At 45.1% G+C, this 72,089-nt stretch overlaps 1 pseudogene; it reads right to left on the reverse strand.

The window, feature by feature from the left end:
- Positions 1 to 25,466: 25,466 nt before the first annotated feature.
- Positions 25,467 to 53,070, reverse strand: LOC148220243 (uncharacterized; annotated as a pseudogene).
- Between the last annotated feature and the right edge of the window lie 19,019 nt (positions 53,071 to 72,089).

Consider the following 72,089-nt stretch of genomic DNA (forward strand, 5'->3'; position numbering starts at 1 on the left):
CCAGGAGTGAAAAGAGAGCGAGGTCAGGGGGCACAGGTCTTTTCTAGGGTCTGTAAGGGGGCGGGGGGAAATTGGATCTCGGCCAACTAGGCATGGCCAGAGGGGAGAGGGACCAGGCCACAGGACATTGCAGGGGTCACCGAACCTACCATTTTCAATACATCTAGTGAATTACAACAGAGAAGCATGCCAAGTGTGCATGTTTCTCCACCTGGTCCCTCCAGTGTTACTCGTTCTATAGGTTTCTTTTGACTGATGTCCACTGCAAATTAAATTTCTGCCTGCCCAGTGGAGCTAAATCCTCTTTCCCCTCTCTCGCAACAGTCAGCCTTGGGCACAGCAGATTGGAAAGGCACAAGTTGTCCTATTCATGAACCCTGCAGAATATGAACTGAGGGTGAAGGTGTCCATTAGTACCTGTAAAATCTGAATCAATAACTCTGGGCAACACAAAAATGCCTTTTCAGGAGGTGGACGAGTGTCTTAAAAGCAAGGCACTGAACTCATGTCCAAGGGGGTCCCTCATGTCAGTAGGAATACGCTGCACCTGTGAATCAATCAATGTCATTTCGACACATCCACTCCGGCACTGCTTGCTGTGGCAGCAGTGACGCTATCCAGGCAGCTGGAGGGGGTGGTGTTTGTGTCATCGTGCTCAACCCCGCCAGGTTCATCTCCCAGTTTCCTAGGAGGGGTCCCATCATTCTTAATTTTCGAGTGCCACTCTGCCGCACGGTACCCAAACTTCTGAGACCTATTGCATGTCCCTGTAAAACCTCCTCCTCCATTGCCAGCCCCTGCCTGCTCCTGCCATTGTTGACCCTTTCCTTTCCGTTTCCCACTTTTACACTACGTTTTAATGTGACCAGGCTTACTGCATTTAAAGCTTTTTGGGCCCCAGCCACCTCCACCCTGTTGAACCAGGGGTTTAATGGCAGCAAAAGCAGAGGCAGTAAACCCAGCGTGCTCTTCAGCTGACCCCACTCGTGAACAAGCCTCCAACATATCCACAACAGAAGCATTTTTTGGTAGTGCCTGCAAAATATGCTTACAAACCGGGTTAGTATTTTCCACTGCTAAAGGCATCAATAACGCCTCCCTTGCCACATTGGCTAAGGGGAACCTGTCTAGCATGTCACGCAAATGATCCAAAAACTGCATATATGTTTCATGCAATCCTTGTTTTACCATGGTATAGGATGGAATTATTTTACCATCCTCGGGGAGGGTGCTTCCCTTGCCAATTCCACAGACTGCCACAAGATGGCAGGCTGTAACGGCACTTGGCGCTTCACATCAGCAAACTTGCCTTGACCAGTTAGCATCTCAAACGATGCCAAGTGTAGGGAATGCCCCTCCGTGCAGTCCAAATTCTCCACCGTCGCTGCCCCCGTTGAGTCATACCTGCGGGTCCACCACAGCACTTGCTGCATACCGGTTAGAATCAATGACATTAACTGTCTGCTACCAAAAGGCATAATCAGATTAGTACTAAAAATGTTATAGAGAAAAAACTGTGTATATGGTGAATGTATCACAGATTTGCACGCCTCCCTAATAATGTCACACTGAAACCCGATCCAGTAAATACGTTGCTTTTTCCCTCCTGAAGTTCCACTCAGTATTACTGGATACTCCATGGGAATTATTTTACCCTCCACCAGAGCATTGTGAATAACACTCTTCCAGTGCAGCCGCAGATCCCACTCCCCCCCTCCATTTCAGAGTCTGTATCTCCCGCCCTCCTCTGGTAATCTTGCCGGGACTGCAGTAGCAAGAGACCCTCCTCTTCTTCCTTTTCTTGTTGCTCCCAAGCTATTCGATCTTTTTCTACTTTCTCCAACCTCCTCAATAGGTCCTGCACCCAGTCCAGTGAGTTCTGCTTGGGGGCATGGGAAGCAGAGGCGTAGAAACAGAAGAGGGAGGGGTTGATGGGGGGAGCAGAAGATATGGCATACGAGGGTCCTTTTGGGGCGACGTAGGTGGTGGAACAGATATCGTCGGCTCAGGTTCTTGCTTCTGAGGTGGCTCGTCCATCTCCATTTTCTCCTTGTCTGCTCCAATCTCCTCCACCAGAGGCAAAGACGGAACAGCTGGGAATGGATTTGGAGTTGGCTCACTTTTACTTTCACAGGGAAGGCAGCCGGCTTCAGATCTAACGCCGCAGATGCCCTGGCTGCAGCTGAGCGCTCTGCTTTCATTTCTTGCAGTGTTGTCAAAACCAGTTTCCAGGCCATGGGCAGTCCCTTAGTGTCCTTATCCCCGTTATTCACTGCATCCCACAAAGCCTTCCTGACCGCCTCCCAGGTTTCTGTATGAAACGTGGTCTGAGCTGCCACAGGGAATCCATTATCTCTACACCAAATTAACAGTCTACAGAGAGTACTCCCATAGTATTTAATTCCCCTCTTAGAGAGTATATGTAGGAAAAGCCTCACTATCTCTCCCTGAGAGACATTCTGGCCCATCTCCTTCCCTGTCCACTCACCTCACAAGGGTGTCCTGTTGCAATGTACTTTCTTCTTAATATCGCGAACCATCCTCTGATTCACCCCAGTCTCAGTCCCACTGAACTGTAATCCAGCCAGTGTTTCTTCTTCGGGGCTCTTCCTCTGCTCCCGGGCTGCAGCATTTTACCTGCCAGGCAGATCTGGGCGGCATAGCTCCTTAGCACATCGAGGTGACCATCTGAGAAGATAAAGAACTGGACACTGCATGTTTCAATATGAATCAAGCAAGTGCCACTTTATTGTTCTCTTCTAACCTTAATATACAATTTTTCTACCTCTACACATGATCACTCAACTATTCATTGGTAGAAGCCTTCTTGCACAAGGCAAACATGCAGACTTTTCTACTTTTCATTGGTTTCAGAGTTCCTTGGTATTCACCTATCACCTTCAGCTCTTCTTGTCTCACCCTGTTCTTCTTATGTCTCTTTCAAGGGCAAAGCTACAGGCCTAGCTCAGGCTTATAAAAACGTTCATATCCCTTTCCTGACTGGTTCACTACATGTCCATTTTTCTCTAAAATCATTCCTATACTCTACCGTTCATAACACTACATAGAAATACTTTCTATCTCCCAAGCCTGAGCATGTGCTTCCAAGACCTCCAATATTTGCAGTCTTGTGACTCTGCTTTTGCAATTTCATTAAACAGCAAAAAGAGAAGGGGATTTTTTTGTGATGCAGCAAAGCACATTACAAAAAAAAAAAAATAGAGGTGATGCCTGTGGCTTGAGTCCTTTCTCTGACCCCAGGGGGAGCAGGTTTAAATCCCATTGCTGGTTCACTTGGCACAGGGATGTCCCACTGTGGAAGGGGGTTTCACAGTAACTTGGCACAGACATTTCTAGGGTGGATGTCTGTCAGTACTCTTGAAGATCTTCTGCCTCATACAAAATTGCATAAATATTAACACCTAAGAGGGTGAGGGTGACTGCATAGAATGTCAGTGTCACTGCAAGCATCTGTGCCATCCTTGGGACTATCAGGTGTGGACAAGCACCAACAGCCAGGAACGGGGCTTTATTAAGGTAAGTTTGCCAGCAGACAACAGGAAGTTTGCCATCACTGCATGCTAGCCCAGGGATTCTAAGGTAGATTTATGAATGATCAAGGCAGACCTATTATTTGCCACAAAATACTCAGATTTTATTTAAAGAAGAAGGCTTGTGGCTTCAGACTGTGTCAAAATTCCCCAGTCAATGTGCTTTATATCTGTGTGCCAGAGTTCATCTTTCTCAGTTGTCCCGATGGGGGAATCTGTGCAGAAGGTGTTCCAATCCCTGTCTGGTTTTCTAATGCCCCATCTGGCTCAGCAGGTTTAGGGGAAGGTAGTTGGATTTACTCTGGGCAGTGCCCAGGAGAAACAAAAGAATTCTCAGCAGAATCATTAACAAACAACTTTTACTCGCAAACTTTAGAGCATCCAGACAAAATAAGACACTTGGCAAGGCTTTGACTGGATTTTTTTTTGTCCAGCTTGCAATCTATTTCAAGAAGAAGAAGGCAGGAGAAGAAAGAGAAAGAAAAAGGAGAGGTAGGTATCACGTTGGTCTTGGTAGCTTTTAAATCCAGCGTAGTGGAATGTACCAAGCAGCACACATATCATCATCTGTCTTGGTTTAAAAGAAAAATGTCTACCAAGGAAGGTGTTAAGAACAAGCTCCTGTTTGTCCTGTTAATGTTCTGTTAACTGTGGAAAACACCCTGTTTTTATGTTAATTGTTGCTGTCGTTCTGTTCTGATCCCCACTCCCTGGAGTTGTCTTGCCATCGTGCCCTTTCCCTCCCCGTGGGTAACGCCTTTGCTGCTCCCAAAATTATGCCTAGCAAATGAGAAGAAAGCAAGTACTTATGGGACACAACTCAGTAATAAAAAAACCCTAAAAACAACGAGCCAATATAGCATCGAAAACCAAAAATGGTACTGCCAAGTAAGAAAAGCAATGAAGAAGATGAAATCGCCAACCAGGACCCTCCTGCCTTGTCACCATGACTTAAACAGCACTCGATCGACGTGACACCCCTGGGCTATGAGCTAACCAGTGTCTTCTGCGGGACTCCTGTGAGGACAGAAGGCCCAGCTCTGCTGCACAGCAAAGCTGAATTCCTCCTCCTCTGGATTGTCCATCGGGAGCAGTGGTGGTGCACGTGACCTGTCGGGCTCCCACCCAGAGCTGATTTCTCAATAAAGGCATTAAAACGGGAGCTGGTCTCCTTGCCATTATTCATTTCAATTTGGGGGCTCGTCCGGGATCGCCGCACCTGAAGAGGACCAGAGACGGCCGCCCATCTTCGGACCTCCAGGACAGCCGGCGACTTGGACCAGAGGATCAGCCTGGGACAGAAGAAACAGAGGAGTGGAGATGGGGGCCCTTAGCCCCGACCCCCGAATTGAGTGGGACCCCTCATACCGCGGTTCCGGACTCTTGTGAAAGGGCCAGCCGGAAACAGGGGGAAGCGAGCTTGAGGCGTCTCCTAGGGGATAGAGAAAGTTTCCCCCCTCCAGGCATGCGGAAGAAAACCCATAGTGTGAGTCGAAGTTTCCCCCCTCCAGGCATGCGGAAGAAAACCCATAGTGTGAGTCGCACACACCCAGGCGCACGGAAGCCGAGGTGTTGAGTGAGTGGTGCGCATTCTTACAGGGTACCCCCAGGTACTGCCAGCGCCGAGTGTCCAGGAAGGCCCGGGTCCCCAGGGTAGGACCAGACGCGCTGTAGGTGGTGTGCTGTCGCAGTTCCAGGGAAGGGAGGCTGTAAACCCACTGCCCAGAGCACAGGGGTGCGGAGTCTGGGAATCGCGTGAGGACAGGCAAGGCAGGCATCACACACACACACATCCCTTTAGCCGAGGCCATTCTTCTGGGGAAGGGTGGCCAAGCCGGGCCGGTGGAAGGCAAAGGGGTCGGGCCCTGCTTGGGTGACCTCCTGGTAACAGAGAGATTACTCCCAGGTAACCCCTGAGAGTCTTCTTGTTCCTTCCCCAACTCTATGAAAATCCCAGGAAGGAGACGGCACTAGATGAAGGACTCCTTTTAAGTCCGGGGTGTGGGTATATCTAGTGGGTATATCCAGCCCGGCAGGAGGCTAGGCAGGGGAGGTCCTCAGGTAGATCTAGTGCTAGGGACCCCGGCAGGGTTGAACAGGAGTGCTCAGAGTCCTGCTGGGGAGAGGCGTGGGGGTATGTAGGGGGTTTGGTCACTAGGACAAGCCCCAAGGGACCAACGGTAAGGTTTGGACCTTAAGCCTAGAAAGGCTAGTGAAAGTTGAGGTTTAAAGAGATGGGAGGGTGCTGTAGTAAGAGAACAAGCTCCTTCAAGAAAAAGATAAAGAACATTCCACCTAATATCCCTCTTGCACAACTGCTTGACAAATGGGATACTCTGGAAGTCACATAAGGCCTAGATAGAATTAAACTAGTTCATTATTGTACAGAGATTTGGCCTAAACTACAACTGCAAGGGGATTGGCCTTGGTATGGGACCCAAGACCAATGGATATGCTCACAACTAAGCCAATACCTGAGATTTCAAAGTTGTCCCGACCTTGAACAGCTAGCCTATACCGCCTGTTGGCAAGAAATTGCCACAGGCTGTGATAGTGCAAAGATACATAAATTACAAATAAACGAAAAAGATAAGGGGAATGAGGGAGGAAAAGAAACAAGCAAGGGATGGGACCCCCTCGAATATCTACCATCTCCCCCTCCTATCTACCCAGCGGTACCTGAAGCCCCTCTTCCAGCCCCCCCAGTTATGCCCCAATTTCCTCCCCCAACTTACTCTGCAAAAACTTCAGTCCCCCCTTTGACCTCTATTGCAAAACCTTTGATTCCCTTCCCCTCAGAACCCATAATCTCCATTCCTCAGCCACCAGTGATTCAGTCATCACCTGCTCTTAGTGTTCCTACCCAAAACCTGACTCCTTTACCTATCCAGTCCACCGCCCTAACACCTTCCTGTAATCTGCCCGTGCCTCCAGCCCCCTCTGTCCCTTCACCTATTTCCTTAACTCCATCCTCAGTGTCCCCCGTAGTAGATTCAATCTCCTCTCCGTTGCCCAATACCCTTCCTACTCCTCCTCTAGATTGGGAATTAAACTTGTTATCTTCAAATACCACTACAACCTCCAATATATCCGCTTCCTGAGGTGATGACCGGGCAGAAGGACCTTATTGCCACATCAGGTCTAAAACATCAAGGGCAGAAAGACTCTTTCCCCTCAGAGAGGTCCCTATGGGTGGTATGGCTGGAGGAGTTGGATTTGTGAATGCTCCTTTGACAGCCTCTGAGGTTCGGGGATTTAAAAAAGATCTGGGGAATTTAGTAGAAGATCCAGTAGGAATATCAAATCAAGTAGACCAGTTTTTAGGGCCTAATATCTATACTTGGGGAGAGTTAAATTCTATTCTTAATATACTATTCTGCCCAGAAGAGGTCAGGATGATTCGGGCAGCCGGTATGAGAATTTGGGAAAGGGAAAATAGATTAGGGCCTCCAGGAGACAACAAAATGCCCCCAGTAGATCCTGGGTGGGACCCAAACCATGAGGAAGGGAGGAGAAACATGAAAGACTATCGATCCCTCATAGTCAGAGGAATAAAGGAGTCTGTTCCCCGAGGTAGTAATACAAAACTAGCTTTACCTCAGGGGTTTATGTAGTCTCCAAACCTTTTTGGACAAGCTTTAGAAGGCTTACTCGAACAATTTGCCCCTGGAGAAAAGGTACAGGTTTTACAGTACGTAGATGATCTGTTAATATTAGGAGAAGAACAGAGCAAAGTTAAAGTGGCCAGTATCCGGCTTTTAAATTTCTTAGGGGAGAAGGGCTTAAAGGTGTCCCAGGACAAATTACAGTTTGTAGAAACTGAAGTTAAATATCTTGGCCACATTATCGGAAAAGGATGTAAGAAATTAAGTCCTGAGAGAATTGCAGGCCTTTTATCCATCCTTGCCCCTAAAACTAAAAAGGACATAAGGAAGCTCTTAGGCTTGTTTGGGTATTGTAAATTGTGGTTAGATCAATATATCCAAAGTGTTAAATTTCTCTATGACAAATTAGTCAACCCTGAGCCAGTAAAGTGGACAGCAGAAGATGAAGAACAATTACAAGATTTGAAAAAGAAATTATCCTCAGCACCTGTGCTAAGCCTGCCTGACCTTAAGAAGGGCTTTGAGCTATTTGTAAACACAGAGAAAGGAAGAGCGTATGGGGTGTTGGCCCAAGAATGGGGAGGAAGTATAAAGCCCATTGCATTTTTATCAGAACTGCTAGACCCAGTAGCTAGAGGTTGGCCAGCTTGCCTACAAGCAATTGCTGCTACAGCTATCCTATTAGAAGAAGCTCAAAAGTTAACCTTGCAAGGAAAAATCAGAATACACACACCACATGACCTTAAAACAGTCTTAAGTCACAGAGCCCAACAGTGGCTAATGGATTCCCGAATATTAAAATATGAAATTATCCTAATGAACAATGACAATTTAGAATTGAATACCTCCAGAAGTCTAAGGCATTAAAAAGGGAGCTGGTCTCCTTGCCATTATTTATTTCAGAAAATGCTCAGTGTTGCAGACAGGTAGAGATATTATAAAAGAAAGGCCTTATAAAATATGGTTTGAGCCCTGCTACTCTAGCTAAGCTAGACGTAGCTTGTAAGTTCCCATAAGGAAAAATAATAAGAATTAACACAACAATCTATTCTTAGAGAGAAAAATAAGTGTGCACCTGCATAAACAAAAGTTCTGTCCCATGAGCATCAGTGAAGAAGATGAAAGTCTTAGCAAATACACACAAAACATCTTTTAACCAATTAATTAGGTGGCAAGAAAACTACTAGCCAATGGGAGTTAAACACAAGGTCTGTGAAAACTGTATAAAAATTAGTTATGTGAATAAAGAATTGGCTTTCCTGCGTGAAGAAACTAAGTACCATCTGCTTATTATTGCAACAGGAATAAACATCTCCTCTAAAGAAGGCAGGTTTTGGCACTCCCCCACTGATAGGAAAGGAATTTCTCAGAGGAAAGTGAAAAAAACTGTTTATTTAAAGCACAGAGTGCCCACAGGGCAGGGGAAAAATGAATAATGTTAGATATTAAGCTTCCTCGCAGTGGAGAAAGCTGGTGGATTCACACTTCTTTCTTCCCCAGAGGTCCAGAGCCAGGATGTAGTGTCCTGCAGAGCCCTGCCAGTCCACAGCATCCAGCTCCTGGTGATGTTCTGGTTCTCGGACTAGAGCTAACCTGAACAGTTCCAGAAGAAGTCACAGAAGTCACCAGAGAAATGCTATTGCAGACCCAGAAAAGCTTCTTGCCTCAGCTAACAAAAAGAAGCTAGCTAAAAGCAAAGAATGTAACTCCCTCTCTGCTGCAAAGCCGAGAGTGGAGTGTGTGAACTTGAACACAAACTTCGTTGACGAATTACCCCGGCTTCCCCCCTTCCCCGGGGCCCAGCTTAAAGCTATGGGACCCATTTCTGGGCATAAAGCAGATGATAGAGGAATACAGTATTATCATAAAATCACCCCAAGACATTTTGCCTCACTATCAGGATGTTGATTTGGGGTTAGTTAGCCAGACTGAGTTTTAGCATAATTCAACGCCAAACCAACATATTAGCTTTCTCAATATACCACTGACAGATTTGCAAATAGGACATTGTCTAAGTTGCTTGACCACATTCCAGGGCAGAATATCTAGGGTGAAGCATCCTACTACAGGCATGGAGTGACAGGACAAGGGGGAATGGCTTTAAGCTGAAGGAGAGCAGGTTTAGACTAGATATCAGGAACAAATTCTTTATTGTGAGAGTGGTGAGGCACTGGAACAGGTTACCAGAGAACTTGTTGATGTGCCACCCCTGGAAGTGTTCAAGGCCAGGCTGGATAGGGCCCTGGGCAACCTGCTATAGTGGAAGTTGTCCCTGTTCATGACAGGGGAGTTTAAGGTCCCTCCCAACACAAACCATTCTATGAAGTATGGCAATTTGAAGAATAAATTAATGGCATTTCTCCAGCTGATTTGGTTGCGATTCAAAGGAATCTACTCCACAGCAAGGTACTGTAAAGTAAAGCTCACCTTTATTGGCCAGGCCGGGAGCACACAGGGGTTAACACCTCCATGTGTGTGTCCACCATGGTCATTTTACAGAGGTTTTTTAAATGTTTGCAAGTTTTTCATTATATGTTTACAAGTTTGCCATCATACAAGCTCATCATCCACCCTTGTTTTGATCACTTATCTAAAGTCACAGTCCCAAGGGGTCTTACATGATTTGCAGTTCCCTTATCTTAGAGTTACAAACACAACACACTATCCTTAATATAAATTATCACATCTATTTTGCTAATATACACTTAATTCTACTATTACACACTTTGTTACTATATTAGTTATACTTCATTTATAATTGTTTATTGATTATATTCCTATTCTCCTATTACATTTTTCTACCCTTTTGTGATAGTTCATCTATTTGTCATTAAAATGGCAGTTAGCATGTGTCTTCCTCCTAATCGCTTAGCCCATAGGGGCTATGCGTTTGCTCTGTAGACAAGCCAAACCCATTAGCTTGCATTCCATTTTCTTATCATCCTAGTCCACTTGGGTTTGTTTTTTTAATGAGCATCTCCTATTCACTTATCATCATAGCCCCTTCCAAGGCTAGGCTTCTTGTTTTGCAAAAGCAGTTTGCAGTAGGGTGTTGGGAAGGATAAGGATGATTTGACAGGAAGGTCTCACAGAGATGTTTGTGTAACAGAACGATCTTTGAATGTAGAATGTGAAGAAGGAATAGAAATGATAGCAAGTTGTGATATAGAAGAAAAGAATTGCTGAGCCAGTCTTACTGGGTAACTAGAAAGCAAAGAGCGAGTTGGAAGGCGATTTTATGACTTAGAGCAAAGGATAAACCCACCTCAAACAAAATATGTTTTTACCAAGCAGAGATTTTCAGAGACAAACAAGAAAGTGAATGTTACAAGTAGAGAAAAGTTCTCAGAATTTTCCACTGCAAGAACACTGAAAAACAACTTCTAGCTTAAACTGTAGCATACTAACCTTTTGTGATTGGAAAATAGTGTTATAGATAATAAAGAGATGCAGCCGAATTGAGTATAATAAAAAATAAGCGATAATTTATTTCGTGACCAGGATACAAGTCCACAACAGCCACAATCGCAAAAAACAATGCCGAGCCTGGGATCGGCACCAGATCAACACACTATGATCTGAACTCTACCGCTCCGGATCTCCCAATGTTCACAAACCCGCTTTGGTCAGTCCAGTTTATATACAGTTTTTCCTAGCCCGGAGCAGAGGTTTTTGTCTCCATTCATCGTTTCGCATATTCATGTGGTTTCCTTTTTCTGCATTGGGCTGGACAAAACCATATTCTGGGAGACGATGAATTCTGATGAAGGCAGGCCTTGGTTTATGGGAAGCTGGTATTGAGATGTATTTTTCCTGATGGCTCTGGTTATCTTAATAGTGGGTGCTTGTCTGGATGATTTCCGAGAGAGCCATCTCTATTGCTGCCACGTCTATTTACTTGTTAATCTGGGCTGTCCTGCTTTTGTTGGCTGTTAGAATGCTGTGATGAAGCAATCTGTGTCCTTTTCGTCTGTGGTTCTCTTTTTGGTTTCTGAATTTTCTTTATTATTTTATTCATAAAAACATTGCTTATTCCACATTAATTTAGAACTTTACACGAATTACTTTATATCATATATTACAATCCCTCCCCTTCTACATAAACACATTAATTCGTGTCTAATTTTTTTTCTTTTTTAGTCCTCTTCAGATTCCTCACTGCTGTCCCACTCTTCTAGTGATTTTTCTTGGTACTCTCTGTAAACAAATCTATCCCTCTCTACTCACTCTTCAAACTTAGCCAGTGCTTCTACTGCCTTAGTATTTATTTCGTCTTCTTCTAATTTCATTATTTTGGACTTTTTGTTTCCTAACATTCCTAAAGCTCGTTCTGGGTCTTTAGGCATAGCTGCAGTTTGCATACCCTGTACGATTGAGTGTATTAGCCTGATGAAACAAGGTATTAAACAAGGTAGGAACATGACTCCTGCTACAGAACATGCTACTTAGAATGCCACCTTTTTCCACCAGGCCCCTTCGAACAGCTGGTCCCACCAAGATGCCTGGAGGATAGAATTCCACTTTTGAACCGGGACATGTGCTACCTTTTTTATTTCTGCAGCTAAGCCCCTTATGGTTTCCCCATAATCGTCAATCTCTATACAATATTCTGATTCATTGAATTTTCTACATACTCCTCCTTCTTCAGCTAACAAATAATCTAAAGCTATCCTGTTTTTATATATAAAAGCCCGCATTTGGGAATGTTGTTTGGCTAGTAATCCTAGAGCATCAGAGGTATGGTTAAACACAATTTCTACTACTGCTTGCAATCTAATCAATCTATTTAATAAATATATGGGAGTTCTGTAACCCCAACTTCCATCTTGGGCCTATGCAGCAGGGCCATAATATTGTATTATTTTCTCGGCAGGTCATTCTTCTCCATCCCAAGTTTGGCTGCCACCTACATTAGGCAATTTCTTTTTCAATTCCTTCTTTTCTCTGTTTAGGGTTTCCTATAAGGGTGCTCCTACTAGACTACTTTCTGATCTGGGTAAAGAAAACAGGTTGTATCATTCCTAACGTGCAGGACCCTTTCCACTTCCTTGGTAGTTTGCTATAGGCTTTCTTCCCACATACCCAGTATATTCCATCCGGGGCTTTCCATGTGATATCTGTATTTTCTGGTCTGGCCCAGTAAATACTTACTTCTCTTAAGGATCATTTTAGGAGCTGCCCTGGAGTTAAACTCTCACCTTTCTAAGGCCATTTTTCTGCTGACTTCAAACCTCCTAAAATCCAACAATTTGACAAACCTAATTCGGTGGGAATTGCCTGCATCAGATCAATAAACAAATTTTTGTTTGACGCAGGCAATCCTCAATCATTGTATTGTTTTTCTAATTGGTCATATTGTTCGCTTAGGGTTCTTAATCTCTCCTGCTCTATTTTCCTTTTTCTCATTTCTGATTCTTGTCTCTTTAGCTCCTGGGCTACCTGTTTTATTTTACTTTCTGGATCTATGTCTTCCTTATCTCTTGAGAAACAGAAAAAGTTATCAAATTGTAAACACACCCTGTCATCATTTTCTTCCAGTAAGTCGATGATAACTGGTTCACTATTGCCTGTCAACTTATTTCCATATTTTAAATTTTTACCCATGCAATAAGTTTTACCTCCCATGATGCACATCTTTAGCTGGGTATGGTTGTAGCATAACTGATTTACTTGAAAGTAAGACATGAACACTGATTTTCTTTTCCCTCCTATCCAAACTGTGTGATTACATTGGTCACATGTGGGGATCTATACCAATTTTGTATCTCTTTTATGTCTGAGAGTCTCTGACTGGCCAATATCAAATTTGTCTTTAAGTCATAGCAGATGGTTTTTCCGTTTAATTTACACTTCGCGTATGGAGTGCCGTTAAAGGTGCAATATTCGTTCTCTTTATTATGGGTTCAGTTGACTGGGGCGAGGTATGTCGGAGCGTTTGCTTCCTTTTGTTCCTTTTGGATGTGCCAGCATTCCCCACACTCATCACTTAGGCCTTGTCTCACAAAGCCTGGTGAATTCGTTGGGAGCATATTACTCACTTGGCACATGGCTAGGCTCAGGCCCATTAGGATTCCCCACAGTCATATCCATCTGCCTTTGCCTACGCCCACTGGGGTGCCTCCAGCAGCGAGGTAAGTCATCTTCTTGGCAGCACGTGTATCCTTCTAGGGGTCTACAACCAGACCAAGCTGCATACCTTCTTTTAAAGGTACCCCACCTCGATAGTCTGACTGTGTTTATTTTACAAGGTACTCTATTTGACCTTCGGCACTCGATGGCTAAGATGTTAGCCTCAGAGGCCAATTTTCCTCTTACACTGTGTTTGTACACAAAGTACCAGGTCGGAGAGTCCAATTCAATTAACTTCAAATTGGTGACGAGTGTTAAGAATTGGCTAGTCAGAGACAGCTCTTCTTCTAAACATTTGGTACACAGACTCTTAGGTCGATACCCCCCTCTACAATGTGCAATCCAAACTTTATGACAGTAATTACACTTAAAATGGACGAATGGATAATATTCACACCTTGTGAACATACACTTTATACTATCTCTGTTGTTCATTTACTTCGTTGTTGAAATTTTATCTTTAGGTCCCTCAGGGGAGAGGTAACTTTCCACTTGGGTGTTTCTTCCCTCGGTTGGATTCTCTTCACTCGTGAGGCGTGGGTCCAGCCTTTTTCTGCCATTCGAACTGCTGTGTCTGTTGTTAAAAGGACAAGAAAAGGACCTTCCCAGGGAGGGGAGAGAGGGACCTCTCTCCAAGTCTTTATAAGAACCTTATCTCCTGGTTGAATTTTGTGTATAGAGAACCCTAAAGGAGTGTTCTGTGTTATGACTCCTTGTTTCCGTAGTTCTTGTAAATTTTTATTTATTGCTACCAAATATGGCTGTAGTTGTCCATCTTCTATTTTAGGGTGTCCCACCGGCATTCCATGACTATAAGGCATGCCATAAAGCATTTTGAAGGGTGATAATCCAGTTTCTGAATGAGGCATGGTCTTGATGTTTAGTAATGCCAGAAGGAGACATTTTGGCCACAACATTTTTATTTCTATCATTAATTTTGATAACTGAGCTTTTAACGTTTGATTCATTCACTCCACCTGTCCTGAGCTTTGGGGATGCCACAGGGTATGATATTCCCATCGAATCCCCAAGGCTTCTGTCAATTGTTTAATGACTTTGGAGGTAAAGTGTGTTCCTTGGTCTGAATCTATATAATTAATTATTCTGTATCTAGGAATAATTTCTTCTAAAAGGAATTTAGATACTGTCTGGGCTGTAATCCTAGAGCTCAGGAAGGCTTCCATCCAATGAGTTAATTTGTCAACCATGACTAACAAAAATTTATATCTCCCCAGTTTGGGTAATTCCGTGAAATCTACTTGGATTCTCTCAAATGGTCGATATGCTATAGGGCGGCTTCCCCAAACTCTTTGTCGTGTTCTGGCCTTATTAACCCTTTGGCAGACTAAGCAACCTTGGACTTCCTGTTTTGCCAACTCAAAGATCTCTTTACATCTGAAAAATTCTAAAAACTGCTCTGCTAGTGCCTGGGCCCCCCAATGTGTTTGTTTGTGTAATCTCCTTAAATTTTTCCTGGTATATTCCTTTGATTTAAGTTCCCTCCCATCTGGTAACCTCCACTTACCTTCTTCTAGTTTTCCCCCTATCTTTTCACATCCTTCGATCTCTTTAGGGGTGGGGTACGGGGGATATCCCTGTGTCGCATTTTCTTCGACCTCCGGGATACTTACCTTTAATAATGCTGCACTTTTTGCCTCCTTATCTGCTAAATTGTTTCCTCTAGTTCGAAACGGTATCCTTGTTTGGTGTCTTTTTATATGCACAATTGAAATTGCATCTGGCCCTCTGATTGCTTCTAAGATTTGTTTTATTAATTCTCCATGAATAAATCCCCTTCCCCGAGTATTAATTAAACCTCTCTCTTCCCAAATTTTTCTAAAGGTGTGAATTACTCCGAATGCATATTTTGAGTCTGTGAAGATTGGCCCTCTCTTTCCCTTTAACCTTTTTAATGCTTGCAACACCGCATACAATTCACATGCCTGTGCAGATCAACTTGCACTCAGGGGACCTGACTCTACTACCTTCTCTGTTTTAACATCCACAATCGCATATCCTGACTTCCTTTTTCTTTCAACAACTCTTGTTGACCCATCCACGAAGCATTTATCACCTTCCTCTAACTCTTCTTCCTCTAAGTCCGTTCTGATTCTTGTCTGCAATTCCACCACTTCACCACACTCATGAGTAGTTCCCTCTGATGCTTCCCCAAACAGAAATTGAGCGGGGGTTTAATGCAGTAGTTGTCTGCAATTCCAAATCATGCAAAGCCTCACATCTGTATATCATATATTACAATAGTAACATGAATATGGTAATGTTAGTAGTTTGGATAGGCTATAAGTAATAGTAAAGGTATTAATTGGTTGTCATGTATTAAGATACTCTGTAATGAAAAGTATATAATGCATTGTAATCATAACTAAAGAGGCTTCAGACGAACCTACAGCTGTAGCTGAAAAGACTGTGGGCTTAGCTCTTGTCACCCACGACCCGTGAATTGCTGTATCATTTGGATATAATAAACAGCATTTTAAAGAGCCGCCTGGAGCCCCTCATCCCTCGTTTTTGGCTCTTACAGTAGGGCATAGCAGCCAACATCCAACTTTTATTAGTCTATCCTTTATACTAAAGCTCTTTTGTTAAAGGTGTTCTATGTTTCATATGTTAAAGGAGTCCTGTGTATCAGTTGTTTTATTCAGCTCTGGTTTGTTAGCATTTAAAGATGATATTTTATGAATTCCTTTATGTTAAGGATTGAGAGCGTTAGACATGCCCTGCCTTAGGTTCAGATTTTTGGCAGCAGCTTTACTCAGGTGATCCACACCTAAACTGCTCTGGCTCACAAGTTCTTAAGCATGGCTGATCAGGTATATTATAAAATGAGTTAGTTATTGAATGGAGAGGAGAGTAACAAATAAATGGGCTTTAAAAAGTTACTTACTCTACACAGGATAAAACAAAGAACTACTAGTAGATTACATAAAAACAGTGCATGACATAAAGGTACTGTCTCACTTTTGGAGACCAATTTCAGGAGAAAGCGCTCAGGAATGAGCATTTCCTCTGAAGGCAAAGGGCTTCAGTAACTCCCTTTACTTCTGCCAATCAGAGAAATGGATATCAGAGGATGAAAGTGAAAAAGTAAAACTGTTTATTAACAAAGCAAGATACCCATAAAGCACAGGAAAAAAAAATAAATTGAACCTTACACCCCAGCCCTATCTTGTCACGTGGCCAAGAGGCAAAGATGTCAGCTGCCATTCTTTGTTTCTGGGACGGGGCAGAAAAGAGTTCACGCAGCAGCTGGGAACCTGTTGGAGTTCTGGCGTGAGTCTTCTCGCAGCAGACGAAGTTGGTGGAGTTTAATGTCCCTTCTTTTGCTGGCTCAGTCTTTCCCGGTTTCAGACCACCCAGGGTCGCCCCCGCAGGCTCCTCAGGCCGAAGAAAAAAACAAACTCAGTTCAAGGAAAAAAACTAAAACAAAAACAAAAGCCCTCTGAAAGTATTTCCCGGTACAGCCTCCAGGCTAGGGGACGGGAAGGGAAAAATACTTATTGCTTCAAGCTAGCAAAAACCAGAAAGCAAAGGGTGAGTTGGACGGGGTTTTTATGTCTCAGAGCAAAGGATAAATCCACCTCAAACAAAAGATGTATTTACCAAACAAAAAATATTTCAGACAAACAAAAATGCCATGTTGCAAGTAGAAAGTAAGGTCTCAGAATTTTCCACTGCAAGAAAACTGAAAAACAGCTTCTAGCTTAAACTGTAACATACTAATTTTTGTGATTGGAAAATAGTTACATGAATATGGTAATGTTAGTAGTTATGATAGGCTATAAGTAATAGTAAAAGTATTGATTGGTTGTCATATATTAAGATGATCTGCAATGAAACGTATATAATGCATTGTAACCAGAACTAGAGTGGCTTCAGATGAGCCTACAGCTGAGGCTGACAGGCTGTGGGCTGGGCTCTTATCACCCACTACCCGTGAATTGCTGTATCATCTGGATACAATAAAGAGCATTTTAAAGAGCCAGTCTGGAGTCCTGCATCCCTCGTTTTGGCTCTTACAATGTGGGGCTTATGTGTCAGCAAGATGCCCTGAGTTATTGCAACAGTTAATAAACAACAGATAAGCTTTGCTGTGGCAGGGGTAGAAGTCCTGCTGCACTATAGCATTCTTAAAGAGGGGCGGGTGGACAAAGGAGAACTAAGTTAGTCAAAAGTGCAGCTCCTTGCAGAACCTTCTGCAACAGCCCTTCTATATTGGTGTATTATGTACATGACCACCTATGTGTGGGTAGACTTGTGCTAGTCATTAAAAGATTCATTAGCTACAACAACAGACGCAAATCAAACTCAAGAATATTTTGCAATCTATATGGGTTAGTAGTTTTAACATGCTTCCATTGTTCAGGAAGATGAGGAAAAAGATTTTAAGTTAATGGGTAAACAAATTGTAGATAGGAGTTTGTTGTGGATGGAGTGACACACTTCACTTGTAACAGTGTTGGAGGTTAGGATCTTTCCTTTTGTTTCTTCAGGAAACAGTGACTACTGGGTACTTAAGAGAGACCAAAGAAGAGTCCAAGCTCAGGAGAGGAGGGCATCTGGCTGCACTTCTCTTATCTGAGGGTTTCTCTAGAAGAGGCAGAGATACCGTGAGATTTGGGCTGATAAAAGAAGGGGCTGTGGCAGCTGCTAGCTCTCTATCTCTCTTGGCTTCGGAGGAGAACGGTCGGAGCTGCTGCTTGGAGGAGGAAATTTGCTGCCACTGCTGTAGCCCAGCCCAGTCCTGCTTCTACTATGGGGTGAGTGTCTGCTCGTGAGAGCAGACACTGAACGGGGACCTTATTAACACCTACCACACTAAAGAGGGACTTTTCACCATCTACTCGGGTGACTCAGGGGAACCCCCGGGATGCTGAGCCCGCCTTTCCCAGCCCTGATCGGAGCAGGGCTGCCGTTGCCCTGCCCCCGCTGCTTCTTCGGCAGTGCTCTGGGTTTTCGCTACACTGTAGCCCTGCATCCCCTGCCTGCTGAGAAGTCCCGTGGTTCCCACTACAGCTGCAGAGCTTCGTATACATCTCGTCCACCACCCCGGGATTTTTGCTCATTCCAGTCATTCCAGCTTGCTGGTCCCAAGTGTCCTGCTAGGGCACCAGGATCGACTGCCCCAGGGAAGTTGTGAAGCAACTCTTTCTTCTGTCTCTTCCCGTCCTGGTCAAGTCTGCCATTACAACATGGTCCTTGAGCTTGCACCATAGCTCCCTCTGACACTACAGGGGAATCATCGCACCTGCCCTGCCCGCCAGGAGCCTGCTGACTGTGACCATCACCACACCAAAGGGAAAAGTGCCTGCGGCTGAGAAGGCTGTTACTGGATGTCTGGTTCTGTTTTTGTTGCTGCCGTAGTTGTTTGTTTACCTTATTTTGAATCATGGTTTTAAAAAGTTAGAATTTTTGCTAAGAGTAGAAGTTTCCATGACCAAGATGTAAGTTAGGTAGGTAAATGGTAGGTTAATAATTACTAGATGCTTAGGCTTGAGCTAATTGGTATAATTATCTGCTATTATAAATTTACGTACAGAAGAATGTAAAATAAGTAAACCGTTAACCATGAAGCACGGGGCCTTGGATCGTGCCAGAGGGTTACTGAGACCTGATGAAGACTCTCCTGACTTCATCCTTCGAGACCACTGATGCATTTCAAGACCACTGACCCAATTCAAAAGAAGAACTGCGCACATGTGAAAAATTAATGGGCTCATTTTAATATGGGATGGGGATGGGAGGTGCTGGGGTTATGCATATGTATTGTATGTAAGATCTTGGGGAATAAATAGATGGCAAAAATCTTGTTCGGCGCGGTCACACCTTTCTGATGTGACTCCTGTGCCGCCCGCCGGTGAATAAACATACCACTTTCTAACTTTAATTAGTTAGACGGTCTTTGTCCGTGATTATACCGTTTTTTTTAACGATTCAATTATACATACTAGTAAAGAACTGTTATTCCTATTGTACTGGTTTGAAAGCAAAACCTGTGAGACACTCCAAGTCAGAAATACAATTTAATAGGAAAAAAAGAAAAAAAAATCAAATACATGCAATAGTACAAAAGAAAACCACTGACAGAGTCAGAATACAACCTGACACCCTGTCACTCAGGGTGTTGGTAGCAGTCCGATTAAATGGTGGCTGCAGTCCTCCTGGAGTGAAAGATGTGGTTCAGTTGAAGCAGTGGTCCTGTAGAAGGCTGCAGTTTTCCTCCGAAGGTTCAGCAATGATGTGGAAAGGTCCGATTTTCCTCTGGGATCCAGTGGAAAAGGCTGCTTTGGTGTTCCAAATCTGAGTTTTTATCTAGGTAGGAAAGGCTTGGCTCCTCCTCCTGGCTGGAGCATCTCCCAATGGGATGACGTAATTTTATCAGTCATTCAGTGAGACCCAAGGGGATGATGTAATTTTATCAGTCATAGAGTAAGACTCAATGGTCCATGTTGGGGATTGAATTGCTCCCTTTTCTTTCTGTGGAATTTCTCCCATTGTTATGCTAAGTAGTTCTGGCTACACCTTAAAACAATAAGATAATGTTCTCTCGCAGGGGGGTGGGTGGAGGGGGAGGGGGGGAGACCGGAAAAGGAAAGGTGAGATGGGGGGTCTGGGAGGGCTGGGACTCCCTCTCGTTTGGCTCGTGGAGTGGGATGACGCCCCGGTGCTCCGATCTGGCATCTCCCCTGCCATTCCAGGGCTGAGATCCACGCTCCCTGCCATTAGACATCTCTCTGCTGCTCTCCCACCTCACCCTACTACCTCTGGACACTCTGTCGAGCACCACGACCGACACTGTGAGGGGGGGAGTCGCTTCCCCATCCGTCTCACCCCTGGGCCACTGCCGCCATCACTCCAGCCCTCTTCAACTGCGAGGGACCAGCCCTGCCCACAGCACCAGTAACTGAGTGCAGGGAGACGGCCTGTGGCCAAAAGGGACTGGAACTGAATTATACGGTTCTGTTCTGTTCTGTTGTCAATTTTTATAGCTGTTGTTGTTTTCTGCCTTGTTAGATATCAGTAAAGAACTGTTATTCCTATCCCCACATCTCCTGCCTGAAGGCCTCTGATTTGAAACTAAAATAATTAGAAAGGAGGGGGTTGCTCTCTGCATCTCAGAAAAGGGGTTCTCGCCTTTCCTTAGCAAATACCTGTCTTTCAAACCAAGACAGTCCATTAACAGATATCATCTTCCTGGAGGAAGGATGGGTTGTGGAAAAGATAAAGATGACTGTCCCACCTGATTTTATCCGATGGCCCATCAGCAGAGGATATTCCCCACAGAGATAAGGATCACCACCCCACCTCGTTTCAACAGATGGTGATAGAATACATACTTTTGGACACATCTTTACATTGTAACCCAGGACATAACCATCCCTTATTCTATTACCATCTACATCATACCCAAAACAATACTCTCTTACAGATATATATATATATATAAAATACAGAATGAAATCTTACACACAGTTCTCACTTAAAATTAGGTCTCCTTGTGGTATACAATGGGTTTCCCCATCTTTCTGAATTACCCACCAAGTGTAACCAGGTCCTTGAGCAAAAATAATCCCACGGATTGGTTTGCCTTTGCCTGCGGTGGGATTAATCTAAACAGTCTTTCCTAAAATACCTTTCATGTGTACCACAGGGACTTTGTCTTCATCCACTGTGTGCAGGGGTTTAGAGTGGGCAGGACCAGCTCAATTGATGGACCCTCGGGTGTTAACCATCCAGGTGGCTTTTGCCAAGTCCATTTCCCAATTTTTGAAGGTTCCTCCGCCAAGTGCCTTTATGGTAGTCTTAAGGAGTCCATTGCACCGTTCAACTTTCCCAGCAGCTGGCACGTGGTAAGGGATATGATATATCCATTCAATACCATGCCCTCTGGCCCAGGTGTTGATAACGCCGTTCTTTAAATGGGTTCTGTTGTCTGACTTAGTTCTCTCAGGGGTACCATGCCTCAACAGGACTTGTTTTTCTAGTCTCAAGATGGTGTTCCAGGCAGTAGCATGAGGCACAGGATAGGTTTCCAACCATCCTGTGGTTGCTTCCACCATGCTCAGTATGTAGCACTTGCCTTGACGAGTTTGGGGAAGGGTGATGTAGTCAATTTGCCAGGCTTCCCCATACTTGTACTTTGACCATCGTCTACCATACCACAGAGGCTTCACTTGCTTGGCCTGTTTGATTGCAGCACAGGTCTCGCAGTCGTGGATGACCTGTGAGATGCTGTCCATAGTAAGGTCCACCCCTCGGTAACGGGCCCATTGGTATGTTGCATCTCTCCACTGATGACCACAGGCATCATGGGCCCAACGAGCTAGGAATGATTCTCCCTTGTGCTGCCAGTCTAGATCCACTTCTGATACTTTCAACTTGGCAGCTCGGTTTACCTGCTCGTTGTTGTGATGTTCTTCATTAGCCTGACTCTTGGGTACGTGTGCATCCACGTGTCGAACCTTCACGGTCAGTCTCTCTACTCGGGTGGCAATGTCCTGCCAAATCTCAATTGCCCAGATGGTTTTCTCTCTGCTCTGCCAGTTGGCTTTTTTCCATCTATCCAGTCATCCCCACAGAGCATTAGCTACCATTCATGAGTCGGTGTAGAGATAGAGTCTCGGCCACTTCTCTAGTTCAGCAATATCCAAAGCCAGCTGAAAGGCTTTTAGCTCTGCAACCTGACTCGATCCACCTTGTCCCTCCTTAGCTTGTGCAACTTGTCTTGTGGGGCTCCATACTGCAGCTTTCCATTTCCGGTTAGTGCCTACAAATCAGCAGGAACTATCAGTGAAGAGGGCATATCGTCTTTCAGTCTCCAGTAGCTCATTATATGGTGGAGCTTCCTCAGCACGTACCACTTGCTTTTCTTCTTCTTCTTCAGACAATCCAAAAGTCTCACCTTCAAGCTAGTTTGCAATTATTTCCAGAATTCCAGTCCAGTTCAGATTTCCAATATGGGCTCCCTGAGTGATGAAGGCAATCCACTTGTTCCATGTGGTGTCAGTGTCCCTTGAACATCCATCCCAGTACCGGTAGTTGAGGTGCCAGAAGCAGCTGCGTTTCAGTGCCAATCACTTCAAAGGCCGCTTGAACTCCTTCATAGGCAGCCAAGATTTCCTTCTCTGTGGGAGTGTAGTTGGCTTCAGATCTTTTGTAGCTTCGGCTCCAGAATCCCAGTATTCAATCCTGAGTCTTACCAGGCACCTTCTGCCACAGGCTCCAGGACAGACCATGGTTTCCAGCTGCAGAGTAGAGCACGTTCTTTACATCTGGTCCCGTCCTGACTGGGCCAAGGGCTACCGCATGAGCGATCTCCTGCTTGATCTGGGCCAAGGCTTGCTATTGTTCAGGGCCTCAGTGGAAATCGTTCTTCTTGCAGGTAACCAGGTAGAGAGGGCTCACAATCTGGCTGTACTCAGGAATGTGCATTCTCCAAAAGCCTATGGCACCTAGGAAAGCTTGTGTTTCCTTCTTGTTGGTAGGTGGAGACATAGCGGTGATCTTATTAATTGCCTCTGTTGGGATCTGACGACGTCCATCTTGCCACTTGACTCCTAGAAACTGAATTTCCTGAGCCGGTCCCTTAACCTTACTTCTCTTAATGGCAAAACCAGCTTTCAGCAGAATTTGGATAATCTTCTCTCCTTTCTTGAAGACTTCCCCTGCTGTGCTCCCCCCATAAAATGATGTAATCAATATACTGTAGATCTTCGAGAGCTTTGCCCTTTTCCAGTGCAGCCTGGATCAGTCCGTGGCAGATATTAGGATTGTGCTTCCACCCCTGGGGCAGTCAGTTGCAGGTGGTACTGCACGCTCCTCCAGGTGAAAGCAAACTGAGGCCTGCACTCTGCTGCCAGAGGAATAGAGAAAAATGCATTGGTGATGTCAGTGGTGGCATACCACTTTGCTGCCTTGGACTCCAGCTTGTATTGCAGTTCCAGCATGTCCGGCACGGCAGTGCTCAACCCTCTCCCTTTTAATTATTTTAGTTTCAAATCAGAGGCTGTCAGGCAGGAGATATGGGGATAGGAATAACAGTTCTTTACTGATATCTAACAAGGCAGAAAACAACAACAGCTATAAAAATTGACAACAGAACAGAACAGTATAGCTCAGTTCCAGTTCCTTTTGGCCAAGGCCCTCTTTCCCTGCCCTCAGTTACCGGTGCTGTGGGCAGAGCAGGTCCCGCGCAGTTGAAGAGGGCTGAGTGATGGCGGCAGGGGCCCAGGGGTGAGAGGGATGGAGGAGAGACTCCCCCCTCACAGTGTCGGTTGTGGTGCTCGGCAAAGTGTCCAGAGGTAGTAGGATGAGGTGGGAGAGCAGCAGAGCGATGTCCAATGGCAGGGAGTGTAAATCTTGGCGCTGGGATGGCAGGGGAGATGCTAGCTCGGAGCACGGGCCTTCCTCCCACTCCACGAGCCAAACGAGAGACCCAGAGACCCCTCTCCAGACCCCTCTCCCCCCTTTCCCTTTCCGGTTTCCCCACCCCCCTTCGAGAGAACATTATAGTTTCTAAGGTGTAGCCACAACTACTTAGCACAACAATGGGAGAAATTCCACAGAAAGAAAAGGAACAATTCAACCCCCAACACATGCTCCTGAAGGAAAAACCAGAGGTTACCTCTTGGAGTGTGTCCGCTCTCCCTGGCTGGGGAACTCCGACTCCTAATGGCAGAGACTCTTGTTGGTTCTGGCGAGATGTGGTAGTTTTCTTCCTTAAGGTCCTGTTTTAGTTTCTGATGGCCCTCTTCAATCAAGCTCTGGACTTGCTCAACCTGCCTTGTTTCCATGGATGAGACATGGGTACAAAATGGGGCAGTGACAGTGTCCTCATAAATTCTTAGTTTATTGACCAAGACACCTACCATGTCCTCACTGTCCCTCCATTGTAACCTTGCCAGGTAACAGGAGTACATCTCTGGTCCAAGCCGTGCGAATCTCAATCACATCTGTGACGTGCATTTGGGCTATTAGGAAATCTCTCGTCTTCTGAGAAAATGATCTCCACCACAGTCAATTCCCTCAGGCATCAGATACCTTGTTCTATTGTACTCCATTTTCCTTGGTGCACCTGGAGATCTTCTTTACAAAGGTATCTGTCCTTCACACATGTCAGCAGTCACCACCACAACTGAGAGTTTCTTGGGTTCTCCCAATCCCCTGGTCAATGACCACATCCTGGGACAGCAATCCCAGTTGCCTGGCCTCACTTTCATCCAGAATTGTGTCATTGGCTCCTGCATTTCAGGTGTGGAGCAGCCAGGTCAGGATAGACTGGTTTGTCTGGTGGGTGAATTCCCTCTGCAGGTCATGTAGCTCACCCAGGGATAGAGAGCGAGTGATGATTTCTGGCTCTGTGTCTTCCTCTGGGTGCAAAGGTACAGCCACGTCCTCCTCAGTCACTATGCGGACTGATTTGCTCTTTGATTTCTTCTTCTGAACTGGGGCAACTGCTACTGGTTTAGGCTGTTCTGGTTCAGTGACAGTTTGTGTGGAGATGCTGTCACTATCCATCAACACAGGGCTGGGGTCGTGATGGTTCATTTGATCTCAGAGATGCAAACAGGCAGATAGCAGGGGACAAATTCAGTTTATTCAACAAGAGCAGTGCATTTTTATTAATGGCAACAACTCAGTAGTGATAGAGGGGAGAGATATAGGAAACGGAATATATATATATAGAGAGAAAGAGAGGAATGGGGAAAATAGCCACCAACAGACGAAACGAGCATCCTCATGGGCCAGCCAATAGACGAGTCTTCATCCGTGGGGAGATCTCAAGGGTCTTCTCCAGAGGGTTGCTTTTTTATAGTCCTTTTCCAAAGTGAGTGGCTTCTGGCCAAGAGGTGGGGAGATTTATGGACTATTGTGAGGGTTGCTGCAAGAAACAGGTATATAGAACCTGCCGCTCCAGCTAGTGCCTGCTCGAGAGCAGTGTACCAAGAAGCACAGCAGGCATCTGCAAACAGTCCCTTGGCAAGCATCCACCTTGGTCAGGCCAGAAAACCATTGTCCAGAGTCAACCCGGATGGGAGTCCTCGGGGTCTTCTTATGACGATTGTGAGGTAAAAACAAGGTAAACTTCAGACCGATCCTTACACCACCCTGTGACTCACAATCATCTTCAAGAGCGCTCCTTTGTAGTGTTGTTGCAAAGTCTTCAGGACTCATCCAAGTTGGTAGCATATCCTGGAAAACAGAGACAGTCAGACAGAATAGAAAAGTAGGAAAAAATAAGGGAAAGGGAAAGGGAAAGGGAAAGGAAAAGGAAAAGGAAAAAGAGAGAGAGATAAAACAAACCAAAACAAAACAAATAATCAATTCTGAATTAAAATATACATTCCATTTTGATTACAAAGAAACATTTTTTTCAATTTTTTTATTACAACACAAAAAAGTAAATTTTTAATTTTTGATTACAAAAAGAATAAATTATTTTAATTCTAAAAAATTACCACACAATCAAAAAATAAGTTATTTCAGTCAATATCACAGTTTATCCAATTTTTGAATACCTGTGTAGTTCCTTTTGTGTCAATAACTTTAGGGATGTCAACAGTGACTGATTTGGGTACATCTATCACAGATGCCAATTGTGTTAACTGTTTCATCATTCTCCAATTCATAATGTATATCATTGCTGATAAAACAAAACCAATCAAAACCAAAATCAAGAGAACAATGAGGGGATGACTCAATTTGTTCGGGACATCCGTAGCAGTAGGTGGCTACCCAAAGACAGTATCCCGCCACCTGTGTTCGGCATCTTTTTTTACTCTCTCCAAAACATGATGCATTTGTTCCACATTGTGATGGACAGTTATTAAGGTTTTTTGTCCATTTTTCTTGATCCTCTCCAAAATTTCAATCAGATCTTGGTGGAGCAACAATTGCTTTACCAGAGTGAGGTTCATTCCAATGGGAGTGGGCAAAAGATGGTGGATCAGTGTGTGATTTGACTGCAAAAGGTGATAAGTAACTGGAGCTACATAGGAAAAGTCACATCCTACAATTCTGGTAAAGTTACAAACACAAAGATTTGAATGATTTTTAGTATTCACTACTAAATTTTCTATAAAAACCCTATTACAAGCAGTTCTAAAACATGCACATCCATTGCCTATATATACCAGTACTGTTTCAGGAATCTCATTTGGATGAATTTCAAAGCTACAAATATTCTGTTTTGTGTCCAAGCAGATAGTCTGAGCTCTAATTGCATTACTTTCACAGATAAATCCTTGTTGTTCCCAGACAATGCAAGTTTCCAAATTGACAGTTTGCCATTTCTCACCAATTTGAGGGGCCCATTCCCTATGCTCGAAATGATAGAGAATAGCTCCGTCATGGTTCAACCCTAATGCAATGATGGGGAATATTGAATGCACTGAAGCATTATGTATTGTCAGTACAAAGGCTGTGGCTGTGTTTGTGCTGGGGTCATAGGTAAAATTTACCACCAGGACTGGAATTCTCTTTCAAAATCGGTGGCACTGTCCCAGAATATTTTTCGAACTTCAGTGGGAAAAGTGCCTTCCTCACCTTCTCTTATAATTGAGGCAGCAACTGCCTGCATCCACAATTGAGCCTGGATACAGCTGAGAGGCAGAGAGGTGTTATTTTGTGTAGCACCAAGTGCATCGATTATCAATTTGTGGTCATTTACATTTACCTTTTCCCAATTTGGCAATATGTTTGATAACAACCACTGTTAGGTTCCTAAAGGTGTTAAGGATGATTGCAGAGGCTGTTTTAATTTGGTTACATCTCCAGCTGTGGTAGCCAATTTATTCATTAGTACTTCTGAATCGATGCTATTCAAAATTCCCGATCCTGTTCCCACAACACCGGTTATGTCTCTTGTCATTCATTTCTTAGAAGGATCCCGTTTTTGCAACCAGGTTGTCCATCCCTCAAAGGAAGTTTGCAAAAAAGGTGAACAAGCTGGCTGAACTTCAGAGACATTGCATTGCATTAACAATTTGATTTGTTTAAGAGACCATGCCGGGTTAAACAGTATTTGTTGTTGGCCAGTTTTCCTAATTTCATATGGTCTAATTTCAAAAATTCTCAGACTCAGCATAACCGGTGATTGGGTGGTAGGTGTTACAACATGAACATCAAGTTCTCCCCAGTATTTTATATTGTTTTTACCACACATGATTTTATGAGAAAATTCTACCACAGTAAAGTTTAGCCAACAATTCTAATTTTTAATTTCACAATATAAAACACTGTCATGAAGTCCTGTGCCATAACTGTATGCCGGTTCAATAAGGAACTCAGTAACTAATTTACAAGTTATTGTGACATCATCACCTTGTGTTACTATAAAGGGAGGAAAAACATTGTTCTTGTCATCCAACACTAAGGGGGTTCTTCTTCATGTCCCTCCGTGTTCTTCTGTGAAAAGTAAACACAACAGAGTCTGCCTCCAGGAGGCAGGAGATTAAAATGATGGAACTATCCAGCGTGTAGCGGGGACTGGAATTCTGTTAACTTCCCAATCGTTTTGCTGCTGAAAAGGAAGCCACTCTGTACCTCCTTTAAACATAGCAAAAGGAAGCCACTCTCTATCTCCTTTAAACACAGCATGAGTCAGTGTAAATACAAACAAGAGAGGTATTCTGTACCTCACGTTGGAAAACACTCCAAACAACTGTCAGCTCCCCAACCTGAGCACTGCCTTCTCCCTCAGTAATAATTCGTTCACCAGCAGAAGTGGGGAGGGCTACTGCCCTGTATTTCCCCACCTTTCCCTCTAGTTTGGCAAAAGCATCAGTGAACCAAGAATTTGCTGTTTGTTCAGGGGAGAAAGGACACGCTACTTTAATTACCAAGGCAGGTTTGTCATGGCTATTAGCCAAGCTCTCGGTTTCTTGTATTGCCAGAATTTTTACAGCTCCTTCTGGTATTCACAAGATGTTACAGTAATGTTCTATCTGAGCATACCACTTCCTAACTGAGGATCTCTAGGCCACCCCATGAGGTGGAGGGGTGTCAATAGTGACTGTGATGTGTTTTCTCCAAAACACTAATAGTCCTAGAGCCTGTTGGAGCTCTTTCCTGGATTCAGGCATTTTAATTTGATCTAAAGAGGTTACAGTGTCAGGTGGAATACATGTCATACCTCCTTTCCACCAAATTCCAAAAAACTTCACTTCCTGAGAAGGTTTTTGAATTTTGTCTGAGGGAATTTGCAAAACAAGGTTTTCCAAATGGGAGATTATTTTTTGTTGGGTATCTCCCACTACTTTTATTTCATTTCCTCCCACAAGAATATTATCAATATACTGATAAACAGCTATATTGTCAGGTTTGGGTATCTTTTCTAATTTCTGGGCTAAAGCATGGTGGGCCAAAGTGGGGGAATGTTTATACCCTTGAGAAAACCTAATGCAGGTGTACTGCTTTGGCTCAACTCCTAGAGTCTGTGGAGGAGAATGATTTTGGTACATTGTTCAGAACTTGTGGAGAAGTTTGCCCTGGTACACTGCCCAGAACCTGTGGAGAAGGTTGCTTGGAGGGTGCATCATTGATATAATCATATTCTATTTTAATCAGAGGTTTCAAGTTAGGGCAGCAGTGTTCCCCACAATTTTTCATCAAAGTGAGGTCTTTTTGAGGGTATATTTGATCAATGTGAACAATTTCCTTCTCCTGTGTTTCTTTTGGTGAATCAGCATGCTTTGAATTTTTGGCCCGTTCTTCTCTTAAGGCAGCTTGTAACAAATGATTCTCATCTCGCAACAAATAGTTCTCATTCCTTTCTTCAACTAATTATTTTTGCAAAATTTGAACGAGGTTTTGTAAAGAATCTATAATTGTGCTTTCCTCACTTCTTCACTTAGAGCGAGTTTCTATAGCTGCTGTAAGACAAGCTCCCAAAACTGAGCAGAGCATGGTTTTATTTTTGCCCAGTTTGAACTTTGATTCATGTTGCAAAGAACATATTCTATCAATCACATTTTCCAGATTAAACCAATTATTGTTTGCCCATTCCTCCCCACCTTGGGACGGTCTGACGCTATATTTAGCTAGTAAAGCATAAAATTCAGCTTTATCTGTTAAGGTGGAATTCTCAGTCATTTTGTGAAGGGATAGGTAAAAACCACAACAGGGAGGTCTATTGCTTAAGTTACACACACACAGCCAAACAACTTTCTCTGTGTGCCCCCCTTCGCTTCCCTGTGCGGGTGAAGAGACCGAAGCTACTTGGGAGGCACTCCTTAGTTAGAAAACATTGGGTTGTCTCTTCGCTACACCAAGTAGTGAATTTTCACACAAAAACAACAAAAAACAACAACAGCAGTGTCCCGCCTTTTGCACCAGTAGATCTTTTGTGAAATTCTGACGACAGAGCCCTCAAGCGAGTCTGGGGCTGCTTTACACCAAGATGTCTGCAGTTTGCGGGAAATCAGAAAAACCCACCTTGCTTTCTAGACAGGCTCACCCATTCAAGGTGGCCAGCTAGGTGCGGCTGGAGCAAGACGTCCTTCCCCTCCTACAGAACACAGACAACCTTGCATCCCTTCTGCCTGCCAGAAAATCCTGTCCGTGAGTCCAATTTAATGTCATGATCCATCAACACAGGGCCGGGGTCGTGATGGTTCATTTGATCTCAGTGGTGCAGACAGGCAGATAGCAGGGGACAAAATCAGTTTATTCAACAACAGCAGTGCATTTTTATTAATGCCAACAACTCAGTAGTGATAGAGGGGAGAGATATAGGAAATGGAATATATATATGAATCATGGTTTTAAAAAGTTAAGATTTTTGCTAAGAGTAGAAGTAATTTCCATGACCAAGATGTAAGTTAGGTAGGTAAATGGTAGGTTAATAATTACTAGATGCTTAGGCTTGAGCTAATTGGTATAATTATCTGCTATTATAAATTTACGTACAGAAGAACGTAAAATAAGTAAACCGTTAACCATGAAGCACGGGGCCTTGGATCGTGCCAGAGGGTCACCGAGACCTGATGAAGACTCTCCTGACTTCATCCTTCGAGACCACTGACCCAATTCAAGAGAAGAGCTGAAGGACTAATGGGCTCATTTTAATATGGGATGGGGATGGGAGGTGCTGGGGTTATGCATATGTATTGTATATAAGATCTTGGGGAATAAATACAGGGTAAAGAACCTTGTTCGGGGCGGTCTCGCCTTTTGGAGGTGACTCCTGTGCCGCCCGCCGGTGAATAAACATACCACTTTCTAACTTTAATTAGTTAGACGGTCTTTGTCCGTGATTATATGGGTTTTTTTTTAATGATTCATTTGGCGAGCCAGGCAGGAGGAAGCTCTGCTCGGCTGTGAGACTAGCCCGGGTAGTGGACTCCTCCGGGCGCCCCCGGGATAAGAGAGGGCTCTGCTGCCCGAACTGTTCATCCAGCAGCAGACAAGGACTCCTGACTTCCAAAACTCCGGACAAAAGGGTATGTTTAGAAATTGAAACAATTTAAGTTGTGACCTGTAAGGCGTACACGTGGTCAGGTAAGGCTGTTGGTAAGTCGTGGGAGACGTCCCACGCACAACTTGTGCCTCTGTGTGTTTGCAAGGCTTGTTTGGTATTTGGTTGTACTTGGTTGCCAGCAGAAAATCTTGTTATACCGAGCCGAAAGGGCTCGGTCTGTAGTTGCTGGCAGTAGATTTTGCCATTTGTTATGCCGTAGAGGGCTTTGTTTGCTAGCATTGTGGGGCTAGCACTTGTAAAGGCAAAATCCTGGTGTATGGTTGTTGAACTGTGTGAGTGTGTCCTGATTGTGAGAGTGATTGGGAAAGAGAGCTTGTTTGAGACCTGCTTTTAGCATTAAGTGAGTGGGAGTTTGGACCCGCGGTTCCGTTCTCGGGCGACTGAAAAGGCCGGGGAAAAACGAAGCGAGTGGGGTGCATGAAATCCTTAAAAACTCCCTCCCTGCTGTGACTGTAGTGTGTGTGTTCTGGTTACCAAAGACAGTATTCACTATAACTGTATTTCTGAGGCAATAGTGACTTCTGACTTGTGCAAAAAGTTATAAGGGAAGCACAGCCTGAGTGAAAGAGTTTATTAGGAAATGAGGCATGAATATGATTTTAAGTACAGAGGCTGTGTTTGTAGATTGTTGAAATCAGAATAAGAGCAGCGTCAGTTTAAGGATTCAATCTAACCAGATGAATAGAAGGAATTTCTTTACCTCAGTGGTTTAGGCTTGACCCATAGGAGTTTGTGAATTCAGTAAACTAGTGGACAGACAGGAGGAATAAGAGAACATATTTTAAAAGTTTATATCAGACATCTGCTGGAGAACTTGTGGCTTTGGATTGGGAGCAACAAGCTGTGGAAAATTTAGAGAGTTAAGAAAGAGTGAATGAAATATCTTGTATTTGTAGGATTTTTCCTGCAGTTTTTGATGCATCTAGAGGTTGGCCTTGTGCCTGGATGCTATTACTATTGTTCTTCTGCTAACCAGCACAGTAAATGTAAACAACAGCTCCTTGATCGAGCTGATAAGTGGAAAGTTACATTTAGTACCCGAGCTCTGGGCTGTAAGAAAAAGTCTAGGAAAGGACTGTAAGGATCTTGTCTTGCTGAGTGAAAAGCGGGACAAGAAGCAAAGGACAAGATAATAAGAATTAAAGCAGAGGTACCAGTTTTGTTAAGGAGTGTTGTGTTGCGTTGTTTAATGTTAATTTTCCTTCTGTGTTGATGGTTCGTCCCAGTTTTGTTCCCCTAACTTAAGTACATAATGGTTTTTCCCTTTCCCGCCTTTGTCCTAGTCAGTCATCCTAAACCCCTCCCCTTTATCTAGAACCTTCCCTGTCCCTCACCCTAAACCCTGCCCCACTGGATGTCAATCCTTTGTAGCCCCTCCCTTTGTTCTAGAAGTTTCTGTGTCAAGCATTCCGTTTTGTATTCATGATTGGTTGTATTGTATGTATCCCCACCCTCGGTTTGCCTTATTGGCTCAATGTACCCCTTTCCCCGCCTTCTGTACCTCCCCCCGTTAACTGTTATTGGCCAGAGTTTTGTACCCTCCCCTTGCGCCTCCCCCCTACTTAAGCCTGTGTAGAACTCCTCAAATTGCCTTTTGCGGTTCCCTCTCCCAACCTCCTGACCTGTTACCTCTTCCTCCAATAAATCCCTTCCCCCAGAACCGTAAAAGGTCTCTCCTGCGCTTCTTTGTCCCTCCCTGACGACTCGCCCAGGCGTAGCTGTTGCTACACCTCTTCTGCGGCTCCCAGAGTGGTGCTGGGGAGAGGCCACTCACCGATGCAGGCTTCCCGGAGCTAGCCGGTAGCCCAGGTGAGGTGGGCAGTGGGTGGAAGACTCATCAAAGCAGGGATGACAGGAACTAACCAGAGTAACGAGATCCCTAAAACCAGTCCTTTGGTGTGTGTTTTGGCACATTGGAAGGAACTAGTGGGGTATGGAGGCTCAGAGAACCAAAAGACCCTTGTAAAGTTTTGTACACAATGGTGGCCACTTTATAAACTTGAGGGGGGAGCCAGGTGGCCCTCAGTTGGATATTTACATTATGAAACTTTGTTACAGCTTATGTTATTTTTGAGACACAGAAATGGGAGGAGGTGACTTACGCTGAGTGTTTTGGGGTTTTTTTGTTTTTTTCTCTCCTGAATCACCCTGAGTGACAGAAAGATTGTGGACTCAGAGCCCCCTCTGACCCCTTGGTATTGGTCTTAGAAAAAGACAATGAGGCTAAATTAAAATAATGTTGTAGTACATGCTCCATAAAGCAACGCTGCACACACCCTGATAAGGTGTATCCAGCTAACCCTCTGGAATAAGAATTGGGGAATTTGTTTGAACCACCTGCTAAAAGGCAAAGGGGGGTGAGAGGGGAAGCAAATTTGAGATGGTTATTAACCTCAACTCCCGCTTTACCTTCTACTTCTGAAAAAAAAAAAAAAAGCCAGCTAGAGTTACTTCAGCTCCTATTCCCTCATTCCACCTCCAGAAATTTCTATGTCCCATCCCCCACTCCAGTCCCATTCCACCTCCTGAGATTTCTTCTTCTATCCAGACTCCAGCCTATGTTCCATCCCCCACTCCAGTTAAAGCAATTTCTATTTCAACTCCAGTATCCAGAAGGAAGAAAAGGTGATGACCAAAAAAGGAGGAGATTGAAAAGAAGAATGGAGCAGAGGATCTTTCCCTAGGAGACCCTCTGATTATAATAAAAGTAGGGAACAAAGAAAAAATAAAGTTTTGATAGACACAGGAGCAACATATTTGATGTTAAATAAAGCCTTAATACCAATAACAGATGATTATGTCATGGTAAAGGGGGCAACTGGCCAATCTGAAAGGGCTTATTTTTGTAGCCCATTGAAATAAAAGTTTGGGAAACAATGGGGAATTCACAGGTTTTTATATATGCCCAATGCTCCATTAGCACTTTTGGGTAAGAATCTATTAGAACTATTAAAAGCAAAAATAATATTCAAAAATGGGGAAACTCGTTTGGAGGTAAATGATCAGCAATACGTGGAACTGTTAAATGTAATGCTAATAACCAAAGATATTGTGGCTGAAAACAAAGAAGAAATTATTAAGAAAATAATAGATCAGCTGCTCCCTGGGGTGTGGGCCTCCAATATACCAGCGAGAGTAAAGAATGCTCTACCAGTACAAATCCGGCTTAAAGAAGGAAAACAACCAGTTAAAATTAGACAATACCCCTTAAGAAAGGAAAGTAGGGAAGGGATTAGTCCAGTAATTAAGAACTTTTTGCAAATAGGACTACTAAAAAATGTCAATCTGATTTTAATACTCCTATTTTGTCCGTAAAAAAAGCCCAATGGATCATACAGGTTAGTACAAGATTTGCGAGCCGTTACCAGTGGTAGCCAACCCCTACACCTTGTTAACTCGTTTAACATCCAAACTAACCTGGTTTACTGTTTTAGATCTGAAGGATGCTTTCTTTTGCCTTCCTCTCCATGAAACCAGCCAGAAAATTTTTGCATTTGAATGTGAAAATCCCAAAACTGGATGTAAAACTCAGCTCACATGGTGTGTACTACCCCAGGGGTTCAAGAACTCCCCTACCATATTTGGAGAACAGCTGGTAAAAGATCTAGAATCCTGGGAAGCTCCATCAAAAGAAGGACAGCTGTTACAGTATGTGGACGACCTCCTGATAGCTACTAAAACTCAAGAAGCATGTATGGAGTGGACGGTAAGCCTCCTAAATTTTTTGGGGTCTACAGGGGTATCGAGTATCTCAGAAGAAAGCCCAGATGATGACATGAACAGTTGTCTATTTGAGCTATGAGATTAGTGCTGGACAAAGAACCTTGGGACGGGATCGCAAGGAAACAATATGCCAGACCCCAAAACCCCAAACAGTGAAAGAACTGAGAACCTTCTTGGGCATGACAGGGTGGTGCAGACTGTGGATTTACAATTATGGGCTGTTAGTCAAACCCCTATATACCTTGATTATGAAAGGAAGCAGAGATCTCCAGTGGATGAAAGAAGCAACACAAGCCTTTGACCAACCAAAGAAGGCTCTCATGTCAGCTCTAGCCCTGGGACTTCCAGATGTGAGTAAACCATTCTTTCTGTTTTCTCACGAAAAGCAGGGGATTGCTCTGGGAATACCAGCACAAGACCTGGGCCCGTACTGGAGGGAAGTCACCTGCCTCTCCAAACAGCTGGACACGACAGCCAAGGGGTGGCCAGGGTGCCTCAGAGCTGTTGCAGCAGTAGCGCTGAACATCCAAGAGGCACACAAATTCACCCAAGGCCAGAAGATGACTGTGCCAGTATCCCACACAGTGTCTGCAGTCCTGGAGGTGAAAGGAAGACATTGGCTTTCCCCACAAAGATTTCTAAAGTACCAGGCCATACTAACAGAATAAGATGATGTTGAAATTGTGGTAACTAACACTGTCAATGCAGCTTCTTTCCTCAGCAGGAGTATGGGAGAACCAGTGATCCATGACTCCCTGGAGACCATTGAAGCCACTTACTCCAGTCGCCCAGATCTGAAGGACACCCCTCTCGGGGATGCTGAGACCTGGTTCACTGATGGGACCAGCTACATCATCAGTGGAAAAAGACATGCTGGGTATGCAGTTACCACAAGCTGAGAGGTGATAGAGTCTGGACCATTGCCAACAAACACCTCTGCACAGAAGGCTGAAATAATTGCCTTAACCCAGGCCTTAGAGCTAGCTGAAAGAAAAAAAAATCAACATGTATACACCAAAAAGTGAGCTCTGAATTGGAAAAATGAAATGAGCTGGTGGACAGAAAGGCAATAGAAACAGCTAAAGGTAAGGTAATTATTAAAACAATTGAGGCATCTTTAATTCTAGATGGGCAAATTTCTATGAAAGGTAAGCCAAGATAAAATAGAAGGGACAAAAGGCTCATTAGAGAAGAAAACAGGAGTTATAACCAAGAGGGGTGGGCTATTAGAGACAGAAGAAAGGGAAGGCTTGTGATCCCCTCTTACATGTTATGGTTATCAGTGAAAAAAAAAGAACATGAGAAAACACATTGTGGAATTGATGCTCTGTACAATTATTTGAAAGATCAAATCATGGCCAGAAACTTGCAAGGTGCAGTAATTCAGGTGACTTGCCAATGTAGCCTTGCCTCCAAACTAATCCCAAGAATATTCCTAAACCAAAGCCTGGACAAATTGAAAAAGGCTATGGGCCTGGGCAACAATGGCAAATTGATTTTTCAGAACTACCCAGGAATGAGGGGTACCAATACCTATTGATATTAATAGGTACCTTTTCAGGGTGGCCAGAAACTTTCCCTACCAAAACTGTCAAAGCATGAAAAGTAACCAAAGCATTGTTATTAGTAAAAGAATTTACTAACTTTGAAGAAGGAGTGGGGAATGAATCATGGTTTTAAAAAGTTAAGATTTTTGCTAAGAGTAGAAGTAATTTCCATGACCAAGATGTAAGTTAGGTAGGTAAATGGTAGGTTAATAATTACTAGATGCTTAGGCTTGAGCTAATTGGTATAATTATCTGCTATTATAAATTTACGTACAGAAGAACGTAAAATAAGTAAACCGTTAACCATGAAGCACGGGGCCTTGGATCGTGCCAGAGGGTCACCGAGACCTGATGAAGACTCTCCTGACTTCATCCTTCGAGACCACTGACGCATTTCGAGACCACTGACCCAATTCAAGAGAAGAGCTGCGCACGCATGAAGGACTGATGGGCTCATTTTAATATGGGATGGGGATGGGAGGTGCTGGGGTTATGCATATGTATTGTATGTAAGATCTTGGGGAATAAATACAGGGTAAAGAACCTTGTTCGGGGCGGTCTCGCCTTTTGGAGGTGACTCCCGTGCTGCCCGACGGTGAATAAACATACCACTTTCTAACTTTAATTAGTTAGAGGGTCTTTGTCTGTGATTATACCGTTTTTTTTAATGATTCATATATATAGAGAGAAAGAGGGGAATGGGGAAAATAGCTACCAACAGACAAGATGGGCGTCCTCATGGGCCAGCCAATGGATAGGTCTTCATCCGTGGGGAGATCTCAAAGGTCTTCTCCAGAGTGTTGCTGTTTCATAGTCCTTTTCCAAAGCAAGTGGCTTCTGGCCAAGAGGTCGGGAGATTTACGGACGATTGTGAGGGTTGCTGCAAGAAACAGGTATATAGAACCTGCCACTCCAGCTAGTCCCTTGGCAAGCATCCACCTTGGTCAGACCAGAAAACCATTGTCCAGAGTCAACCCAGATGGGGGTCCTCGGGGTCTTCTTATGACGATCGTGAGGTAAAAACAAGGGAAACTTCGGACCGACGCTTACAGATGCTGATGGTGCTTTTGGTTCCTTTCTGCTCTGTGACATTCTGTGCAGACATGGACGCAGTTGATTTACTTATTTTTTCCTCTTCCTCAAGAAGACGCTGCACTGCACCATGTAGTGTTTTGTTTCTAAGCATATTGCAGGCTGTGCAGAGGAGATCAAGCAGAACTAACAACAAGATTATGCTGTCCTTGGCATCCAGAGAAAAGTCAACAGTTCCAAAAACAGCTGTGTCAGGTCTGAAAGGTTGGAAAAATCATTCTTTACCCCTCCCCCCAGGGGCTGGGTGCTATTGTTGAGGCCCCAGATGTAGCAGCCTAGACTAGGATAAGCAAACAAAGTTGAGTATATATTCCGAATGATGTTCATTGCCTCAGAGGTTATCATGCAATAGACGTAATAGACCAATAAAGCAATTTTTATACCATACCCTGGTGAACACAGGAGTATTGCAACCGGCAGATAGTTCCCCATGTGCGGAAAAATATAGAGAGATAGATATAAGACACATGTAAGCATGTTGAGCATCATGGTGATTAGGTGGCTTCTACAATACAAAATTGTAATGCTGACTTTTCTCAGAACCTTCTCTCCCCACTTTGGGCGCCAAAAAATGTACTGGTTTGAAAGCAAATCCTGTGAGAGACTCCAAATCAGAAATAGAATTTAATAGGAAAAAAAGAGAAAAAATCAAATACATGCAATAGTACAAAAGAAAACCACTGACAGAGTCAGAATACAACCTGACACCCTGTCACTCAGGGTGTTGGTAGCAGTCAGATTAAATGGTGGCTGCAGTCCTCCTGGATGACAGATGTGGTTCAGTTGAAGCAGTGCTCCTGTAGAAGGTGCAGTTTTCCTCCGAAGGTCCAGTGATGATGTCGAAAGGTCCGATTTTCCTCTGGGATCCAGTGGAAAAGGCTGCCTTGGTGTTCCAAATCTCAGTTTTTATCTAGGTAGGAATGGCTTAGCTCCTTCTCCTGGCTGGAGCATCTCCCAATGGGATGATGTATTTTTATCAGTCATACAGTAGGACTTAATGGCCCATTAACAGATCATGTCTTCCTGGAGGAAGGATGGGTTGTGGAAAAGATAAAGATGACTGTCACACCTGATTTTATCAGATGGCCCATCAGCAGAGGATATCTCCCACAGAGATAAGGATCACCGCCCCACCTCGTTTCAACAGATGGTGATAGAATACATACTTTTGGACACATCTTTACATTGTAACCCAGGACACCTATTCTCATATTTTTTGCCTGAAAGCCCCTTAATTTCAAAGTTTGAATAATTCGGAGGGAAGGGCGTATCATTTTCTATTCCAAGGGAGGTTCCTGTTTTCCCTAGGAGACACTTGTCTTTCAAACCAAGACTAAGAGAAAAGTAATAATATGTTTACTGATATAAAACAGCAATTTAATAAAGTCTGATAATGAACGCAATAGTGATTTAACAAGATTTGATGACAAGGTACTTGATTATTTACTGCATAGAGGACAGACAAAACTATCAGGTGATGCCTTGAGGAGCTGGAACAGAAGTTGCACACAGAGTTAAGGGGAACAAAATGGGTATTTATTGTGAGGCCCACGAAAGGCCTACAAAAGCCACACCCTAGCAATACAAGTGCCACAGTTGTGGCCCCTGCCCAGATGGCTCCAAGATGGAAGGAAAGGAGGAGGTTGGTTACAAAATCTTACACTTTTATAGGTTCTGGTTAATTTGCATGAACCCACCCTCCACCTTTCCATGTAGTTTGTGCTTAGGGCCTGAAGTCTGGAGAAACTGTCCTTGAGTTCTTAACTAGAATAGGACTGTTTTGTCTTCCTCACCCTAGCACATCAGAAAAGCACATCCAAGGAGAACAGGAAAACTTAAAACTAAAGGCATCACAGGAAGACCTTCACATTGTCATGAAGTTCTGTCCTGGTTTAGGGCAAATTTGGGGGAAAACCTCCAGAAAGAGCCCCCAGAAAGCAAACCCCCACGACTCCTCCCCCCACCACCGGGTTCGGGAAGAATTTCCTCAGAGAGGAGTGGAAAAACCCTGTTTATTTAACAAGCGAAACCACTCCCCAGCACAAAAAAAAAAAAAAAAAAAAAAAAACAACGCCAGATGACAAACTCAGAAAGTCTCTCCTGCTAGTGGTCGCCTAGTTATCGGTCTCAGGCGCTGGGGGATGACTGCTGCAGGTCACAAAATGCAGACTCCCAGTGTTTCTTGGTGTTTCCCAGGTCCCCGTTCGGAACAGGTTCAGATGGTATTCAGGAAAGGAAGAGGAGAAAAAAAAACAGTCCAGGGAAAAAATTGGACTGCCTAGCTGAACTAACTAATAAGCAAAAAAAAAGTAGGAGTGAAAGCAAGCAAGCAAGCGAGCCTCTTCTAAACACGGGCCATGGGGGAGGTGAGCCGGCTGATAACAAAACAAAACAAAACAAAACAAACCTTCACTTTCAGATTCAGTCCTGAAAGCACAGGACATAATACCAAGCACAAACAGAACACGCGATTGGAGATACAAGTACCATAACGTCACCCTAGGACAGGTTCACAAAGTAACTCTTTGCATTCCAAACTCCTTCTCAGAGGGGAGTTTAGGTGTAGCTGGATCCAGACTTAGTCCCAGACTTGGTCAATGGTTTATGCCTAAAGGATAATGTGTTCTATCAATTCTTACATCACTTAGATAAGATTTCAAAATTTAGAATGTTATTAATCCATTACTGAGAATCTGTTGAGACAAAGAATCTCTCAGTCTCAAGAAGTAAACTTAGGAGGTGTCTACTCAAAGGGAAATCCTGACACACAGCCCACTGTTGCAAGCCAACAGGTCTTGGGCTGTCCAGTATTTATGGAGTAAGATAATTGAATTATAGTTATATCTGCAGATCGACTACAGAAATTAGTTTCTTCCAAACTTGACTTGAGTTGGACCTTGACCAGCACTATGGTTAGATGGGCACAATGCTCAGATTAGTTCCTGGCTATTGCGTTTTTATCTGTCTCCCCCAAATCCACTTTGAGTTGGATGCAGCCATCACAACCAGGCACATCCATTGTGACCACCACTGGTGGTTATCACTTGAGCAGGTATGAGAGACAGCAAATATTGATGTCTCGAGACATTTTGAGGTGCATATGTGTGAGGGAAAGGGCAGGTCGGTGTTGTGTTTCCTAGATACATTGTAAATGGTACATCCCGTGACCCCTGCTGTGCCCTGTATCTTGGTCCCTCTCCCCTCCTGGCCACACAGAGCTGGCTGGGATCCAATTTCTCCCCGCCCCCCCTTTCCAGACCCTAGAAAAGGTCAGGACCCGCTGACCTCGCTCTCTTATCCCGCACTTCTCTTTTCCCCCCCACTCTCTTCCCCCGCGCTTTTTCTCTTCCCCCTTTCTCTTTCCCCCCCCCACGCTTTTACCCTGTCCTTCCCCCTCTTTTCTCTCTCTTCCTCCGCTCTTTTCCCTTCCCTTTTCACTCACTACCCACAAGAAATAAACCTGTAACTTTATCAGGGGAAAGAGCCTCTTTTGATATCTTAACTACGTCTCTGTGGCTAGGGCCCAGGGGAATTTCACCCTAACACTTGAGCTAGACCGGAGGAAGGGTGAAAGACCCTGTTTTGGGCCGAGAAAAAGCCGTACAGTTGGCGCTCCACCTGCGTGGTTTCTATAAAGCACCCACGTCTCGCTGTGACTCCTATTTTCGGGATTCGACCAGAATAGGAGCTATTCAACTAGCTCAAATTTCTTTAAGCTGCATTTTGTGCAGTTCGAAGACTTTTCAGCACGAACCGGCAGCCTGTCAGTCCCAGACAGGTCGGTTCGGGACGTGGATCCACTACCGTGTACACAGACGTCTCTGCCTGCAAGAGAAAAGGTGAGTTAAGCGTCCCTTTGCGGCGGGGGTTCCCGGAGCTCCGCGGGGGGGGTCTCACCGGTGGCATTTTGCCGGCCCAGCGCTGTTCTCGGGAGGAGAGGCGGCGCGGGAGTGTTTGCAGCGTGCACACGGCTCGGCAGCTCGCTGCCACGTGGTGCGGCGCGGGGGCTGGGGGGGGGCTGGACGCGGCCACCCCAGGCTCGGTGCGGCAGGCAGGCAGCTTTGATCGGTTTCAAAGCTGCGGCACAGGGAGTTTTTGCAGTTTTTGCGGTTTTTACGGGTTGTCGCGGCGGGGTCGGTCCCTACAGCGGCGCGGGCGCCACATAAGGTTTTGCTGACGAAAAACGGCGAAATTAACATCGGTTCCGCATCTAGTAAAGCCTGAAAACCGTAGTGTACGTCTTAACAACTAACTCCTTTCCTGTGTTTTAACTGTAGTGGGGTGGATATAGTGCAAATTGCTAATACCATGGGGATACAGCAATCTGCCTTACAAAAGAGTATAACAAAACAACTCAAGGAAATACTAAGTTCAGGAAATGTTTTAATATCTAATAAAAAACTAGCCCGTTTTGCCAGCTGGCTGTCTGTTGAAAAATCTGACCTTGAATTGCAAAATATAAATTCGATTTCATTTTGGGATGAAATAGGGAATTTATTAACTTTAAAAGTAGAAAATGGAGATAAAACTGCCTCTGTATTCCTTCCGATATTCTTACAAATTCGGAAAGTTTTAATTCAGACAGAAAACAACAGACAGCAGCAGCAAAATGATTCAAGCTCACCTTCCCTTTCCAAAAATCCCTATAACCATAACCTGGAAAGCACCCCAGGGTCTCCCTTGGAAATGCAGCATGCTCAGCACGGCTGTAACTGTTCTAAACCCCCAAATCCTCCCCAGTATCCCGGTTCTGACAATTTTTCGAAAATTATCAGCTCTCCTTCCTTGTTCCCTTCCCCTCCGGGCCACGGACACGTGGCCGTATCTGGACAGGTCAGGATTGGGGTCCCAGATAGCTCTGGACATGCGGTTCAGGGAGTGGGGGGGGGGGCGATACGCTGACAGCCACGTGTCTCCTCCTTCATCCCGCAACCCCCTTTACCCTCCGGTCCCTGCCCCTAAGCCTGTCCCCTCCCATAACCCATCCCTGCCCTCGGCTCCACCGCCCCCTCCCCCCTCCAAGACCCTGCCCTGCACGGTACCTGGCGACCCCGCCCACAGGTGTTGCAACCCTGGATTCCACCACCCCTCCCCCTCTCCGGTTTCACATTCCTTCCCTCCAAGCTGCTGCAGGGTGGGGGAGGGCAATGTAGCCCCTGCTAGTTTCAGTGCCGGTGGGGGTGGGGAGGGATAAGCTCACAGCCCCTGGGGGATGGATGGTGCTCCCGTGGTGGGGGGGGGTGGGCGGCCTCCCGGGCCGGGTGGGGGGGGAATGCCCAACCCTGAAAGTCAGCACCAGGAGAAAGAGTATATACCATCAGTTGCTCCTGTAGTTTATCTTGGTAGGAGAAACGGAAAAAGAAGTTATCAACCTTTGTCCTACCAAGATAAAAAAGAAATTTGTAAAGTACAAAGAGAATTTGGTAGAAATAGTGAAATCTTTAAAGACATGATGAGAGCCACCTTTAACTCAAACGAACTGGTTCCATATGATATCAAAGAGCTTTTCCGATGTCTGTTAACTCCTTCAAAATATGATCTATGGGAAAGCTTGTGGAAAAGATCTTTAAAAGTGCTTTTACAAGAGCTTTTAAAAAGCTCAGATAATGCAAAAGGTGCTGATAATAATGATATGACATATGAACACCTATGTGGGGAACAAGATTGGCATTGCCCTGAAAACCAAACCAGAGTACTATCTAAGTCTGTCCTAGATAAAATATGCAATGCTGCAGAAAAAGCCTTTAATCAATTACCAACAGTAGATACTAAAGGCAGTTATATTAACATTAAACAGTTTACTTCTGAGAGTTTCTTACAGTTTGTGGACCGCCTTCGTATGCAAGTAGAAAGACAAGTGTCTGATCCAGTATTACAAGCTGAATTAATTAAAGAAATGGCTCAGAGGAAATCTAATGAAACCTGCCGTAGGGTTATCCTTGGCCTTCCCCTGGAGCCAGCACCTAGCTTAGCACAGATGATGGAAGCCTGCGCCAGAAAAGCAGAACTGTTCAGTGGACACGAAAGAAATCCAGGACTGGCACACCCAAAAATCATGGCAGCTGTGACACCAGAAGCCAAGAAGCAACCAACTGCAGCACATCATCTGCTTCCAGTGCAAGCAGCCAGGACACTTCGCCAGAGACTGTCCACACAACCAGAAACAGAAGAAAACCAACAAACAAAAAAACTAACTTTACAGCACCCCCACGAGAAATAAACCTGTAACTTTATCAGGGGAAAGAGCCTCTTTTGATATCTTAACTACGTCTCTGTGGCTAGGGCCCAGGGGAATTTCACCCTAACACTTGAGCTAGACCGGAGGAAGGGTGAAAGACCCTGTTTTGGGCCGAGAAAAAGCCTTACAGGTCGGGCCTTGCTCCAGTAAGGCAGTGCGCTGCCCTATACACTCCCATCCCTAGAGCCTGTATCCCAGACCATCAGTGTCTGCCAATCATGGGCACACTGGATGCAGTGCTCCACACTCCCTTAACCCAACTCCTGAGTGGCCAAATGACTGAAAGTCCCAGCTGGGAGAAGGGCCCACAAAGGCCATGGGGTGTCACATCACAGCTAGTCCGTAGGTGGGCAAATAATTTGGCCATAAATAAGAAACCCAGATCAGCTAGCCTAGTTCCATAAACAGGTCCCTAGGTGAACAAGGATAGGTCTGACTCAAACCTTCACAGGGACCCTCAGCCAATCTCATTCAGCCCTAAATGCAGAAGTTTCATTGGCCAGGGAGCTGGGCGGTGTTAAGACCTCAAGCAATCACATGTGTAAGCCCGGGAAATTCAAACCCCTCTATAAAAGAGGTGGCCATAATAAACTCAGTGCTCTTTGTTGAGGACGCTAGGTGAATTTGTGTAGTCTCTGTCTCCAACCAATGACCCTGTCGTAATATATGGTGACCCCAACATGATGATAGCAGCCATTCCATGTGCTCAACGGAGGAGACAGACCAGCGTGGGGGGAGACCCGGAAGAAAAACCAGTGAGAAAATGCTGAAGAAAAAATAAGAGGCCTGTGCAGAGAGCCATCCAAATATATGGCAAGCAGAGCTGTTTGTGGTGGAAAGCCCCCCAAAATCTGGATTTTCCTCTGTAAATACCCCTTGTAAATAGAAAATGGTGTCAAAGACATGAGAGGATGGTTTTTGCTGGAAGAAAATCCAATTATGAAGGTATGGACTTTTATTTTTATTTCAACGGGGAGCTCTCAGACAGCAAACCTTCACGACTTCTTCTTCTTACTACCGGGCTGGGGAAGAATTTCCTCAGAGAAGAGTGGAAAAAAAACCTTGTTTATTTAATGAGTGAAACACTTCATCGTACAGAAAAAAAAACCACTAGCTGACAAAAAACTTTTTCACTGTTTTGAAGGGATGACAAACTTAGAGAGTCATTTCGGCGAGTGGTCCCCCAGTTATTAGTTTCTGGCACTGGGAATGGCTGTTGCAGGTCACAGAATGCAGACTCCCGGGGTTCCTTGGTGTTTCCGAGGTCCCCGTGCGGAACAGGTTCAGATGGTATCCAGGAGAAGGGGGGGGGGGGGAACAGTCCAGGGAAAAAGTTGAACTGCTTAGCTGAACTAATTAATAAGCAAAAGCAAGGGTAAAGCAAAGGAAAGAAAAAGAGGCAGAAGCGAGCAAGCAGGTAAGCAAGCCGGCAAGCAAGCACGTAAGCAAGCAAGCACGTAAGCAAGCAAGCAGAGCTAAAACCTCTCCTAAATACAGACCGTGGGGGAGGTGAGCCGGCTGATAACAAAACAAAACAAAGCTTCACTTTCAGAGTCAGTCCTGAAAGCACAGGACATAATACCAAACATAAACAGAACACACGATTGGAGATACAAACACCATAACATCACCCTATGACATTCTACCTCTTATCTCCATATCGTGAACATACTAAACAGCATGTAAAAACTTTATCAAGTAAAAATTTCCATCTTTTACTTACTTAAACACATTTTCTTTCATTTCACTTGCTCAAACCTTCGACACTTACACATTTCCTTCTATCTCACTTGCTTAGACCTTCGACACTTACACATTTCCTTCTGTCTCATGCTGCCTCACCCCACAATCAGATCTCCCTGAGGTACACATCGTGTTGTTCCATTTCTCTGCATTATCCACTATGTACAACCTGGTTCTTGAGCAAAGACAATTTTACAAATGGGTTTGTTTGTATTCGAGGCAGAATTGATCTAAACTGCCTTCCTTAATAAACCTCTGATATGTGCCACTGGGACTTTGTCTTCATTTACTATATTCAGAGACTCAGACTGGGCAGGGCCTGCTCGGTTGGTGGAACTTCGGGTGTTAACTAACCAAGTGGCCTTTGTTAAAAGCTGCTTCCAGTTTTTGAAAGATCCCCTACCCAATGCTTTTAAGGTGGTTTTTAACAGCCTATTGTACCTTTTCACTTTTCCTGCAGCTGGTGTATGGTAGGGGATATGGTACACCCACTCAATGCCATGTTCCCTAGCCCAGGTTTTGATAAGGCTGTTCTTGAAACGAGTCCCATTGTCTGACTCAATTTTTTCAGGGGTACCATGCCTCCAAAGGACCTGCTTTTTAAGGCTTAGGATGGTGTTACGGGCTGTAGCATGAGACACAGGGTAGGTTTCCAACCATTCCGTGGTGGCTTTTACCATGGTGAGCACGTAGCACTTATTTTGGCGTGTCTGGGGCAGTGTTATGTAATCAATCTGCCAGGCCTTCCCATACTTGTACTTGGACCACCTCCCACCATACCATAGGGGCTTCACCCTCTTGGCCTGTTTGATGGCAGCGCACGTCTCACAGTCATGGATAACTTGAGAAATTCTGTTCATGGTTAGATCTACTCTTCGGTCTCGTGCCTACTTATAGGTGGCATTTTTACCTTGGTGGCCTGAGGCATTATGGGCTTATCGTGCTAGGAACAACTTTCCTTTGTGTTCCCAATCAAGGTCTGTTTTTGACACTTTTATTTTTGCAGCCTGATCTACCTGCTGATTGTTTTGCTGTTTTTCATTAGCTTTACTTTTGGGAACATGGGTATTTACATGGCGAACCTTTACAGGTAGTTTTTCTAACTAGATAGCGATGTCTTTCCACTCTTCAGCAGCCCAAATTGGTTTTCCTTTATGCTGCCAGTTAGCTTTTTTTCATCTTTCCAGCCATCCCCACAGAGCATTGGCTACCATCCATGAATTAGTGTAAAGGTAAAGCTTTGGCCACTTCTTTCTTTCTGCAATGTTTAAGGCCAGTTGAACTGCTTTGAGTTCAGCAAGTTGACTGGATCCACTCTTTTCTTTAGTGGCTTTTGCGACTTGTCGTGTGGGGCTCCATACGGCTGCTTTTTACCTTTGATTCATCTTTACGATGCGACAGGAACCATTGGTGAATAGAGCATAGCGTGTTTCCTTTGTTGGCAGTTGGTTATATGGTGGAGTTTTTTTAGCTTGTGTTACTGGTTCTTGTTTTTTATCTGTGATACCAAAACTTTCACTTTTGGGCCAATTTGTAATTACTTCTAAAATCTTAGGGCGATTCAGTTTTCTAATCTGGGTGCGCTGTGTAATGAGGGAAATCCACTTGCTTTATGTAGCACTGGTGGCATGGTGGGTGGAGGGAACCTTTTTTTTGAACATTCATTCTAGCACGGGTAGTCGGGGTGTCAGAAGGAGTTGTGCTTTTGTGCTAATTACCTTTGAGGCTGAGTGGACTTCTTTGTAGGCAGTTAAGATTTTCTTCTTTGTTGGGGTGTAGTTAGTTTCAGACTTTTTGTAGTTCTGACTTTAAAATTCTAATGGTCGGCCTTGAGTTTTACTAGGCACTTTCTGCCACAGGTTCCAGGACAAACCATGGCTTTCGGCTGCAGAGTAGAGTACGTTCTTCACATTTGGTCTCGTTTTGACTGGGCTAAGGGCTACCACATGAGCAATTTCCTGTTTTATTTGGGCAAAAGCTTGTTGTTATTTAGGGCCTTAATGGAAATTGTTTTTCTTGCGGGTAATTAGGTAAAGAGGGCTCACGATTTGACTGTACTCAGGAATGTGCATTTTCCAAAAACTTATGGTGTTTAAGAAAGTTTGTGTTTCTTTCTTGTTGGTTGGTGGGGACATAGCTGTGATTTTGTTGACGACATCAGTAGGAATCTGATGCCGTCTATCTTGCCACTTTACTTTAAGGAACCGGATCTCTTGAGCGGGTTCTTTAACTTTATTCTTCTTGATGGCGAAGCCAGCTTCCAGGAGGATTCGGATGATTTTTTCTCTTTTTTCAAACACTTCTGTTGCTGTGTTCTTTCACACAATGATATTATTAATATATTGTAAATGTTCTGGAGCCTCACCTTTTTTTAGTGTAATCTGGATCAGTTTATGGCAGATCGTAGGACTGTGCTTCCACCCCTGGGGCAGTTGATTCTAGGCATACTGCACTCCTCTCCATGTAAATGCGAACTGAGGCCTGCATTCTGCTGCCAGAGGAATGGAGAAAAATGCATTGGCGATATCGACAGAGGCGTACTACTTGGCTGCCTTGGACTTCAGCTTGTACTGGAGTTCCAGCATGTTCGGTACAGCAGCACTCAGTGGTGGAGTCACTTTATTTAATGCACGGTAGTCCATTGTCAGTTTTTATTTTCCTTTAGATTTACGCACAGGTCAGATGAGGCTGTTGAAGGATGAGTGGGTTTTGCTGACCACCTCTTGGCTTTCCAGTTTTTGAATCATTTTATGGATGGGAACCACAGCATTTTGAGTTGTTTTGTACTGTTGGTGATGCACTGTTGAAGTAGTAATTGGTACCTTTTGCTCTTCTCTCTTCAGAAGTCCTACTGTAGTTGGATTTTCAGACAGTCCAGGCAAGGTGTTCAATTGCTGGATGTCCTTTGTCACCACAGCTGCTATTCTAAATGCCCACCTGAATCCTTTTGGGTCTTTAAAATACCCTTTTTGGAGGTAATCTATGTCCAAAATGCATGGGGCCTCTGGGCCAGTCACAATAGGATGTTTTTTCCATTCATTTCCAGTCAAGCTCACATCAGCTTCCACCAAGGAAAAGTCCCGTGATCCACCTGTCACGCCAGTGATAGAGACAGATTCTGCCTTCACATATCTTGATGGGACTAATGTGCATTGTGCACCAGTATTAATTAAAGCTTTATACTTTTGTGGTTTTGATGTGCCAGGCCAAAGAATCCACACAGTTCAGAAAACACGATTTTCCCTTGTTTTTTTCTGGCTAGAGGTAGGGCTCTTTTAAGCCTGTTTATCTTTTTTTTTCTTGGGCATATGTTTTAGAGGTTCTTTCAAGGGGATTGGACATATCATCATCATCATTATACTTTGTAGCTTGGCTACAGGTAACTGGAGCTGCTTTCTTTTTGGTGGAACTTCTTTTTTGAGTCTTGCCTTCCTTCAGTTTATGCACCTGTTGTGCCAGAGCAGCAGTAGATTTTCCATCCCATTTTTTTATGTTTTCTTCGAAGAACCACAGCTTAGCTTGTGGGGTGTACCTTCTCTCCCCATCGGGGGAACATCTGCGTTGGATACCAGGGCCTCTAATTTGTACTGCTGAGATTTGGAGAAGGTCTTTTTTAATCTCCTCCTTGAGTCTTTTATGATTCTTTTCTATCTTGTCTTCTAATTTTTGCAGACGTGTTTCTACTGCTGCTATTTTGGCATGTGTTGGGCCATGTACGGCATTTGCATATGCTTGGAGCTTTTTCGCCATATTGAGCACGGTCTTATCCCTTTTATCCTGCTTCATTATTGTTAAAGCAGAAGCATATTTATGGGGCCCAAGCCGTAGAAGTTTTCGCTACATTACAGATGTACATGGTACTAAGTCTGGATTCTTAGTTGTTATGTTACCTGAGAAGATAATCTTTGCCACTGTCATTTTTTTAGGCGTTGGATCTCTTGTTTTATAGTCTTCTACTGGGTTTGTTGCATATAAAGATTGCCTGCACACAGGTATTTTTGTGCTACACTGTCCAGGACCCGTGCCCAGAGGCTGTGAGGGTTAGGCTTCTTTATTATTCCTTGGTTGATGACTGGATCATGTGACAGGGATCTTAAATGCTTGTCTTTAGTGCCGTCCAGAATTGTAGCCTCGCCTGCCGCATCCTAAAGACGGACCAATTAACTAATTATAGACTTATTAGGTTGTCGGGTGTAATTTTTTTTTTGGCCACAGAGGTCCTTTAGGGAAAAGGACTTAATATTGGCCTTTGATCTTGTATTAGTTGTTTTGACTCTTGGTTTTATGTCAGGAGGTGTTGAGGGTCCTTTTCCTGTATCATTATCATTATCATCGTTATCCACTGGTCGATCGGTTTTGTCTGTGTACTTTCTACTTTTTGTGCTAGTAGCAAGAGCCATTGGTTGAGGCTTACTGACTGGTTTATTTGTTGGCTTAGGCTTCTTGTTTGGTGTAGTTGCTGGTCTTGAGCCTGGGGTGTTGGCTGCAGCCTAAGTGACTGGGATAGTGGCTGATTTATTTGCTTGTCCCTCTTTTTTTGTCTCTTGCCTTACAGTATTTAGCAGGGTACGATAAGCATATGCCAGGGCTCAGCTCACTGTAATGATTTTTTTTTTTCTTAGAATTATCATGGCACTTTTATTTCAGGTACTTTGCTACTTCAGCTGGGTTCTGAATTTCTTTACATGGAAAATTCTAGGATGTAGGGTCAGAGAATTCCTTTGAGATTTGGCCCATATCCTTTTATTTTCCACACCACTCAGGATTTCTCATGCTTGGCTCTACTCTGGGGTCAGGGGTCTCATCAGCTCCTTTAGAAATCTTAGTTTTCATTTTAGAGAAACTGCAGACTGTATAGAGAAAGCTTATTATATTAAACACCAGAAAGATGGTCTCTTTAACATTCAGGGGAAATTTAACATTTTCTAATAAGGATGTAACAAATTCAGAGGAGAAGAAGGAGAACAAAGGCTGAAAAGCCTCATCCCCTGCTTCTCCTCTAACAAACTGGGTGCACAACCATAACTATTAACCATACATTCCTGAAACAGACTTCAGCACCTTTATAAATTTCCTGCAGGCCATTACAACCAAGCCCAGCCTGATGGATATTTTGGTCAGTGCCTTTTTGCTACAGAAACTACGTATTAGGGACAATACCGGAGCTATTCCTGGATAAGAAAAGAAACCTAGGGACCATAGAGGTATTAAGACCTCAGAAAACCTTAGGGACCAGAAACACATGCAGGCATCCATTCCAAAAGACATGAATTCCAACAACATAGCTAATAACTGCTCTATACCAACACAAAGTAATTTGGACCAAATTATTATTAGAACAGGGTTTTTTTCCACTTTCTCAAGCCCCGAGATGGGCGCCAAAATATTTGTCCTGGTTTAGGGCAAATTTGGGGAAAAACCTCCGGAAGGGGCTCCCAGACAGCAAACCCCCACGACTCCTCCTCCTCACCACTGGGTTCGGGAAGAATTTCCTCAGAGAAGAGTGGAAAAAAAAACTGTTTATTTAACCAGCGAAACAATCCCCCGCACAGAAAAAACAACACCAGCTGACAAAAAAAACTCTTTCACCGTTCTGAAGGGATGACAAACTCAGAGAGAGTCTCTCCGGCGAGTAGTCGCCCAGTTATCAGTCTCTGGCGCTGGGGATGGCTGCTGCAGGTCACAGAATGCAGACTCCCGGTGTTTCTTGGTGTTTCCCAGGTCCCCGTCCGGAACAGGTTCAGATGGTATCCAGGAGAAGCGGGGGGGGAACAGTCCTGGGAAAAAGTTGGACTGCCTAGCTGAACTAACTAATAAGCAAAAAGCAAGGGCAAAGCGAAGGAAAGAAAAAGAGGCAGAAGCGAGCAAGCAGGCAAGCAAGCAGGCAAGCAGAACTAAACCTCTCCTAAACACAGACCATGGGGGAGGTGAGCCGGCTGATAACAAGACAAAACAAAGCTTCACTTTCAGAGTCAGTCCTGAAAGCACAGGACATAATACCAAACATAAACAGAACACACGATTGGAGATACAAACACCATAACATCACCCTAGGACACACGTCAATGGTCATCTTCTGCGCAGGCGCTGGCTGTTGCTAGGGGGCCGTTTGCCCTCTTTCGATGGTGTCACTGGTGGGGTTTTGGGGTCCCTTTGGGATCCCTGAGGCTGCTTTCGCAGCCCTCAGCGACAGAGCAAATTCCCGAGCCTTGCCCACATAGAACTGTGGCTCCCGGTGAGCTCTCAGACCAGCGGGGAAAAGAGACCAGCATATGCAGAGAGACACAAATCCATAGTTTATTCTATGAAGGCATCCTATCTAGCATATACCAACGGCTATTGTTTTACAGGCGGTTTTATATCTTTTGAGGGTTTTACAATTTGCACCAATTACCAAGGGAATTCTACTTTCTGACCAATCCCTGAGGGATTTTACATTCAAAGCTGGCCTATGGATACTAAAAGAAAATTAACCACTAATATTGAAGAGAGATAAGAGGGTCTTCCAAAGGGGGGAAGCTAAATTCCTTTTGTATTCGTCATTTCACCATCCATTTCTTATCTCTAAGCTATGATTTTCCAAGGAGCTTGTTCTGAGGATGCAGAGAAACTTTCTTTAGTGTTTTCTGCTCCCTCCACAACTCCTCTCTCTGTATTTACTAAAAAGGCGCTTCCAGGTACTTTCTTGAAACATTGAACAAAGCATGCAAACATAACTAACACAATGACAACTATGATTAAAATCCATAAAAGTCCCTTGACCAGAGATGCGGCCCATCCCGTCAGTCCCCATTGTCCAAAAAGATTGTTGAGCCAATCTGGGGTGGTTTGTACTTTCAAATCCTTCACGAGGTCCTTCAGCTTCTGGATGTTTGCTTGGATGGATGTTGAACGTGAGGAGAGATTGAAGCAGCACATCCCCTCAAAGTCTTCACAGCCATGTCCGTGGGCGAGCAGCAAGAAGTTGATTGCAGCTCGGTTTTGCAGGGATGCGTGTCTCGTGGTTTCTTCATCCTTTAAAAGATCACTCAAAGCAGCAGATGTGGCATTGGCTTGCTTGCTGAGCCAACACCCTAGGTGAGTAATTTCACCAAGGGCTTTTGCTGCAGCCACCCATGGAAAGAACAGGGAGACAGCAGCTCTTGTGGGTTTGTTCCAATTGTACAATTTAGGGTCACAACTTTCATCAAATTCAGTGTAAGATCTTTTTTCGCGTTTTGATTCACTCTCCTTTTTCCAATTATGTAATAAGGTAATGTTGGGGCTGAGGGTAGAAAGCTTGCCAAGGCTACAGGGTCCCCCCTGGAGACGAGAGGGGATTCCAGCCCAAACCCGATCACCACAGATAAGAAACATTCCATGGGGTAACGTTTTGGGGTGAAGGGAGGATTCAGAGAGAGCATGAGTGGTGTGATTGCACCAATCTGGATAATTGTAGGCTTTGTTGATGGGTGATATGTCTTTTCTGTATATGTTTCGAATTTGACTCAATTCAGGCCAATTTTGCTTTGGACTTTTGTAATAAAATTTGACACAATATGTTGCTTTGGAGGACCCCAGCAAATCTAATTTTTGGGGTTCCTGGGGGGGATTTGGCAGTATTTTTGTCCAATGGTCCCAAGTGTCAACCGGATTTGGTCTCCTACCAGTGGTGTGGAGGAGCTCTGAGTTCTGCACGGGCCATTCATCTGCTACAAAGGGAATTCCTACCAAACGTGGAAAGTGGGTTATCAAGGTTGCCCATAGACAGGCACATGTTATCTTGTTTCAATGTCTTTGCTCAAGTCACCCAGACATTGTGTTTGGGTTGTGGACTGATCCAGCTGAAGGCATGTGGCACGGTGAAGAGGATCCAGGCAGCAGAGAGGACAGCATCAACGGAGAAAATTTTCATCTTTGGACAAGGATGGGCCTTCTGATAGGGAATATAAGTAAAGTCAGTTATTTTTAGGATGGGGGAGAGAGAGGGTTAGGGTTTTCTCCTTCTCCGTCATCTACTTCCTTTGTCCCTTCCCCGCCCCTCCCCCCGTTTTTGGTTTTTTTTCTCTAAGGATAGGGAAGGGAATACAGGATTAGGGGTGACAGCAAAATCATTGGGGGGGAAGTAATACTAGGGTGTTTCAGTAAAGGTAGCAACATCTAACTAAAGGTAACTTTGTGGCCAGACTATGTCTAGCTTATGATTTGCCTGAAGCAGCAAATTGCTGCCTAGTTTTTTGTCTCGTCTGCTGTCTTGTGACAGGAAGATCTTTTCTTTGAGGTGCAAGTGCTCGGCGGCATCTTCTTCTCCAAGCAGCTCTGGTTTGGTTTTGAGGAGGTCTTATATTTGACTCTGGGGAGCTTTTGTTGTTGCCTGTTGGAGTAGGTTTCACTGTGCCTAGGTATGGTTTTATGTTTTTTCCTGGGAACCATCTTGGTCCAGATGGCAGGGAGACGCAAGCGTACCCCCTTCCCCAGGTAATTAATTGGAAAGGTCCAGAAACCTGATGTGTTTCAGGGTCTTTCACCAGCACTGGTGGTTTCTCAGTGAGCTTTCCTTGGGTTGAGTTTGCAAAGTGTCGGAGTATTGGGGGGTCAGGTTCTGACTCAGTTCCATTTAGGAAGTTGATGACGTAGAGAGATCTGCAGAATCTTTCCACTGCAGATAAAATTTCTGTGTCTCTTTGCTGTTGGTGAAGGACTCTTTTGATGTTCTGATGAGTTCTCTCTATGATGAACTGTAGAGAGCCTGGTGCAGGAATGGCTGGGAGAAAAAGGCCATAGTCAGATCAACTTAGTGAAGCTAGCAAAGTGGGCCTCAGTCTCAGGGATACAGTGTCCTTGAGATAGGGAAGGCACGCAGAATTGAGAAAAACATGAATGCCGAAGTGCTTAGCTAAGTCGCACATCTAAACCAATGATGAGCTCAGATTTTGCACTATGCATGAGCTAATTAAGCACTGTATTTAATCGCCACTCTGCGTATCAATAAACGAGACTTTGCTGATGACCGAATTGGTGTCTGCGTCTCCCTTCTCCGACAAATGGTGAACCCCGACGTGCCTCCGTCGCTGAAAAGAAAACAGTTTCAGAAAACGGGGGAGAACGCGCCACGGTCGGTGAAGTAGAGTTGGGGCCTGCTGCAACCGGGTCGGTGTCAAACGACGTAGGGAAGACACCCCCAGGAGCCATAAAGGTGGTCCTGGGCCATACGTGCTGCCGAAGCCGGAGAGTTGCAACAGCGCTGACGACGAAAAATGGACAGGCAAGCAGCATATGATTTATTTATAGTACATATACATATACTACATATATACATATATATATACTATATAGTACATATAGATAAGTTAGGGCTGAAAGAAATTAATCCCAGGAAGGACATACCGGGGTTGTTAGCCTGGGATTATGCTAAAGGTTTATTCTCTAATCCTCACACCGTGCATGGTTTAAATGAGTGGCGTAAGTTAGGGGATGCACTGTGGGAGGCGGTATTAGAGGATGATAAAACAGCAAAAAAGTTGGGAAAGATCTGGCGGGTAGTTCATAACGCGCTACTAAAGCAGCAGGCGGAGAGAAGGGCGGCTCGGGAGGCAGTAGAGGCATATAAAAGAAATGCTCAGTATGGCGATAATGAGCCCCGAGCACCCAGCACGACCAGAGTAGAAATACCTATCTCTGGGGAGACAGCAGGAATGACAGACATGGCTAGCTGCGCTTGGCCCTCGGCACCCCCCTTAGAAGAGCTTGAGGAGGATTCCGCCGCGGCGGCGGAGACAATTGCAGAAGGCGGAGTAACCCCGCCTTCCGAGGGCGAAGGGCCCCAGACCGGCGGCGAAAAATCCCCTTGCCGGTCTGAGCCCAGCGTCCCTAAGCCCGCCGTGGAGCCAGCTCCGGTCCCTAGGGCGGAAAGCGACCTGTGGGAGGAGATGGCAAGACGGCGGGGGGAGGCGTGGAGTATGCTAGCCAGACACGGCTTGGAGACTGGGGACGAAAGCGCTGTTGACGCAGCGAAAACCTGGGTTTTCCCCGTCACGTATACACAGGGGATAAATCAACAAGGACAAGCCGTCCAAGTGGGAGCATATTCGCCTCCCGACTGGAAGCTGCTAGCCCAGCTAAGACAGACAGTGAGTCAGTTTGGTTTCCAGAGTGAGCCAGCTAAGCAGATGCTAGATTTCTTGTTCGATACATACCTGCTGTTGCCAAATGATATGAGAAGTATAGTGAAACTGATTTTCACGCAACATCAGCAGTTGCTATTTAACGCCCACTGGCAAGCTCTTGTTCAGGAGTCAGTTGCAACACAGAGGGGCCCGGGAGATCCGTTAGCTGGAATTACCATAGACGAACTGATGGGATTGGGTCAATACCGCAGGACAGAAGCTCAAATGATTTCGGGACCCGACAAGGTTAGGGAAGCCATGCGTCTAGTAAGGAGTGCCATCGGTCAGGTCAAAGATAGCTCAGGCATACCCATGTATATGGGGATAAAACAGGGAAGAAATGAATCCTTTGGGGACTTTGTAGATAAGGCTGCTGCTGCTATTGAAAAGGCAGGAGTCCCAGAGTATATGAGAGGGGCGATGCTAAAGCAATGTGCGTTGCAGAATAGCAATGAGGCAACAAAAAGGGTATTATCAACTTTAGGAGCCAATTGGTCGATAGAAGAGGCATTGGAAAGGATGGCTTTACAGCCGACAGGGGCACAGGTTTTCTTGGTTAATGCACTAAAAGAATTAGGCTTAGGACTGCAGAAACAAGCCGAGTCCACACAGTCACAGGTGTTAGCCGCTCTTGCTCCGCTCCGTGCTTCCACAGCGGCCCCAGCCACATCAAGTGATCACCGACCTCCCTCGGCGCGCTGCTACAGATGCGGAGGAAAAGGCCACTTCCGACGTGAGTGCCGTGCCCCAGGAGTATGGTGCCAAAACTGCCAGAACAACACGCATAACACGTCAGTTTGTCGCCGCAAGTCGGAAAACTCCCAGCGAAGCGCGCCCGGCAGCCGCGCCCGAACACAAGTAGCCGCCGTGACATCAGCGCCATCTCCTGTCTACAACCAGCCACAACAGGGAGCCTGGGACTCGACCTGGCAGCCGCAGTAAAAACATCTTTGATAACAGATCGCCCTGTCAAAGTCCCAACTGGAGTTTATAGCCCGATAAATATCAAAGGACAAGCTTATGGAGGACTAATAGTGGGACGCTCGTCGAGCTCCATTGTAGGACTGTTTGTGCTACCAGGTGTCATCGATGCAGACTACACGGGAGAAATACAAATAATGGTTTATACTCCTTTTCCTCCTCTGACAATTGAGGCAGGTCAGCGTATTGCTCAATTTATTCCACTTCCACAGTTGAGCCGGGGTGTTCAGCCACAAAGACAAACCCCACGTGGAGACCAAGGATTCGGATCATCAGGTATTGCTATGCTCACAATGGATCTCCATACCAGACCCAAAAAGAAGGTGAAACTAACCTATGCAGGAGAGACAATAGAAATGATAGGACTCCTAGACACTGGGGCAGATACCAGCATTGTCTCACCAGAAAAATGGCCCCACAACTGGCCATCAATGCAAACTACGGATACCGTGACGGGCGTCGGAGGGTTCATCCTTGCTAGAAAAACACCTCCAGTAAAGGTCACTATAGATGGGCAAGATTTGGTGACTGTGTTGTCCGTAGTTGCGTTACCGCCATCGGTACATTGCTTGATTGGAAGGGACATCTTGGCTCAGATGGGGGTCGTTTTATCCAACGAGCACCCTTTGGGGTAATTGCCATTGCTTGGACTTTCCCGATCCCAATCACCTGGACTACCAATGAACCGGTAATGGTTAAGCAATGGCCTCTAAAAAGGGAAAGTCTAATACAAGCACATCAACTCGTAAAGGAACAATTCCAACAAGGACATTTGAAACTCTCAACAAGCCCATGGAACACGCCAATTTTTGTGATCAAAAAGAAGTCAGGAAAATATCGTCTTCTGCACAATTTAAGAGCAGTAAATGATCAGATGGAGGCGATGGGGGCATTACAGCCAGGCCTCCCCAACCCAGCAATGCTCCCACAGCATTGGCCTCTTCTGATCATTGATCTAAAGGACTGCTTCTTCACTATAGCCTTACACCCTCAAGATACTAAAAGATTTGCGTTCACCCTACCAGCAATAAACAGAGAAGAACCTGATAAACGGTATGAATGGACTGTTCTTCCACAAGGAATGAAAAACTCGCCTACCCTGTGCCAGCTGTATGTTGATGCCGCATTACAACCATTGAGGATACAGTGGCCCAACACAATTATTTATCATTATATGGATGATATCCTCTTTGCTCAAGAATCAGCATTTACAGACACTCAGATGCAAGAAATTCAAAGCACCCTAGCAAAGGCATCCCTCATAATAACTCAAGAAAAAATACAGCGATCCACACCATGGAAGTACTTGGGGTGGTCTATCACAGGCCAGATCGTACGGCCGCAAAAGCTCCAGCTTGCAACAAAGATCACCACTCTAAATGAAGCACTGAGGCAGCCGCCACTAAACTGGGCCGACTGGATCGAGAGCCACGCCTACCAAGAAAAACAGCCTCTTAGCAGTCGTCCTTGTTACGCGTGTGGGGGGCAGCTGTGTGAGGCCTGGGTGGCTCTAAAGTGCGGGGGCTGTGGGAACTGTTTTTGGGTGGAACAGAGAACAGTGTTTAGTTTGTGGTGCTGGAGGTGTCAAAATGACAACCTAAAAGATTCAGATTGAGGTCTGGCCCTAGAAAAAGAAGCAGGAGTGCCATATGCCCAGGTACGAAACCTATACGAGACACCAGAACAGCTCCTGTTAGCTTGAGCCCGGTGGGAACTTACCAACTGGATTAAGAGGCAGCACATCTATGCAAATTCGCACATTATCGCTGCAAGATGCAGACATAAAGTCCCACACCTACCTTGGCCTCGGGTAGGACCAATTAAGCCCGGTACAGACCCAAAGGAGGTATTAAATCAAAGTATAGAAGAGGTGAAACAACTGCAGATAACAGGGAGCAATACAGGGCGTAAAAAGAATAGGCCGCCAAAAAAATCAAAATGATGATCATTACACTGCTTATGCTTGCTAACTTTGCTCGCACAAAATCTTTTCCAATGCAGCATGCGCCTCAGGAGAACGTATAGGTAACATTCACTAACATAACAAGACAAGAATCAATCTGCTTAAGTCTAGGGAGAGTACAAAATCCTTTTAAAACCTGCCTAGTAAGGTTGCCAGTATGGTTGCAAGGAGTTCAAGAAAATGTGCTGCATGAATTTATCTGACCACTCTGAGTCCATCCACAAAAAGATACAAAACATGCAGCAGAAATTACACAACCTAAAAGAAGAAAATGGTTGAGGCATTGACGAGTGGTTAGAAAGCCTAGGTCTTGGGGGATGAATTCGAACCGTTATTAAATATGCTACCATGGTGTTAGGTATATTCTTGTGCTTAGCTTTATTGCTACCTTGCTTGATAACTTGCTTACAAAATTTTATTCAAAAAACTATTAGCAAAGCTTGGCAGGCCACTCTTTTAGCTCAAAAAGAAAACGGGGGAAGTGTAGAGAGCCTGGTGCAGGAATGGCTGGGAGAAAAAGGCCATAGTCAGATCAACTTAGTGAAGCTAGCAAAGTGGGCCTCAGTCTCAGGGATACAGTGTCCTTGAGATAGGGAAGGCACGCAGAATTGAGAAAAACATGAATGCCGAAGTGCTTAGCTAAGTCGCACATCTAAACCAATGATGAGCTCAGATTTTGCACTATGCATGAGCTAATTAAGCACTGTATTTAATCGCCACTCTGCGTATCAATAAACGAGACTTTGCTGATGACCGAATTGGTGTCCGCGTCTCCCTTCTCCGACAATGAACTGTCCTGTGGAATTTCCAGGAATGGTCTGAATGTGTTCAATTCCTCATTCACCAAGGAACTCTTGAAATTTGTGAGAGATGTAGGAGGGTCCACTGTCAGTTTTGATCATTTTTGGAACTCCTAGAGTGGCAAATGCTAGGAGAAAGTGCTTGATGACTTGAGTGGCTGTTTCTCCTGCATGAGCTGATGCAAAAACTGCTCCAGAGAACGTGTCAACTGACACGTGCACATACTTAGACTTTCCAAAAGGTGGGAAATGGGTGACATCAGACTGCCACAGCTGGCAGCTGTTCAGGCCTCTGGGATTGTCTCCCATGCCCATAGAGGGTACTTGGTAGTTTTGACAGTTTGGGCATGTTGCCACAATGACTTTTGCTTGGCTTTTCAGAATTTTGAACATTCTCATGAGGGCAGGTACATTTTGGTGGAAAAATGAATGTGACAGCTTCGCTTGAGCAAAAATGTTGGGGATGTTTGCAGTCTCAACTGGCATGGCCAGTGCGTCCGCTTTCCTGTTTCCCTCTGTAATAAAACCTGGGAGGTCAGTGTGTGACCTAACATGTGTGATGTGGTAGGGTAATTTTCTGTTGGAAATGAGGGTTATTAATGAAGAAATCAATTGGTGGAATTTTGGATTGGAGATGTCTTTGAGGAAAGCATGTTCTGCTCTCATAGCTATACCAGCTACGTAAGCAGAATCTGTGACTAAGTTAAGGGGTTTGTCTTTGAATTTCTCAAAGGGTCTAACAACAGCTGCCAATTCTGCAATTTGTGGAGATCCCTCCACAATTTGGACATCAGATTCCCATTCATCAGTTTTGGGGTTTTTCCAAGTCAAGACAGATTTGTGAGAGGAACCTGAGCCATCTGTAAAAACTGTTAGAGCTTTGAGAGGTGCTCTGCTTTGAATGAGTTTTGGGACCAGATTGAAGGTTGCATTTCGATTAAAAAGCTTGTGTTTTGGTATGTGAATAGAAATTTGGCCTGTGTAGCTATCTAAAGCAAATTGAAGGTTTTCATTGGTTTGGAGCAGATTTTCCAAATCTCCCATGGTCAGGGGCAGGTAAATGCATGTGAACTCACACCCTGAAAGAGAGCGGAGGCGAGTTCTGGCCTTGTTTATCAAATGTGCCATGATTTCCTGAAACGTGGTAATTGTCTTGGTGGGCTGATTGCTTGTTTGATTGATTCAAGGATCAACAAGGGGTCTGTGAGTTGAGGGTCCCATTGAAAAATCAGTCCATAGAAGCGAGAGGCCTTTCCTAAAATGACAAATTGGAAAGGCAAATTTGGCTGAAATCTGTGTGCTTGACGTGAAGACAGGGCTTCCTGAACTTTGATGATGGATTGTTTGGCTTCCGGTGTGAGTGTGCGTGGGGAGTCCAGGTCCTCGTTGCCACGGAGGAGGTTGAACAGAGGGGCGAGGTCTTCTGTTGTGAGTCCCAGTAGGGGGTGGATCCAGTTGATGGATCCACACAGGCTGTGTAGGTCTCTTAAAGTCTTTGGGTCGTCTTGAATGGACAGCTGCTGGGGTACAATGGTCCTTTCTCGGATTAGAAGCCCTAGGTATTTCCAGGGGCTGGTGTATTGTACTTTGTCTTCATGGATTTCGAATCCTGCTTTTTCTATCATCTGAATGGTTGTTTTGACAGCTTTTTCTAAGTAAGTCTTTTCTGATGCACAAACTAGGATGTCGTCCATGTAGTGATGAATAGTTGCTTCTGGGAATTGTTCTTGAACTGGAGAAAGGATGTGTGCCATGTGCCATTGGCATATCATTGGGGAGGTTTTGAGTCCTTGGGGAAGGAAGATCCAGTGGTATCTTTTGAGAGGAGCTTCTCTGTTGAGAGAGGGGACGGAAAAGGCGAACCGTGGTGTGTCTTGGGGATGCAATGGGATGCTGAAAAAACAGTCTTTAATGTCAATGACAGCAAATGTCCAGTCTCGAGGCAGCATCGATGGGGAGGGCAGTTGTTGGAGGTTGAATTACGCCCTTTTCTTTCAGTGGAATTTTCTCCCATTGTTATGCTAAGTAATTGTGGCTACACCTTAAAACGACAGATAATGTTCTCTCGTAGGGGGGTGGCTGGAGGGGGAGGGGGGGGGGGAACCGGAAAAGGAAAGGTGGGACGGGGGGGTCTGGAGCTGGGCTCTCTCTCTCTCTCGCTTGGCTCGTGGAGTGGGAAGACAACCTGGGCTCTGCTCTGGCATCTTCCCCTGCCATCCCAGCACTGAGATCCACGCTCCCTGCCTTTGGACATCGCTCTGCTGCTCTCCTAGCTCACCCTACTACCTCCGGACACTCTGCTGAGCACCACGACCGACACCGTGAGGGGGGAGTAACTTTCCCCATCCCCGCTCACCCCTGGGCCGCGGCCGCCATCACCCAGCCCTCTTCAACTGCGCGGGACCTGCCCTGCCCCCACGGCACCGGTAACAGCACAGGGAGACGACCTGCGGCCAGAAGGGACTGGAGCGGAGCTAGACTGTTTCTGTTGCCAATTTTTATAGCTGTTGTTGTTTTTCTGCTTTGTTAGATACCAGTAAAGAACTGTTATTCTTATCCCCATATCTCCTGCCTGAAGGTGTCTGAATTGGACCTAAAATAATTAAAAGGGAGGGGGGTTGCACTCTGCATCGCAGAAAAGGGGCTCCTGCCTTTCCTTAGACCATACCTGTCTTTCAAACCAAGACAGCAGTCCAGGCTGGAGAGGGCCCATGTCTTCAATGATGTTGTTGATTATGCGAAGGTCTTGGAGAAGCCTCCACCTGTCTGTTCCAGGCTTTTTCAGGACAAAAACTGGTGAATTCCACGGGCTGTTGGACTCCACGATGTGGCCTTTTGCCAGCTGTTCTTCAACGAGGGCTTGCAATGCACGCAGTTTGACCTTTGATAGGGGGCACTGTGCCTGCCATAGGGGTTCATCACTCTTCCAGGTGAGACGAGGAGTTGGCGGGACAGTGCGTGCTTCAATGGCCCCCATCAAAAATCCCAACTTCGAATTTGGAGAGAAGCCCCCCATTGGGTCAGGGCATCTCTGCCCCATAGGGTGATTGGGGCTCTTACCACGAATGGTCGGATGGTTGCCAGTTGTCCTTCGGGCCCTTCGATGATGGCGTTGCATCGGCAATTCCCCCAATTCCAGACAGCATGCCTGCTACAGGTTGAAGTTCCCAGTGTGGTGGCCATTCTGAGTGGGCAATGATGGTGACGTCAGTGCCAGTGTCTATCATTCCTGGTTTCACAATTTTTTCCCCGTAGCAGGAAAGGCTGCACTCGAGGATGGGTTTGTTTGGACCCATAATTTGTGTCCTCATTATTGTAGGGTTAAGAGGGATTCGTTCCATGCGATTTATTGGAAGCAGGAAGGCTTGTGCTATAGGTGTTTTCTGTGGAAGAAAAAAGGGAATGTCCATGCAACACAATTGGACAAAGATTTCTTTTCCAGGTGCTACAGTTTGAATTTCAGGTAAAACAGAAATTTGTGGTGGACCATGGAAACTGTCACCGAGGATTAAAATGTCCCAAGGACCATCTTGTGGTCCATACTTTCCTGTAGGGATATGATAAAACTTTTGATCTGTAATATTTAAAGACAAAACAGTCACCAGCTGACACCTGGTTCCCATCGAAATCTCGCCAAATGCCTGATGTAGTTTGGAATTTTCGAGGACGATGAGGTTTGATGCTCCTCGCTTGTCATCATTGGGGCTGGGTGGAAGGCAGCTTTTGTTTTGTTGTCTGCGCCCGGAGCTGAAACTGGGCTGCGTTGGAAGTTTTTTGGCTGCTGTTGTTGGTTTTGTTGCCTTTGGGGTTTGTGGTAGTTGTTGTGGGGGTTTTGGGTGGGTGGTTTGTTTGGGCAGTCTCTGATAAAATGTCCAAGTTCCCCACAGTAGAAACAACGAGCATTGTCTTTGGAGACCATCGCTGCAAAGGCTCCAGAGACTCCATCAGCAATGCCCTTGGCAACTGCTTTGGCCACTGTTTTCAGTGGACATGTGGCGTGTGCAGCTTTCCACCATCTGCTCGATGGTGGGGTCAGTGTCTACAGGTAAAGCTCTTAAAATGGTTTTGCATTGTTCATTTGCATTGCTTAAAGCAAGTTTTCTTAAAAGTTCCTTTTGCGCTTCTGTGCTCTCAATTTGTTTCTCAAGAGCATCCTTGAGCCTGTCTACAAATTTTATAAAAGTCTCATCTATTCCCTGCTTGATATTGGAAAAATGCAAGCTAGGAATAGAGTCGTCAGGGGTAAGGAGGAATGAGGTTTTTGCTGCATTAGCAATGTCCTGCAGTGTTTCTTCAGGGATAGAGTTTGCTTGTTCTGAGGGTTTACAAAATTGGTTTTCACCAGCGAGTTGTTCAACAGTGAAATTCTGTCGATTAGGATCTTTTGAATACTTATCAGATAGTATTTTTAATTGTTTTTGCCAATGCCTTTCCCATAACATAAATTCGGCCGGTGACAGAAGGCAAGTAGCTAGATTTTTGAGATCATGGGGAACCATGACAAAAGCAGCAAAAAGGGCTTCCAAAAAATTTCTAAAAGTGTGTTGATCTGCTGTGCTCTTTTGCAATTTTGGCCAATTCTGTCACTTGTTTCATGTCAATGGATTGCCATTCTGCTCTGTTTGAAGATCCTCCTCTGTGGCCTCGTTTATAAATCACAGGAGAGATTCTTTGGGCTAATTGCCAATTTCCATTTTGGGTTGCCTCCAATTTTGCTGTGGCCCAAATATCTGGTTCTTCTGAATCAGAGGCAGTGGAGTCACTGTCGCTGTATTCAGAGGAAGAGTGGCGTCTTCTTGGGGCACGACGCTTTTTAGAATGCGAGGGGGAAGGTTGGAGGGGGGGGCGTGTGGGGGGGGAAGGGGTCTGAACGTGTAGAAGGATGTGTGTGGGTGAACTGCATGGCTTGGTCACAAGGTGGCGCAGGCGTGCCAGGCGCGCACCTTTGCTGCGGTGGGGGAGCAGCACAAGAGGGGCAGTTGAGATCTGAGATGTGCTGGGAGATGGGTGGGTGTGGGGCTGCCGCGCAATCGGGGTTAGGAAGGCGCAGGAGGGGCTTCGGGGGATGGGAGTGCAGTGGGACCGCGCTGTCGGGGGAAAGACGGGTTTTGGGGAGAGCGGGGATGTTTATTGGGGGCATGGCTGGATTCATGGACGGAACTGGGACAGGAGAAGGAGCAGCGGGACCTTCAGGGACCAAGGAAGCATGAAGGGACGGTGGTAAAACATTTCCGGGGACAGGAACTGGGACAGGGGAAACTTCGGGGGCTGGGGACTGGAGGAAGAATCTTGGGGTAACATTAGGGGACTAACTGTGGTGGGAAAACGCAGGGTTGTGTGGCAAAGTGTTGAGATTTGTGTGTGTAACTTGTGAAGGACCAGAGTTAAGGGAAACAGACTGTGCATGGCATGGGGGATGGGATAGAGAGGGGTGAGGGGCGGTCGCCGAGGGAACGGGGTCTGGGGCTGGGAAAATCAAGGGCTGGGCTACAGAGATGGGCGGGTGAGCGACAGCTTGGGGCTGTGGAGAACTCACTGTGTGAAGGGCGGAGTTTGCAAACTGTGTAGTAAAGGAAGTTTCTGTAGTTACTTTATCAGTTGTTGGGGGGAGTAGAGGTGGTGAGGGGGAAGAGATAATAGGGGCCCCGCTCGAAGGAGGGATGCCGAAGGGGGGAGGGGGCGGAGGGGGAGCGGGGAGAAAAGTTGGAGAGGTAGCTGTGTGTATATGACCTTGAGAGTAGGTAGGAATGTTGGCTTCCATGGAGACAGGACTTTTAGGGATAGGGAGTGAGGAGGGGGGGGCAGGAGTCTGGGTTGTGGCTGGGGGCACCTCTGTAAGGGATGGGGGGGTGAAACGGGTGACGCAGGAGCTGAAGAAGAGGAAACAGGGGATTTTGGAGGATCGGGGGGGAGGGGGGGTGTGGGGGGGGGATTTGGGTATTGTCAGAGGGGATAAGGGGGGAAGAAAGTGGGGAGAGGGTAGGGACAGTATTTTTTTTTTTGGAGTTTTCGTCTTGCTCTTATGATATGTTGAAAAAGAGGAATGAAAGAAGTCACAGAAAAATCAGCATTTGCTTGGCATTCATAGATCTTGGTGCCAACAGTGTCCCAAAAAGAATCCAAAAGGATAATTTGGTTATTAAAGTTTGAAAAGTGAGTGGAAAGCCATTTGATAAATCTTTTCAGGACAGTTTTAGAACAAGAGCGTTTTGAGAAAGAAAAATTGTCAGAGGATAAAGTTTGTTTTAATATATTATAAAGATCTCTTTCGCTATGGGAGAGGGTAACTTTAGAAAAGAGATGTCCCATAGCGAACCCCGAGCCTAAGGAGCAGAAAAAAAAGAAAACGAAAAAAAAAACCAAACCCAAAACAAGACCCTAGGGGAAGAAAAGCTGCTTATACTCACAAAGCTTATCTTTGGCAGGTCGTTAAAGGCTGCTCGTCAGGTGCTGGCTCAACTTCAGTCCTGAGCGGGGAGGGGTCTCAGGGTTGTTGAAGTCAATTCGGAGGAGTTAAGTCTTTTAAAACAGAGACTTAACTGTCGAATTTTTGTGACACTCCAAGACGGATGCAATAAATTTCTTGATGCCGTTCGCAGAGAGTGGGCAGAGTTCACTTTCGTTCCGGGCGCCACTTTTCACTGGTGGGGTTTTGGGGTCCCTTTGGGATCCCTGAGGCTGCTTTCGCAGCCCTCAGCGACAGAGCAAATTCCCGAGCCTTGCCCACATAGAACTGTGGCTCCCGGTGAGCTCTCAGACCAGCGGGGAAAAGAGACCAGCATATGCAGAGAGACACAAATCCATAGTTTATTCTATAAAGGCATCCTATCTAGCATATACCAACGGCTATTGTTTTACAGGCGGTTTTATATCTTTTGAGGGTTTTACAATTTGCACCAATTACCAAGGGAATTCTACTTTCTGACCAATCCCTGAGGGATTTTACATTCAAAGCTGGCCTATGGATACTAAAAGAAAATTAACCACTAATATTGAAGAGAGATAAGAGGGTCTTCCAAAGGGGGGAAGCTAAATTCCTTTTGTATTCGTCATTTCACCATCCATTTCTTATCTCTAAGCTATGATTTTCCAAGGAGCTTGTTCTGAGGATGCAGAGAAACTTTCTTTAGTGTTTTCTGCTCCCTCCACACGATGGTCTTTTGGATGAAGGCTCATCGTCTTCTTCAGTGTCTTTTTTATGACCTTTTCTTTTTCCATGCAAAGTTATCAGCTATTTATATATCTACAGTTATTTGCTTAGTATAGTTTTCACAATTTGCTTAATTTTTATTCTATGTAAGCAAATGTAACCACAAGTTCCTTATTTCTATGCAAGCATTATTCCATGCTTTATTTGAGTTTCTTAAAATTGATTTTTATAATTATTCTAGGCACTTATTCTGTTCATCACACAGCATTCGCATGGCTTTACTTTCACTATTGCCTCGTAACACGAATCACACATACATTTCTCAAAAAACCAAAGGGGGAGCTCCCCCGCAGCCGCCTACGTGCATCCTCGGAATGCAAGGGGCCGCCCATGGCACAGCTGAAAGACTCATCTTTGGGCTCCATGTTGTGAAAAATGTATGTGTGATTCCTGTTACGAGGCGAATGCTGTATGCTAAGCGGAAATAGTGTCCGGATTAATTATAAGAATCAGCTCGAAGAAAGTCAAATAAAGCATGGAAAAATGTCTGCTTGCATAAAAATTAAGGAACTTGTGGTTACATTTGCTTACATAGAATAAAAATTAAACAAATTGTGAAAACTATACTAAGCAAATAACTGTAGATATATAAATAGCTGATAATTTTGCATGGAAAAAGAAAAGGTCATGAAAAAGACATTGAAGAAGACGATGAGCCTTCATCCAAAAGACCACCGAAAGAGGGCAAACGGCCCCCTAGCAGCAGCCAACGCCTGCACAGAAGACGACAATCAACGTGAAATCAAGGAAACGAAAGAAGGCAGGGGTTACCAGGAAAACAAAAACTCAGACTATAGAAAAGTTTAACTAATGCTACGTGGTATGCATCTTGGTGGGGCAGTGTCTGCCCCGGCATGCTCAGAGATGTTTGCTTGCTGCTTTTTCTATTAATAAATAATCATTGGAGAGATCATAATTTCTCGTGAATTTATAACAAATTTGGTGACCCCAATGTGGTCCCCTTGGATTAATCCAGGTTGCACCCTAGCAGGGGGCACCCCACTTTCTGTGGCTCCTGGATAAGGAACCTGGTTCAACCAACGGGAGATCAACCACGAAGGAAAAGCAGTAAACAAAGAAAAGGACTCCCTTGGAACTGCAGTATAAACACCCATAATTCTATCACACGAAGATGTTGTCAGGAAAATTAATCCACAAACACCAGAGGTTTATGTCCAAAAAGGAGACAGAGGAGTCCTTTTTGCTTTATTCGAATAAAGGGAGAGGCCATGGGGCATTCCCCTGGGATCTCTCAAATTTTTGGAGGACACAGCCTCCTTTTTATCCTATTTTCCCGGCCGCATTTCCCTCTCTCTTTCCCCATTGGCTTAGGTACTTGAGAGGCACAGACTTCCCGGAACGCCTGATACCTGAAATTCCCCTCTAATGTATAACCCTCCCTTTTAATTTTTAATTCTTATAGAATTCATAGTTTTCCCCCCGTTGCTTCTTTCATCTTTCGATATCCAATTTCATGTATCAGCAGCCCTACAGTTTGTTTGTAAAGGCAAATAGCTCTTTCCATTCATCAATCAGTGGAATCCATCCCATTGTTTCTTCTATCTCTCAGTGCTAGCCTTATCTACAGGCTGATCCACAACTCATTTGTAAAGACAAATTCAACATTCCTCTCAATGTGAATGAGAAAAGCGGATTGTAAGTACCGTTCGGTTGGGTGGGAAAGGCCGCGTGTGTGTGAGATGCAATTTAATTGCTGGGTGAGTGTGGAGTGCTTCTAGGTGCTGTTCCATCTCCCTGCGAGGGGCCTGGCAACAGAAGGGATGAAGCAACTGGTGTATGCACGACAGCCGGGATGGGTCAGAGATAAAGTCTCTAACCCAGGAAAGGGCTCACAGAGAAGTCCTAGGGATTTTGGCTCAGGGAGAAGCCCAAGAGATAAGGAAGGGAGCGATTTACCTGAAATAACCCCAGACAGTCCCTTGAGGTTGATGATTGAACATTGGGACGCCTGTCCCTCTAGAAAAGGAAAAAGTAAGGAGGAAACGGTCCATTACTGCATGATCGAATGGACTAAGGAAGAAAGTTGGCCCGACTATCTATATTGACCTAAATTTAAGTCCTTTAACAATTGGATTTGTCAGGAGCTATATTTCCTGGGGACGAGAATATCAAAAGAGTCCTTGATAAAACTTAAAATAGAACCCCAGGGAGACGAAATTACCTTTTTAATTGATACCGGGGCAGAAAGAGCAACTGTACAACACATCCCAAAAGGGTGTAGAGTGAGTAAAGAAACTGCATCAGTTACACAGGCCAACAGCATTGCAATCTAACCCCGTTTTTCAGAGAGCGTCCTCTCCTACTACCAGTGGGGAGACAGGGAGCACCAGCAACTTCGCCTGGACCCCTAGGTTCCTTCCACAGTAAACAAAATTACAAAAGATATCTAAACACCTAACTCAGGTGCTAACGCAGAATACAACTTTTATACAGTTACTCACGAGTCTCTGTACCAGACCCGGGGGTTATTGGGCTCTGATACCTTCTCGACCACAGCTGGCCCCCCCTGGGAGTGCTGGAAGGGGTGGGGAGGCAGGAGCTGGATGTTCCTCCAGTACAGGGGTTTTCCAGAAGCCTCGCTGTCCCTTCGTGGGGTTGCCAGAACTGATGCCTAGAAAGGCTGATCTGGAACAGAGACTGGATAGAGTTAAAAGGAATAAAATAGGTATTTATTGAAAGGCCTTAAAAGGATACACCTTTGTTGATGTCGGGGTACTTGTTGAGATGAAGCAGGTAAAAAAGCAAGAAGGGCCTTTGCAGGGGTTTCACAGAGATGTTTATTTCAGCCACGTGTGTGCACAGTCCCGGAGTTCAGAGTCAAAGGCAAAGGCATTGGTCTGCGGCTTTGGGTTAGGTACATGGGATGAGCAGGGCGGGGTAAGAAGTATCAGAGACCAATTACCAGGGGACATGGGGGTGTCACAGGGGTGCCCTAACGGGCATAGGGGCCAACAGGGAAACAGGGTGGGAGTGCCTTTCAAGGTCTCCACACACCTTGGGCAGTGCAAGAGCCTGGCTGGGTCCACACCCAAGTCAAATCCAGGATGGATCCGGGTCCTGAGTTTTTACACTTTTATAAGTTTTGGTTCATCTACATATTGGGGTCGATTGTCCAACAACAGCCCCAGATCATGAAGTCTCAACCCCCTGGCTTGCCCCCTCCCCTTCGCTGTTGTTTATGCTTTTTGGTACTGGTTGTCCTTAATTCTCTAGCTGGGAAGGGATTGTTTTGTCTAACTACTCTGTGAAGAGAACTTACTAACACCTAATATGAAGTTTCAGAGTAACACATTAAGCAGCAGAGAATCTGAAAAGTATAAAAGCTAAAACCCAAGGCATCAGTTAGACCGTTTTTCCCCTGGTATTCTGGCTAGGTTCATCAGGGTGTAGAGGAGGTGTATTAGGTGCTGGCAGATATGGAAGGGGCAGGCAATCTAAGGGGTCCCAGCTTTTCGTTTCTTCTAATTTAAACGCATTCACACCCCCAGAGAGGTTCCCTCCCCATCAATTGGAGTAATCCTTTTCTTCTTTACTGATGGCTTCTTTGGCATTCACATAAATATTCAAAGCTTGGCACATCCTCTTCTCAAAGGAACTGTATAGAGGCCAGAATAAATGGTCCGATCTTATCTCTTCTTTAATCTATTCTGTCATCTAGTCATGTATCATTTTGATCTTACTTTTATTCTTTGTGTTGGGGTTATGTGCCCACTGTGCCAATTTTATTCCCAGTGTAAGGGTCGGTCCAAAGTTTCCCTCGTTTTTTGCCTCTCGACCGTCGCAAGGAGACCTCGAAGACCCCCACCCAGGTTGACTCCAAACAATGGTTTCCTGGCCTGGCCAAGATGGATGCTTGTCAAGTGACTGTGTGCTGGTGTATTGTGTTCACTGGACTGTGCTGTTGTGGCACCAACCAGAGATTGTGTTGTACCAACTGGAGACTGCATGTACTGCATGACTGCACCTGTCTCCCGCAGCACTACACAATGGTCCATAAATCTTCCCACTCTTTGGCCGGAGGCCACTTGCTTTGGAGAAGGACTATAAAAGAGCAACCCTCTGGAGAAGACCCTTGAGATCTCCCCACGGATGAAGACTTGTCTATTGGCTGGCCCATGAGGACATCCATCTCGTCTCGTTGGTAGCTATTTTCCCATCCCCTTCTTTTTCTCTCTCTATACTTTGTTTCCTATATCTCTCCCCTCTATCACTACTGAGTTGTTGGCATTTAATAAAAATGCATTGCTGTAGTTGAATAAACTGATTTTGTCCCCTGCATTTTTCCTGTTTGCACCTTTGAGATCAAACGAACCATCACGACCCCAGCTCTGTATTAATAGCGGATCGTGACACCCAGGGGGCTATTGGAAAGTATATCTATAGATGCTTTCTGTCTTCCCCTTCCCCTTGGGGCTTTCTCCCTGCTTCGTGTCCCATTTTTATCAGTTTATACTAACAACTCCAACACAACCCCTTTTGTTTCTCTTTTTTCTTAGCTTCTAGGTGAATCTAACTTTACACTCTTTACAGGTATTTTCCCAGTTCTCCTCAGATATAGTTTAACTTCTGGGAAACAAATACAGTCTTCCACACACTAATTATTTCTGCCTGTCGTGACTCAGCCTCTGCCTCCCTCTAAGCTTTTCCTATCCTTGGGCTGTCTACTTCCTCATGTCCTACAGAAATTAAGAAATTTAATGCCCGATATCTGGTTCTTAATTCTGCTATTCCACAATCCTGGCACCAGGCACTCTTGTGTGTAGCGGTGCAATACCACCTCTTATGACAGTTTTTACACTCACACCAAACCCAAGACTCACACACGGGTCCATGGCTCAAGCACAAAATTGCACTCATAAAAACAACACAAAATCTTTATTATAGAACGACAAGTGCTTCGCCTTTCTCCAGCCATTTCAGTCGCCCAAAAAACAGAATTGAGGATCCAAGCGCCCCATTCACTTCGTACTAATAGTACATCTAGTTTATCTGGCAGTTATACTTGCCAGTCATGCTAAATGAAGGACATACACATATACCTTATAAACATTTACACACTAGTAACAAGGTACCCTTGTTGTTGAACCAGGTACTAATATTCCTTTACAGATGCTTATTCGTTGCACAATGGCCTACCTCCCAAAAATCGTCTTAAACTCCTCTAAGATTTTTCTAAACATAAAATCTTTCTCTTGCCACCCACATACTTTTAAAACCCTGGCCATATAACAGCACATAAACTTCAAAAGGCTTTACTACAAGACTTTTACTTTTTGCCCTGTTATCAAGCAGGCCTAATCAGTTTCTCAGATCTCTCAGGCAGTGTTTTCTGTTTAGCAGCTAAATACGCCATATCAGACTAACCATTCATGCCTCAAGGGTTGTGCTGGTTTTGCATTGAGGCCAACCCAGAGAAGTGACTTTTCTGAGAGGAGCTGCAAAGAGCTTCCTCAGTGTCTAACAAAACCAATCAGTTATTAATTTTGAGAACTGACAACCTGTTAAACCACTGAGAAAGTTGAACATGCCTCTGTGAATACACATTTTAAAATGAACGCACCCCGGGAAAGCCGTCTTTCCCTTCCAGCCTCAGTACAGGTAATGGGCAGGCCCAGCCCCACTGCGTGGCCAGGCTGGGCCGGGCCAGGCCCTGCGTGGCCCATAGGCCTGGCGGGGCCGGGCAGAGCCGGGTCCTGTCGCTGCTGCAGCACTGGCCGGGCCGGGTTCCCCCCCAGCACAGCCGGGTGGGCCTGTGGCAAGGCTGAAATGCCGCCACTGCTGAGTTGTGCCAGAAACCACCGGGCAGGGGGAGGGGGAGCCAGCGACCCGCGGATGTTGCCGCTG

The sequence above is a fragment of the Sturnus vulgaris genome, chromosome W, assembly GCF_052056855.1.
Source record: "Sturnus vulgaris isolate bStuVul1 chromosome W, bStuVul1.hap1, whole genome shotgun sequence".
NCBI classification, from domain to species: Eukaryota; Metazoa; Chordata; class Aves; order Passeriformes; family Sturnidae; genus Sturnus; species Sturnus vulgaris.